Here is a 71,844-nt window from a genome sequence, read left to right as displayed (position 1 = left end):
GCAATGTCACTCCCCCATCAAAAAGTAGAATCTATTTCTTCACTTTGTATCTGCATGGAACCTGTGACTGCTTTGACCAATAAAATACAATAACAGTGATGATGTGACCATTCTTGGAATATCTCTTAACTGATTTGGCAGTTTCCACTTCCTACCTCTTGAAAGCCAGCCAAAATGTCACTACCCTGAGACAACCAATGCCATGAGAAACTCAAGTCATGTGGAGAGGCCCTGGAGGATGAGATGTCATGTTGACAGACAGAAATGCCAATGTGTAAGACCTTGAGGTGTCAGAAATGTAGGTAAAGAAGTTATATTGAAAGTGGAGTGTCCAGCCCTAGCTCTGCAGCAGATATCATATAAATCAGAGACAAGTCACCTGCTAAGGCCTTCCTAAATTCCTGATCCATGAAATTGTTAATGAAATAAAACTGTTGCTTTGAGCCACTAAATTTTAGGTGGTTTGTAACATAGAAATAGAAATAGATACCTAGAAATAGATAACTAAAACATGTTAATCATCATAGAAAGCTTAAAGTAAAATATTTTACCCCAAGCCCCAAAACACCAAGAGGAGGAAGTCAACTTAGAGGTTGAAATAAAGGTAAAGACACATAACTTTTGTAAAAAATAAATATATGGAACTTAATACCTATTGAAGTGGTGGAGACAAAATATAAATGACTTTCAAACAGGCAAGAAAAAAAGGACTGATTTGGAGAAATACAGATGGCAAGGAGCAAGGAAAGGTGACAGCTATTTTGGATGGCAGAAAGAGTATTCCCTGAGTCACGACAGGCTGGAATAATGAGTTAAATATAAAAGATAGAATTTAGCAAGTATTAATTACAAGTGATGCAGTTGAGTCCAACCTGCATATGTATAAAAATAAAGAATTATCACAGCCTGTAGGATAACAATTTAGGTGCCAATAACTGCTCAGAGAGGTAGTAACTTCATAAGCCATATTATTAGAAGTGGAAAATTACAAATGAAGGTGTCTGATCATACTTTTATACTCAGAAAACACCTGGAGGATTGTCCTCAGTTCTGTGAACAATCAGGAGAATGAGAGAACTCAAAGCCATATCACCTGCAGGAAGTGTTGACAGTTTAGGCCCTTGTCAACCTAGAGTGTCTCTGAATCCAGATTTAGATGCATTCTTGAAATTCTGAAGGTCTCATATAATTATTCAATACTCTGTCCTGGCCTAGTTCACTGTAGTGGTGGTGTTTAAAACCAACTGCATAATACCCTAACAAGATCTGGAAAGGTGGAGTCCAGAGGGAGATTTGCTTCTGGGCTTTCTCATGGTAAGATTTGATTAAGGCAGGCTTTCCCGTAAAACCTCTGAGGTAGACTGGTGTAGGACTTATTTGCATGGCCCTGCTATTTCACAAACAGGAAGGATTTCCAATTCCCCACTTAGAAAATCCAGCCAGCAGGCTTTGGGTCAAGGTCAGTTGGACATGACTTCACCCAAGTTTTGCCCCATGTGCTTTGCTTTGTGATGTATGAGTCATCATAATTAAATTTTGAGCTAGATTAACTATAATTCCTGCACTTATTAGGCAATTAGGGTTTAAAGCCTTTGTAAAAGAGGATGAGCTATTCATTCTGATAATACAATTAACTACCCAACAGAGCTAATATTTTATTTTAGGGAAGAGTAATTTTTGATTAATGATGCATTTTATTTCCCAAATCCTTGCAACAGCGGGTCACATCTTTGGTGACAAAGCCAAAGAAAAAGTGTAAAATTGGAATATTCAAAGTGCTTGAAGGTACATTAGTATGGCCTCTACAAAGTTGGCTTCTTCCTTGGAGTCCATTCACAAGACCCTGTTCCCGCAGGCACATTTGTAACTCAGGATTCTCCACAATGGTGTATACCTGTAAACATTTTTGGAAGCAAGCATTGATCTCTCTTTCCCTCATTTCCCCTCGCAGAAACAGAATATAATACCAGCACTTCTGAGGTTATTTTGCAATATGTCCCTAGCAAGACCTAAGAGGTCTTGAAGAGAGGACTGGATAGGAGGGATCAGGAGATGCTTCCTGGAAGAGGTGATATCTGAGAAGGGCATCCACTCAAGGCTTACATGAGAATTGTGGCACCTGGTTTAGGGTCAAGGAAATCAGAAGATTATTTTAGGAATACAGATGAGAGATCAGCAGTAGGGATGGAAAGAAACAGACATATTCAGCCAATATTAAAGAAATATAAACATAAGGACTTGCTGATTGATTGGATGTTTAGGGGACAGTGCGTGGTGAGAGCCAAGGAAAATTTTCAGGTGCTTAATTTGGATGATAGGGCATATGACAGTAGATTAGGTGGTAAAGTATGTTTTGTGTGAGAATATTATTTCTCCTGAAATGGTGGGGAATATTTTGAGTTGGAGTTAACTGTGGAACATTAAGGTAGAGATGTCTAATAGGCAGCTGGATGTGTGGGCTTAAAACTCAAAAGAGAGAATGTGCAGATTTAGAGGTCATTGACATAGTAGTTGCAACCATGGATGTAGACCAGGGATAGGGTGCTTATTTCAGACTATGAAAAAAGCACCAAAGACTTAACGCTGGGGAAGATTAACCCTAAATGAATGAGCCAAGGAGAAGACAGGAAAGGAACTGAGTAGAAACAGATGTCAATGGCTTTAACTATGGGGAACTGAGGACCATTGAGGCAAAGGTCAGCGAGAACATCTTGAAGAATAAATCAGCCTTCTCAAGAAGCAAAATTGGTGGGAGAGGGGCTGAGGAAAGCATAATAGGTTTAGTGTTTAACACAAGTAAAGTCTCAGAAGGTAAACTGGGGAAGATGACAAGGCAAGAATTTTAGTGAACTAAATTAAGCTTTTTTTCTGAAAGTGGTTTGCCATTATTACCTACCCTGCCAAGGACCTTCAGTGTCTTCTCCCCTTCTGGAATCCATGTAGGTATGACCTTTGTTCCCTTGGTTTCTGGCTCCCAGGGAGCAGCATCCATCTTTTTCTGCCTTCCCTAAATCTTTTCTTGGGCAGTGACTGTGGCTGGCTTCTGAGAAAGAGGGAAATTGAGGCGAGGACCATAGTATTCAAAGCTACCACAAATTGGCTTAAACATATCTACCCATCTTATCTTTCCTTTATTATGTCCAATACCAGCTACATCAAAATAGCATTATCCACTGATTCCCATCCAACCCATCTGGTTTCTTAAATCTGTGCCTATACTGTGTTATTCTCTTTCCCTGACAGCCCCTGACTCCTATGCATTTACCATTTCTTCAAATTCTACTTATTTTTCATAAGTCAAGCTCATACACCATGAAGTCATTCCAGAATCCCCAATAAATCCAAATCTTCTCTGTAGATTACCAGAGAATTTTTTCTCTCATAAGACATGAATCCTACCTTGCTGTATGTGTGAAGTTAGTCATGTCTGTTTCCAATTTCTCTCTTTAGACTATGGTGAACTCCTTGAGGGCCTGAGCTATGTCCTGCTTTTCCTTGTGTTTTATCCACTAGCACAAAGCACAGTGCCTGGCACATACAAAATGCTCAATAAATGTTTATTGAATGAATGAGTGAATGAATAAAAGAAAGAATAAATGATTTGTGGAAGAACTCAGTGCTAATCTCAGAGAAAAAATTTTCTCATCCATGGCCCCCAGATCCCAATTGGGGTTTTATTACATGTCATGGGTCTTGTCTTACTACTCTAATAAGAAAAAGGTTTTGCTATATATCATGCCACATCTCTCAGTGATCAGGCTCACAGTAATTTATTTTCTGTGTTTTTATTTCTCCATATCCAACTGTGAGGTAATGCCATGATGTGTCAGTAAGAGCCTGGCCTGGGTTCGAATCCTGATGTTGTCTGTCATCCACTTTCTGTGAATCTAGGACAAGTCAATTGCTCTTTCTTTTCTCTGTAAACATAAGTGTCCATCCCCTGCCCTACCTCCCTCCCAGTGCTGCTCTGAGGCTCCAGAAAGATATAGCATATACAGGGGGTTTTTGTTTGTTTGTTTGTTTGTTTTTGTTTTTTTCAAAAAAAGACACTGTATCAGGTGAGGCATAGTCATTAACGAGACAATTAATCTGGTTTGGAATAAGAAGATCTGGGTCCTGTCCTGGTTGGACCAGGCTGCTTTTTAATCATGATGCATGCTGCTGCAGAGCCCTGGGACATGACTTTGAGTCATGTAGATGACACTTGTTAATGACAGAACAATCTATAGGGGGATGAACTCAGATATAGTGGAGACTCTAAGGTAGCTAGATTGGCTAGTAACGAGCTGAAAACAGACTCTGCCTGGAGTTGGTAATGAGATCATCAGGGCAATATTTCAGAGAAATAGAAGAGAAAATTGAGCCAAAATGTGGATTTTTAAGCAATTTGAGGAAGGGGTGTGTGGCGTGTGTGTGTGTGTGTGTGTGTGTGTGTGTGTGTGTGTGTGAGAGAAAGAGAGAGAGAGAGAGACAGACAGACAGACAGAATCAGGGGTCATTAACAGAATAACTATTGTCACTGCATAGTAGCTGTTGACAACTTACAAAGCATTCTTACAGCCACCATCTCTGAGATCAGAAAACAGTATTTCCACTTTCCAAGATAACTCCAACTATAGCAGCTTATCAGTCTTAACCTTTCCTTTCCTCTCCACTGCTTACGCTTTCTTTAAGCAATGTCTTCACCCAAACTTAGGGCCCTTAGGAAGGTTGTAGAAACTGAGTCTCAGAGAGTGAAGAGATTTGTATGGGGGCAGATCTGGAACTTGAAATTTTTATTTTTAAAAAAATATTTTAAAAGTTTATTTCTTTATTTTGAGAGAGAGCTCAGCCAGTGGGGGAGGGGCAGAGAGAGGGAGAGAGAGAGAATCCCAGGCAGGCTCCATGATGTCAGCAGAGAGCTCGACATGGGGCTCAGTCCCACGAAATGTAAGACCATAACCTGAACCAAAATGAAGAGTCAGAGGCTCAACCAACCGAACCACCAAGGTGCCCCTAGAACTTGAACTTTTTAGTTCAATGCCCTATTTTTGTTTTAATATTTACATTTTTCCTGTGCATAAAAGCCACAATTCCCATTATAGTACATTTGAAGAGAGGACAGACCCAGACAAGAATAAGGAAGAAAACACAATTTACTCATAATGCAACCTTTCAGAGATAATGTCGATACTGGATCTATATTTCCCTCAAGCTTTGTCCTATGCAATTTGACATGCTTGAGATTCTGCTAAGTACAAAACCGTGTATTTCAGTATACTTTCTACTGCATCATGATCTGTGTAGTTTCCTTCTATACTATTAACCCTCATGCATACCCTCTTCCAAACCCCAGTACCTTTAAAACCTCATTTGTCAAGTAGGGTTTATAGCAATGCCCCTATCAGTCTCTCACAGCTGAAGGGAGGCTCCTTTGAGATTCTAAAAGTAAAGCTATTTTGAAAATGTCAGCATGTGATATGTGGGGAGGGCCTCAAGGGTAAAGCCTGGAGTTAAACCAGTAATAGGCTACTCAGGTACCTTCTCTTGTAAGGCTCTTGTTCACTCACTAGAGATGAACCTTTAAGGAACCTTCTTGCTAAGTACTCATTCCACTATGCTCAGCTCCTTCCACTGTTTCCTCATAAGACTTCCTTCCCCTGTATCGAATCCAACCTCAGGTAACCCTTAAGCAATAACCCGCAAGGGTGAATGGAATTTGATGATATTGAATATAACTTGAGAGCATGAACAAACAGATAATCGTGTATTTTTCCAAGATCACAATTTAAAAAAGCAAACTCTTATTCTCTCCTATTTGTTTTTTTCCCCTATTGGGTTAATTCTTGGTCTGCAGATATTTGGACTTAATGTTTCTATAGATAACATAAATTAAGAGAGAGGTCCCAGTAGTAAGAGTTCAAATCTATATGGGATGAACTCCCCAGAAAGATCCCCCTATTGTTAGCTTATCTTTCAGTGGTGGCCAGTTTCTTTCTTGAGGGAGGTAGAGTGGTGTGATGGCCCCTGGTGACTTAGTCCCCTGGGAACTTAAATCACTGAGAATCTTAGATGAATGCTTCATTGAGCTGTGGGTTTCTGGCATTGGAGCAGATGAGATGCAGATGAACTGATAGCCCGGGGAGGGAAGAAGAATGAGTGCTTCCTTCCCCCAGCCTCTCCCGCCATTGGTCTATCTGAAACTGTGGTTATGTACCAACTTATATTTATTTTCTACATTGATTATTAACTTCTTAGCACACGCAGCATTTCTCAATGTGTGGTCTATGAACTACCTCTATCAGGAGCACTTTAGCTGAGACTTAGGAATCTGCATTGGAAAACAGCCTGGATGATGCAGAGGCACACCAAAAGTTGAACCCCAATGTTCCAGTCCCCGAAATGCTCTGTGAGAACAAATGGATGTCATGGTTAAGGATATTTGGGACACAGTGCCTACTGTGTCCTGCTTTTGGGAGAGTCATAATGCACATTGGCATATTTGAAGCTCTGAGAAGTCCTTCTATAAGGTAACAATCTCATGTCCACTGATACAAGATTAAATAAATGATGATGAAGATACTATAAACTCTTATGCTGTATTTTTTTAAATGAAGTAGCCCTCAGAGTACTGAGGGTAGTGTGGTATAGATGTTAAGAGCATGGGCTCTGGAACCAGTGAGGCCTGAACTCAAATCACCATGTGATCTTTAGAAAGTTTTCTGAACCTATTTTCTTTTCTCTACTATGGGGATAGTAATAATAGTACACATTTCTTGAGGTCATTTTGAGTTTTAAATGAATTAAAACATGAAATGCTCTTTAGAATTTACTTGGCACATGGAAAATGTTCAATAATTATTAGCTCTTCTGATCTGACATGGAGAAAAGCCCATGACATATAGTTAAATAAAAGCAAAGCCAAGAACAATATGTATAGCATGCTTTTATTTGTGTTAATAAATTTTATATAATAAATAATGGCATAGAAAAACAAGTGTGGAAAAATATTATTCAGTTAACAATAATTATCTTTGGGGTTCAATGTTGGGAGAGAGTCATATTGCCACTTTCTACTTTATATACTTTGGTAAGTTTATTTTTTTTTTAAGAAAACACACATCTAAGAGATAAAAAGAATTTTGCCCAGAACTGAACGCCATTATGGCCTAGACAATGAGGAATGCTCAAGTGGGAACATGGCTGTCTATTGTTTCTGGAGAGGCACACTCTGGCTACATTTAGCTTTTTTTGTTTTTGTTTTGTTTTTGTTTTGTTTTGCCAGCCTCACCATTTTTCTGACTCATCAGGCTGTTTGCCTGCTGACCCCCTTTGCCTTCTGCACTCTGATGGCTGCTCTGTATACAAACCTGTCTTCGTATATGTGTATTTTGGTTATTAGTGCCGGAAATTCCATTTCACAGGGGGGTGGTGGATGTTCCAAGTTTCTAATGTGGTTTTATATCCTGAATCCTCACATCTGATCTGCCAGCTGGGCCCTCTAGCTCCTCCCCACCATCCTTACTTTCAGTGAGAATACTGCCTTGATCTTCATGTGAGCCCTGGATAAGAGTGGTGACTTGACCTGAGACTGATGTGGAGACATATGACCTGTCACTAAAGACCCTGATCTACATATCAGCAGTCCCCTGCTAGCTCTTGAGTCTCACCTACTGCCTGTATTTCTTCACTTGATCTACAAAGGGATTATGAGAGTCTAAGTCAAAAGCCTTGTTAAAATCCAGATGCATCCTGTCTACAACATTCTCCTGATCCACAAGGCTTGTAACCTTATCAGAAGAGTAAATTAAGTTAGTTCTGCCATGACTTGTTTTCCTAAAGGCCCTACTTAGTGTTATTACTAAAAGAGATTTGATTTGAGCCCAATTGCGGTTTCAATTTAGACATATTTACTATATTTCCCTACCTGTTCACTGTCCCTACCTGTCCCCCCAAGGCCTGCCTGGTTGCTGGAAGTAATTGGATATATAAATTCATGCAAAAGTACTAACAGAAAACAAAGGCTTTTGTGTACTGTTTGCAGTGTATCAGCAAGAAACAATTACCCCAAAAGTAGAACGTTGACATGTACATGTGAATTTTAGATTGTAGTCCTTGGCATTGCATGGTGATAGGTGGAAGTCATATTTCAGGTAGAGGAGGATTTTGATGCTCTTCATTTTATAACAGGAAGATGCTTTATCACTTGACCTGTGACCTAAGCTTAGTAATTAAGGACTATTTTAGTTTCCTATGGCTGCTACAACAAATTACCAGAAACTGTCAGGGTCAACACAGCATAAATTTGTTACCTCACAATTTAGACGCCAGAAGTTCTGATCAGTTTCACTGGGCCAAGATGAAAGTGTTGACAAGGCCATGCTTCCTGTAGAGGCTCTATGGGCGATTATGTTTCTTCCAGTTTATGGTAGCTGCCAGCATTCCTTGGCTTGTGGCTGCACCACATCATTCCCATCTCTGCATCCCTAGTCATATTGCCTTCTCTTGGCCTGTCTATAACCTTCCTCTGACTCACTCTTATAAAAACACTTATGATTGCATTCAAGATATTCAAGATATCCATCCAGAGAATCCAAAATAATCTCACTATCTTAGGAACCTTAAGTGAATCACATCTGCAAAATCCCATTTAAGGTAATATTCACAGGTTCTGGGTATTAGAATGTGGATATATTTGGGGGGGATCAATATTCGGTCTACCACAAAGACTAACACCAAATGACTAATGCTTTTTCTGCCATACTTTTCTTAGCCCCTTGGTTTATCTAAGTAGGAAGCAGACAACAGGAAGAGAGAAAAGCAAAGTCTTGCAGAAGATGTCACTAGCCATTCTTTTCTTCTTTTGGCCCCTTCTGGTATGTCCAGTTGTGGATATGTTCATACACCTGCCCAGGTCCCAACCATACACACACTGCTGGGAAATAATGCAGTATAATCCACTTTCAAAATTCACCTTTTCCAGTTTTCACTCATTTGGGTGGCTTTTGACCTCCACAACATAATTGCTGATGCAGGTTCAAACTTTAACAGGAGAAAAGATTGATTGCTCACCAATAACATTTGTCTCTTGGGCTGGCAGTGAGCACAGAGGAGCCATTTATGCAATCTAATTATTACGTCAATTGAGGGATGGAGTAATGTTTCCCAGATGCCATTTGGCACCTGGAGAGCTGCAAATCAGCACTACCATAGAAGAAACATAAATATAGACCATTGATTTGGATTCATTGATCCCACCCCCTTTGGTTTCTAATTTTGGTTTGGAGTAAAATGCAAAAGCTTTCCTTTCCTTCTTTTAGCTGCCATGTTCAGACAGGGGACTGGATTGATTAGATGTCTTTTACAATTAAATGTACTTAAGGAATGATGTGCATTTCTGAATCACTGTCCTTTTTCCTGACCTTGTGTCATTCAAAATATTCGTGGCCAGTGGGAGTGAGATCTAAGCTCCAAAGGAACATGAAATAAGAAGGAAAGAAGAGTAATGGGCAGAGATGCTGTGGTGATCCCTGCGTCATGGGCCTGTGTAACATATACTCAGAGCTTTCCACCAAGCCCTCTATGCTCTTTGTTACAAAGTTTCTTAGTGTTAAAGCATTTTAAGCCCAAAAGAGGTCTTTATGTTTTTAATGATTCTTCTTATCAGAAACTATGGTTTCGGATTAGCCCCAACAGAATGCAGGGCCCCACAGCTTGAAGAAAGAGGATATTAGGATATTGGGGAAGTTTATTATATCCCCTTTCCTCCTCATTCCCCTTCCTCATATACTTCTTACCTTTGTAGGAAGATCCCTGAAATTTCTTCACCAACTGACAAAGCCTTTCATTCCATAATTGGATGAAAAAAAATAGGCTTAAAAATTTTAGCTTAAAATGTACCTAAGCCCAAGGAGAAGGAACACAGATACTTAAATTTATACTGAGGAGTAAATGACCACTTACTACAGACCACTGGATGGTTTCTTGGATTTGAAAAGGGCTTCATAGCCCCTAGCCCAAACTTCTTATTTTGATGATGGAGTTGAGAATTGACTTGCCCAAGGCCTAATAGCAATCTTGTAGCAGATTCTTTTCTGAAAAAAAAAAAAGTTTTAAGAGGAGCACCTTAAGGGCATTGAAGATATAGACATTTCTGTTTGGTTTTACCAAGGGTCATTTCTGGAGCATTCCAAAACCAACTATAACATCAGGTCAGTCACTAAAGGACATAAACAGTAGTTTGTAACCAATGCTCAAGACACATTCTTCCCTTGGTCCAGCCCTGGTGGTATTCACCAAAAGCCCATGTGTCTTACTTTTCTTTGCCCCCTTAGCACCTAGCAGAGGGCTTGCCACATAAAAGGCACTCAGCAAATGTTTGATAAATGACTGAATATCTCCAGAAATTTGGAATGCCTTGCATTAAACCTATATTCTCTCACTCTGACTCGTGTGTACAAATTGCTTAAGTGGCTGCCCAGATTTGGGGTTTTGCCCTTGGATGGCACTAATAATAGTGGCCGTGGTCAAGGAGCAAAGTGACAGCTACCCAGACTAGTAAGGGCTTAACCCACAATCATAGCCTTTCTTAAAACATATGAGGAACTGCTAAGACTGCAGTCTGAGATGTAAGGAGCATAGATTATAGGACCCATGTGTCCTTGGAGTCCAGAGCCACCAAGTCTATCTATGGGCATTGTGGGCATCCTAGGCAAGAAACACAGGTTCCAATTGGGAGCCAAAACACCTTCACCAACAAACCTCTCTCACTCTCTTGGAAGGAACTCTTTCCTGGCTGTGGTTTGGGTTATAGGGCAAGAATATAGAAGGCACTATAGGGTTTTGGACAAGCCACGTGGATACTAATGGCTTGTGGGAAGGAAGTAAGAAGAATTTTACCTGTCAGTATCTGCCATTAGCTTCAATCTTGCAGTGCCCACTCACACCAGTTAAACCTGCCTTTCTCTCTCCCTTTGTTGGTTCGCCTGCACTCACCTGCAGGGGCTAGGGCTGGGCATGGCCCCTGGCCCCCAGCATGCCTACCTTTAATCAGGTTGCCTTGATTAGGTCCCACTGTTCATGCCTTCTGTGCTTCATAGCAAAAGTTTTCAGTCAGGAATGACAGTGGGGAGACAGGGCAGCCCTTAGGCAGGGCTACCCATCAGCCTCAGAGGAAAACAGGATCCAGCAGCCGAGCCCACTCCTGTTGGCTGATGGCTCAGCATTGGCTGAGAATCCAGAGAGCTTTCAGTTGGCCTGAACCAATGAAAAGGAGCCAAAGATGCAGTCTCTCTGGCCATTAAAGAGATACTGCCATCTATGATTGGCCCCAGGGTACTTCCCCTTAGGGTTCTCCCATTGGCTTGGAACAGCATGCTGGCAGCCAGGGCACCCTGTGGTGAGCAGGCACCTACGTAGGCACCCAGTCAGGCACAGCCTGCTGCTGGGCACTCAGGGGAGAGGCAGATAGAAGAGGTATCAAGATCCTTTGTCTGCTTAACTGGTGACATCTTAGGGGCACACCCACTTCTTTCTGTGCCTCCCCCATGTAGGCTGGGCCTGCTTGCTCTCCTGGTCCCATTCCCCAAAGGACTTCGTTTCCCAGGTATGGTGGTGACCGGCAACACAAGGGTAAGAAGTAGTCTTTTCTCACAGTTATTTGCATTGTCATAGGGGATTCCTGAAATCTGAAAGGCTGTGGTTGTCCAAAGAAATCATAGGCTCATAGAGTTTTTGTGCCAAAAGGGAACTTTGGAATATTTCCCATTTTACAGATGAGGAAGAAAACTGAGATGAACTTAAAGAGGTAATGGAATGATTTGGTCAAAGTCATACAGCTAGTTAGTGGCAAATCTCCTGACCATAGGCAAGGGCACTTCCTGATGCATCACAAATGAATTTCGAACTGTGGTATTTTGTGCGAGGGTAACTTTCTATTGTTTTTCAAACCACAGGTTTCCTGCACCTAAGAAACTTCTAGTCCCACTGGAAAGACCACAGATGTGGCTTAATTAACTTTCTCAATGAGTTTTTCAGCTGTTTCTTCAGTAGATGGAGAAAAAGGCTTATGCCATAGGCATTTTCTCATTTCTCACTTCTTATGATTACCAGCCCACAGTACTGAATTGACTGTTACCAGGGCTCTGGAGTCATGTAATCAGCTATCTACATAGCAAGTTGTCCATTTGGGGACTCTAGCAACTAGCATCATGATGTTTGAGCCATCACTGTTCAAGATGCAAGAAAGAAACAAGTATATTACTAAACTGAAAAACATCTGAGCCTAAGCTATTGTCACATTCGTGTGAGTACTTCATTTTTTCATGCATTTATCTTCCAAATCCCCTTTAGGTTAGAGACTTGGTTTTAGTTGTTCATGTGTAAGACCAGCCCCTGGAGAGTCCGGAAACCCTGGCCATGGGTAGTTCTGTATCATTATGAACAACAAAGCATAAAGGGATTTTTATTGCTCACTCCAGCCTCCCCTCATTGCTTCTGCTTCCATGATGCTTCTGCTTTCTTCATTCTCATTTTCTTATCCTTTAAAGGCCAGCTTAAGTCCTGCTTTCTTTGGGAGACTTCCCTCATTTTGATTGTCCATATCAACCTCTCCCTCATTTGGATTTGTACTATCCTTCCAGTCTGTCCCAAGAAATGACATGTAATTATATTTCATTTGTTTTTCACTATTGGTTTCATGTATATCAGTCTCACCTTCTCGACCAGATGGTAAGTTCTATAAGGGTAAAGCACACATTTTATACTTTATAGTGTGCCCCACAATGTCCAATGGGCATGCAAATTAGACTAGAATTGTAGCTTTTGTGATGACATAGAAATGCTCATGATATAGTTTAGTGTATTACTCAAAATACAAAATTCTATTATCACAATTTTACAAACAGATAGAAAATAAAACCAAGCAAGCAAAAAGGAATACATTTATATGTGTGAGAGGTATGATGGTAGGTGAATGTAAACTTTCATGTAGTTATCTAATTATCTAATTTTCAAAGTTTTTAGTAAGGAACATGCGTTACTCTTATCAGAAACAATAAGAATTTTTAGAAGAAAATCATAGATTCATGGGTGCTAAAAACTATACTAGGGAGAGATCTTAGAGATCACGTAAGTCCTGTCCCCTTGTTTTAAGGCTGTAAAGCTTGAGGCATTGCTATGGGTTATAGTGAGCTAGTCACACTCATAGTCTCCACTTTCTAGGAGAAAACAGCCCAGGGCCATGGAGCTCTGAGGCTGAGCCTTCTAACCTCTCCTCAACCCTCCCCTTCTCCATTAGTTTTTCCCTCTAGCCATTGGTCCCGGAAGTAGCTATGTGGTTTTCCCCTGCTGAATTTTCCCATGAATCCTTGGCGTCTCCTTGATAGGGGAACCTGAAGGTTTGGCTTTGACTCATACTCTAATCCCTTGTTAGCCTCTCCTAGAACTCCCTTCTTTGTTTCTGGAGCATGCTGGCGCAACAGGATATAGTACCCTTATACCAAGCTTTACCCTTAAGTAACAATATAAACTCACTGCACTCTGAATACTTGCTGGGGAGGGTGATTTCAAACTCACTGCCACTCAATAACTTTCAAAGCCTGACTGAGAGTCTACTTAAGGAGGATCATCTCAAGATAACATATAGCCCATCCTTTCCTTTCATATCAGACCCAATGGAATAGCCCTGCGTACTTGCCATGCCAATTTTTCCTTTCTAGTTAGGCTTACTTTGTCCACAGCCCCATAGTAAGGAAAAAGGCTTGCTGTTTTATGCACAGGAGCGGCCACTGATCAGCTCAGTGGTGGCCACCTGAGTCAAGGCAGGCCCTTCATGATGCAGTAGTAGGCCTAGATGGTAGATTTTTCTAATAGTGTTCCTCTTGCCAGCAGTGGAATCTAAAGTGCCCCAAATTGAGTACTCTTGGTTAAAGCTATGAAGACTCTTGTTAAATTCACATTTGTCACTTATTTGGGAGGATAAATATATGTAATGTATTGCATCCATTCATGCTTCCATCCATCTACCAAATAAGCATTGGGTTCCTACTACAAACTATAATTCCTTATTTGAACTTCCAAAATTACAAAATTCTGAAAACTAAAAAGTTTCTCAAAATTATGATGTTAAAACTCACTTTAACTTACATTAAGATATTGACAGTTTTTATTTGTCCCACTTAGCATGAATGTTCATGTATTTCATGACAGACATATTAACATAGAGTTATGCTACAACCTGGTAGCTCTGGGGGTGGGGTGGGGGTGGATTCCGTATCTGAGTCAGCCAGGAGCAGAGGAAGCTGCACAGCAGAACAAGTAGATATTCAAGTATTTGGAGAAGGAGGAATTGCTGAGGTTCAAGCCAAGGAAACCCAGGTGGGTCACTCAGTCATTGGCCCAAAGGACATGAACAAGGCTGGAAATAAGAGACAAAATACAGACTCAGGAGAAAGAGTTAAAATGAAACAATAATAGTTTAAGAATGGGAGGAATGAGAAAGGAGCCTAGATAGCAACAGGGATGGTAGTATCTCTGAGTCCAGTCAATTGGCTGGTTAGGTATAAGTGTGGGTCAGGCTGGCTTTAAAGATGGGGGAGTTGTGGCAGATGGATACAGAGAGGAATAGGACACAATCTCTGCCTTCTGTTGTTTAAAGTTTAGGATCCCGTTGCTAGAAGCAAGGTGTGGAAAGGATACATAGAACTTGGGGTCACAGTCTGAGACAAAGATTTGTCTTTGGCTTTTTCCTACCTTTGTATTTTTTTAAAAAAAATTTTTTAACGTTTATTTATTTTTGAGACAGAGAGAGACAGAGCATGAATGGGGGAGGGTCAGAGAGAGGGAGACACAGAATCTGAAACAGGGTCCAAGCTCTGAGCTGTCAGCACAGAGCCCGACACGGGGCTCGAACTCACGGACCGCGAGATCATGACCTGAATTGAAGTCAGCCGCTTAACCGACTGAGCCACCCAGGTGCCCCCTACCTTTGTACTTTTAAAGATTTTTCTTATGTGTGTGAAATATATTACACATAAAGAAATGTGCATAAATCCTAAGTGTACAGCTTAGTCAATGAAATACCTACGTTAGCCGTCTCCCAGTCAAAAATAGAATATTACGAGCATCCCTGATGCCCAACTTGTGACTGTTCCTTAATCACAACCCCTTTCCTCCCTCCTGAAGGTAACAACTACTATTTTACATAATCACTCTGTGCTTTTATTTATTCCTGTGCTTTTTAGCATACATCTCTAACCACTATAGTTTTGTGAGTTATTAATTTTTATATACTTATATATATGTATGTACTCTTATGTCTGACTTCTTTGATTCAATATTATGTTTGTGAGTTTCATCCAAGCTGTTGCACAAAGCTTATTTTGTTCCTTCTGATTGCTGTATAATTTTCCCTTTTATGAATGTGTCACAACTTACTTATCTATTTGATTGTAAATGAGCATATGGACCATTTCCTGTTTGGAGCTATTATGACTGATATTACTGTGGATATTTTTTGTTTGACTTTGGTGCCTATGTGCATGCATTTTTGTTAGAGGAGGAATCACCGAGTCATAGGGGTTGCACATATTTGGTAGATGCTCCTAAACAGCTTTCCGAACTGTTGTACCAATTCATACTCTTCCATTGCTCCAAATGATCATCAACATTTAGTATTATTAGCTTTTAAAACTGTAATCATTCTGTGGGTGTGCAGTGGTATCTCATTGTGCTTTAATTTGCATTTTTCTGGTGACTAGTATGGTTAAGAACCTTTTAATATGTTTATTGATTTTTGGATATACTCTTTTGTACAATTTCTACTTAAGTATGTTGTCTATTTTTTCTTGCCTTTTTCTTATTCATTTGTAGGGGTTCTTTATACACTCTAGCTGCAAGTTATTTGTCCGTTAAATGAGCTACAAATAAATTCTCCAACACTATGGATTAGCATTCAATACTTTTTGAATCTCATTTTCTCCCTCTAATTTCTTTTAGGCTCCCCAGGCCCAAATGACCCCCAGTTTGCTAAGATCTTAACTAGCTCACCCAGGCCCTGGGAGACACCTCACTAATGCTTCAGAGCTGTTTCTTCATCTTCTCTATATTTTTCTCTCTCTCCCTCTCACTGATCTTCCCTGTCTCTTTCTCCCTTCTTTCATTCTGAGTTTGCTCATCCTTAGGGGGCTGCTTATTATTCACAGGATGGATAGAAACAACCTTATATCAGTCATGGTACCAAGACTGTCAGATTTCACATGTGGTCAAATCTCATAGGTCAGAAAATCTTCACTCTGGAAAGCACTTGGAGATCATGTAGTTCTCTCTTTAATGGTGATGAGGAATTGAAAGCTTAGAGATTTGGAGACCTGCCCATGGTGAGAAATTATGGGATTTTTCCAAGGTTATACTGCAAGTTAGAACTAGAACCCAGGCTTCTTGCATCCATGTCCCAGCTTTTTCCACTCCATTATGCTAAGAAAGACCAGAGCACACAGCTGCAAATTGACAAGAATGTTTTTTTTTTCTTCTGAAAACAAGTGCTGTCTGTGTCTGTGTAACAACGTAATCAGTAGAGACTATGGCTCATGTCTGTCTGGACCCAGGTTGAGAGATCACATCACCTCTGCTACTTTCCCATCTCCTGGCTGTCAAAGCCTGAAGGACAACAAATGGCTTGAGTAATGAGATGAGTTAAGATAGTGTCTCCCACGCTGAATTATGTGCCAGTTCCAGGACTACAGGATTCTGCCACAATCCATTTACACAAGAAATTAAATTGAAGATCGCAATGTAATATTCATATATTAAATCCTGGCGGACAATCAAAGTAATTAAGGCCAAATGCTCTGAATCATACTGTGGCATCACGAATATTCTATTGTTGGGTTTTTAGAAGGACTTATTTCTACAACCAATTATCTTGGAAATCATTAAGGCTCTTTTGGAATGTGAATAATTTTCAAGCAACCATGGTACCCAGTACTCCTCAAACCCTTTTACCCCATGGGAGAAGAATTCTGCTAGAAAGGGTATGTATAGGGAGGGCAAGGAATGTCTGATTTCAAGAAACTGGAGTTAGGGGACAGGAACCAGTCTCTGACCAACTCCTTCACTGTATTGTTTTTTTTTTTTTTTAAGAATAGATATATTTTATCTTAAATTGAAGCAGTTAAATTGATGCAGGCTATTGGGATAACCCCAGCCAGACTGATCTTGCTGTGTAGCTCTGTGGCTCTTAAAAATACGTGCTACTGATTAAAAAAAAATTAAGAGCTTGGAGAACAAGGGTGGCTCTGTGTAGCCTCATAGTGATAAACAGGTCTGACCTTCAGACCTCCCCCCACCCATGGGTCACCTCATCTCTTAAAGCTTCTCCAACTACCCTCATCTCTTAATCCTTGTTTTTTCCAGCTTCTCTTTGCCCACACCTCTGTTATACAGCATTCATTATAAAGTCCCCAAGTTATTTGTTAGTTCCCCTTCTTGACTGTGTGCCCTGCAAGGGCAGGGACTGTGTCTGAATCTCTTCAGTGACCCCCACACCTGACCCAGTACAAGCTTCAGACAAGGTGCTTGGTGTATGGTTGGTGTATGGATGAAAGACCAAATAAATAAATAAATGAATAACCAAGGGGACAAACACAAATGTATTTCTTTTTGGGAATGACAGGGTTAGTGTCATTGCAGCATGAAAGAAGAGGGATGAATCTTCCCTTCCAGTAAATATCTTAATTCTCTCCAAAAAACAATGCTCTCAACCATCACCAACAAACAAAAACCTCATCACTGAGAATGTGTAACTAAAAGGTTAACAAGAAGTATTAAGCTAGCTTGTACTTAGAAGTTAGCCAAGTTATTTTACCTGAACTAATTACAAAACTTCTATGTCTCTTGAAGAGTACATACAAAACAAGGTTTCTGATTCATCAGTTTTGCCAGTGGGAATAATTAAAAGTGTGAATATACGCTAACATTCCTATCAAATTATTTCTCCTCATAAATATTTATCCATAGCCTAAGTTTGTTGATGTTGAGCAGCATCAATATTTCTCAAGTTCGGCTCACATACAGGCATACCTCAGAGATACTGTCGATTCAGTTCCAGCAATAAAGCAAATACCACAGTAAAATGAGTCCAATGAAGTTTTTGGCTTCTCAGTGAATATAAAAATTATAGTCACACTATACTGTAGTCTATTAAGTATATAATAGCATTGGTCTAAAAAACTGTACATATCTTAATTTAAAAATACTTTATTGCTAAAAACTTCTAGCCAAAATAATTATAACAGTAACATCAAATATCACTGATCAAAGATCACCATGACAAATAAAATGATAATGAAAAAGTTTGAAGTATTGTGAGAATTACCAAAATGTGACAGAGACATGAGGTGAGCAAATGCTTTTGTTTCCAACAGCAATGATTCTGATGAACTTGTTCAAACACAGTGTTTCCACAAACCTTCAATTTGTAAAAGAATACAATATCTCTGAAGCACAATAAAGGGAAGCTCAGTAAAATGAAGTATGCCTGTATTTGAGAGATATTTGACTGTATCTGGTTCATATCTGTATCCCTAGCTGTAACACAGAGCTTGGCACGGAGAAAGCACTCACTGTAGAATGAATGAAGAGTGACACAGAAGCTGTAAGGGATGTTCCCATCATCAAAGTAGAGCTGTACAAAGCAAGCCCCACTCACTTAGGTTCTCTTTGTGATCAGCTGGCAACAGTATCCCTGAGCTTCTTTTATTTTATTTTTTAAAGATTTTTTAAAAGTAATCCCTACACCCAATGTGGGGCTCAAACTCACAACCCTGAGATCAAGAATGGAATGCTCTACCAACTGAGCCAGCCAGACACCTCTATCCCTGAGCTTCTAAACCAACTTGATCCACCCACTCAAGCATTATGCCCCTTTCAAAGGCATCTATCTCACCCTTCCATGTGTCTGGCACAGGCCAGAGGGGGTGGTGTAGTCTGTGTGTCAGCCTAAGCCAGATGAACACACCAAAAACCATCTGTGGCTTTCGCGGGAGGGCATCTTGAGCCTGTATGTTTCACATCATTTTGGGTCTACCAGTCAGTGTCAGAAACTGTGCCAAGAAATATTGATACTGTACAAAATCAATAAACTGGGGCCACAGCTAAATATTTATTGGGGCAGACAGTGACGCCATGTTTGCTCAGCAAATTCAATCAAGGTTTGTCCAATTACTGAGGATTTAGGTTTGAACGAATTAGATCATAGTCATAGAATCCTAGAATGTCAGAGCTGAAAGGACCCTTAGAACTTATCTGGCCCTGTGTAACCCTGGTGTTCAAACTTTTCTTTTGCAAGAAACACTTTAATCTAGTGAGATCTTATGGTGCTCCTCTCATTCAAGTGGAGGTGCAAGTATTAGATCTCCCTGCTTGGCCTCCACCTCTCATCTGCCTCAAACTGCAGAGGAGAAAAGGAAAGTCCAATAAAGTTAAAAAGGATCATGGCATACTGGGGCCCGCCCCCCCCCGAAATCCTAGTATTGGAGAAAGAGTCAGGGTAGGTTCCAGATCTGTCCTAGCAACAGGATCTGATAATCTACCATTGAAACACATGCCTGAAGGGTCCTTTTGGATATGGCCATTTAAACTGGTTAGGGACATCTGGTCCCTGGAAAGGATGATACAGTAACAGACTCGTTAGCAGAAGTGATTCTATTTAAATAAAACACATTGCTACCAACTGTCACAAAGCTCAGAGGGAAATCCTGCGGGCAGGAGACACAGGGAGGTAAATTCCCTTTATTAGGATACTTCCAGAAGGCAAAGAGGAGAGAGGAAGAGCAGAGTTAAGGGAGAACCTCTTCCTCACACCCTGGCTGGTGTCTGCTTCTGCACCTGATTATTTGCGTGGCCATCTTGTCCTGTGCCTCTGTGTCATCTTCTGCAGCAGTGTTTCTAGTTCCCTATCAGTTTCTGTCCATGCCTATCCTTATGTTCTGGTTGGCTCTGCTGACACCTCTCTGCTGTGGGTGTATCCCTGCCTAAGTCTCAAGTCTTTCAGCACTTGTGTGCCTATTTGCGTCAGAATGTGTCTCTAGGTCTGTCTGATTTTACTCGTGTGGGCGCAGGCGTGCATGCATGTGTGTGCATGTGTTCTTCTATGTGCTCAGCATTCTGGGTCTGTGACATTTATTTCAGTAGGTAATTGTCTCTGCCTTTCTGATTCTGCCTTCAGTGCTTCATCCCACAAGAATGGTGAATGGGAAAGTGTGAGGAAGGGAGCTTTCCGAGTTCGGAGGAAAGCCTGGTGACTCCGACCATTCTTAAGACCAGCCCAGAGGCATCATACTGAAATCATGTGTACCACACAGCAAAAGCAAAAAGACACAAATAGGAAAAAAAAAAAAAAACAAGACAAAATTTCTAGTGCACTAAAGACTTCATTGTCATGTTTCATATTTCTCTACTTTCTTCATCTCTTTTTTTCCCTTCCATCCTCCTTCCCACATCTCTTTTATTTCACTCTCTTTATCTCTTAGTGGTTTATTTTTCCAGTTTTTTTAGACCCCTTTCTAATTTTTTTATTATATTTCTCTCCTTTCTCTTCTTCTGCTTCTATTTGCTTTCTCTCTAGGTTTATTCTTCCCCGTATATTTTCCTTTTTTAAAAAAACTTTTCTTTCTTTCTCATTTATCTTTTTTCCTTTTTTTTTTTTTTTTTTTTGCTTCTTTCTTAATCTGTTTTAGTCCTCTCTCCCTTTCATCTTAGTTCCCATTCCTGGGTTCCTCTTTTTTTACTCTTCTTTTATTCCATATGTGTCTTTTTTGTAGTCTTTATTTTTTTCCTTTTTCTCTCCCTCTTTCCCTCTTTTTATCCCTGTCTTTCTCCATTTCTTTCCTTGGGTTTCCCTTTTTGTTGCCCATTCTTTTCATCTCTCTGTCACTAGGTCCTGGTGTATGAATCTGTCAGTCTCTTTTGTGCTTTGTTGTCCCTAAGGAGGCTGCAAAAGCATCAGGAGAAAGAAGTTGTCCTTTTTTGCCCAGGACTGGGCTGTGGGTGGGTCGGGTTCATTATCTGTCTTCTCATTTATGGGTGGGTGAGGTCTTTGCTGCCCCCTGGAATCTAACTCGAACATCCTTGTTCCCTGCCCCCAGGACCCTGTCTGCAGAGTCATACTGTGACTCCAGCCACTGCTTGTATTCCCTGCACGTCCCATGCAGAGCAATGAACCCCCAGGTGTGGTGGGAGAATTCATCAGCCTCCCGACAGGGCTAACGATTTACTCCTGAGAAATAATCCATATCTGGATAATGGATCACCCCGACTCCCTGAGACCATTTGTCTTGGCACTTAAATGGCACCAGAATCCAGGGCCAGAACTCTATCCCAGGTTCATTGGTAGATGAATAGGCTGGAATAATAATGTTAAGGATTATGATCAGGAACACTTTGTATTTGCATGGTGCTTTTTAAACTTTATAAATTTGGAGGAGATTAACCTTCCTTGGTTCATCACTTTTGAATCCCACACACTGTGGACCCTTCTTGCAAATTCAGAAGCAAGGGCTTTTAAGTGACTCACCCAGAGTCATTTAGCCTGTTACTGGCAGAAATAGGAAAACTCTATTTTTCTGACTTCCTGAGATTCTTTCCTCTAAATGCTAGATGTCCTTCTGGTCTCTGGGTCTCACTGTTCATTTCTGGAAAATGGAAGCCAATACTGAGAGATAGTATACTGAAGAGGGTCACTGTCAGAGAGTTTGAAGGCTGGGTCTGAGTCCTGATTCTGCATTAGCCAACTGTGTGGCCTTGGGCAGGTTGTTTATTCACTGAGAACCTCAATTTCCTCCTCTATGAAATGGGAATCCTAATAAGGTTTTCTCATAGGACTGTTATGAAGATGAAGAGAGATTATGCATGAAAAGTGCTTAATATTGTGCCTGGCTCATAGTAAAAGCTCCATGAGTGTTAGCTATGATTATTACTACTGCCTGTCTCTTTGTAGGATGCTGAGCGTACTCATGCAAATGCATGAGAAAATTCGTCTGGGGGAAGGGAAGACATAATTGATGAGCCAGCTTCCACAGAGGTGTCCCTGAGGCCATCAATGGGGGAAGGGACCCAGAAGGGTGAATTCTAATGGCAGAAGGAGCTAGGTATCTTCATGGGCTGGGGGGAGGGGTACTGGGCTGGTTCTAGGGAACTGGAAACAGGCAAAAACAGGAAGGAGCTTGGGGGATCTGTGTTCATCCCTAGACATGTGTCAGTAGCATGTTGTTCAGCAGAATCAGTTGCTGGCCTTCAATTCCAGCCAGCTAGTGTTTCCCTTCTCAGGGTCTCAGCTGTCAGTTTATTGGGATGATTCCCTTCCTCAAAAGCTGGACAGAGGACTTTTTCTTCAGGGAATATTGAAGCCAAAAAGATTTTGCCAAAGGCCAGAACAAACTAAAACTAATGAAATCTTGTGCAGAAGCCTTTTGCATAAATGGAAGTTCTCTGTACAAATAAATGTAAAGATGATTATTCATATTCTCAATAATAACAGAAACCATCAATCTTTAGAGCTCATTCTGTGGAGTGTGGCTGCTAGAGGTTGACACATCATCTCAGATGGCAAGAAAGATCCCCAGGGTCCACCTGTGTGCAGAATCACAGCCTGCATTCTCCTCCTGCTTTACTGGGACCTCATCCTCCTAGAGTCACACACATAATTCAGCCTTCAGTGAAATATCCTGACGCTATTGAGGCTCCCTGGAGAATGGATGCTGTGCAGAGGCGGGGAGTGTGGGCTCCTGACTTCAAGCTGCGGGAAGGCGAGGAATTGATACATCTCCTAAGCACAAAGGGCTCACCTCCTTTGGAGATGAGAAGGGCTTTGTCAAAGCCTGGTGGTTTATTAATAATTCTCTCAACTGAAGAGAGCCCCGTGCTTACCAACTGACAAGTATTTAGTGAGAACCCTCTGTGGGGGATCTAAAGAGGTTTGGCAGAGCTGACAATGTGGTTGAGAAGACAGACCACAGACATATAAAGATCATTGACAATACAAAGCAACCCCTTTGACAAAGAGATACAAGCAGCTGGAGTAAAGTGAAAAAATATAAGATACAGAGTCAGGAGACTTGACGTCACTTTATCTCTTTGACCCTTGGTTTCCCTATCCTCTTGGAAATGCAGCTTGGTGGCATTGAAAGAACATTAACTTTGGAGTCAGACCAACCTGACTTAAAATTTCAATTACCTTACAAACTAACTAGGGGTCCTTGAACCTGTTACTTAACTCCTATGAGGCACAATTATCTTATGTATAAATTGGGGTATAATAGTAGCCCTATGTAAAGCACTGAACATAATGCCTGGCACACGGTAATCATACAATAATCAGTTCCTATTATTATAATATGCAGGGAGAAAGACAGGGAATGTTTAGAAATAGAAAGATTTTATTTTCTTTTTCAGCTCTTTATATGCCTGACATTACATTTCATAGGAATGCAAACTAAAAAAAATACTTATAGGTAAACAATAATTATGACATCACTCTGTGATACCTTTATATGCCTCCTCAGTATTGCTCACTAAATTTGGTGTGATCAAATTTACAGAACAATGAAATAGTAGAGGAGGGAAATTATATACTCCTTGAAATCTTAGGCATCTCTCTGAGCTTCAGTTTTCCCATCTGTAAAATGTAGCTAAGAACAGCTACTTCACAGGGCTGTTGTGGAAATTAAATTAATATGCATATAAAGCATTTGGTATAGAATAGGCAGAAAACAAATGTTAGCTCCATTCCCCTTCTCTCATAAAAAAATGGGAATGATAAAGAACCAACCTCACCAGGTTATAATAAGGAGGAAGTCAGATGAATAGAGAATGTTTGTAAACTGAAAGACCCCCAATACCAGCCTTTATGGAACATTTGTTATGTACAAGTCACTGGGTGGTTAACAAATGTTAATCAACTGGATAAACATTAATTGTGTCCTATATACAGGACACCATTTTAGGTGTTGTGAGTAATCTAGAGAGATCAGGACCGTGGGAGTGGATGAGCTCCTCCACACAATAACAGAGCATTAAGGAGGGGACATTGAGGGATGCTCCTGTTTAGGGTGCCAGAGGAGAATGCAAAGAGATAAGGAGAAATCACTGATAAGAACATTAGTCTATCACAATATCCTCAAAGACATATGGAAGAGTCTGAATATCTGTGTGGGCTATGGGAAGAAGCCCATGGGGGGGGGAAAGAAGATGAATAAACAGGTGAGAGAGAGGAATAATGAATAGGCAGCAGTCTGGGAGGTGCAGCTAAGGAAAGAGGGACTTTCAATTAGTATGGACTAAGGAATCGAGGGGCAGCAAATGCTGCCACTTTGTCAAGAAGATTGAGAACTGGCAAGAGGCCACAGCATGTAGAAGTAGGAATCAGTGAGGGCTTTGGGTAGTGGGTGTGGAGTAGCAAGAAGTAAAATAGTGAGTGGATAGCAGAGACCATCCATTTGAGAAGCTTTGTAGACCCGAGAGCAGGTAGAGAAAGGCTAAGGGAAAGACTGTATTTCCTAGGGAAGGTTGAGATTTGTGTAGGCACAGAGAAGGAGTCAGGGGAAGGGGAGAGGCTGGAGGGACAAGGAAGTGAGAGGCTCCTTAGTGGCTGGGGGGGGCACCAGTAGGAGGGGCTGAGTATCAGTGAAGAGGGCCCCAGAGAGGGTCTTTTTTCTTTTTTTGAGGCAAGAAGGAAGGACAAAAGAACCGAGAGGCCAAGGTTTGGCATTCAGTCCTTGAACCTGGCCGTGAGTGCTAATATCACTATTCCTTCCCCCATACATTTCAGGGCATCTCATTACTACTGAGTAGATTTGAGGGAGAATCTCTGAGGACAGTAAGATGTGCAATTTGGGTGGACATACTGGTGGATCTCTCCCTAGAGAGGTGGAGGAAGCTGTAGACCCATTCCTAGGAAATGGGGCCCCAGAGCGTGGCCCAACCTTCCATCCATGACCTATACCAATGCCACACAGTCTTTCTCCCCAGTTTTCTTCCTCAAATCAGCCCTCTCTTGGAAACAAAGTCAAGGCCACAGTCACTCATAGGCTTGCTCAAATTTTCTTGTTATTTGCTAAGGCACTGGGGGCCCACCATCCTGTGATCTAGCCAAATATTTCTTCTACTGAGGACAAGAAAAAGACATTCTGAATATAGCCTGGTCTTCAGCTTTTTGACATGCACATGCAGCCTTTGAGTGCATCATACAGCCTTACTGCCATTTGATCTGGCCCCAACTATGGCCCTTCTTCTCAAGCAAGGCTGCTCTCTGGTCCTAGGCAGATACAGCTCTGGTGGCTCTCCTTGCCTTGCCCCTTAGCTTAGTCTCTTGGGGTTTAGAGGGTGGATAAGCACTGTAGTTATAAGCCAGGAGTGGCTGAAAGTAGAATAGTGTTCTGGGCCCCAGAAGTAATGAGAGGGGGGCCTTGGGCTGATGCAAGACCCAAAGTAGCTTGGCAGATAGTCAGTCCTTACAATCTTTTGTCCTGGGGCCAGATCTAGTGCTCATATATGCCTCCACAGTACCTGGAAGATAGGAATGCAGGGGAGAAGGACAAACAACTCAGTAGCTAGGGAAGATTAGGGCTTTGGGGCTATCCCTGAGTCCTTTTTTAAGGCCTGAGTTTTTCCAGGATTGAGTTATAGTGGAGAAAGTCTTATTGAAGTGACAAATAGCAATTAACAAAGGAGGTGTTAAAAGTGAGAGAAGCTACAGGCTCAGAAATGTCAGAGAATTCCTTCTTGCATTTTCCTCTCCCCTCTCCTTCCTCTTTTTCTCCCTCCCCTTTTGCTCTTCTCCCTTCCTCTCCTCTTCCCTCCTCCTGCTTGCTCCATCCACCCCCACCCACAGCTACTGATGTGATTTCTCATGATCTACAGTCAAATGCAATTAACCCAACAGGCTCACGAGGGTCCAGCTAAGCTGTCCCATGAACCAATCCTGTGAGCAGACAGACCATGGGAAGTGTCAGGCAGACCCCTGCACCCCGCCCCCTCAGGAGCAATGGCAGCTAAACCAATGAACCAGAGTGGCTTCCCCGCAAATGATCAATAAATCACTTGGGGTCCAAGAAGGATGGGAAACTCCTCGGCAAACGGTGCTCAGGACATTTTCCATGACCTCCTCTGCCTTGAGTGTCCATGGTGCACCAGCCACACAGGCCTGGACTGACTCTGCTCTCAAGGTACTGCTCCCAGATTCTGTCTGGCCCATCTCAGTTTCAGAGGGAGGTCATTGATTCCAATGGGATGTGACAGGTTCCATCTTTAGGCATCTGGCTCTGCTCCCAGTGGCAGGAGCTGTCGCTGACTGCAAATCCCCCGAGTGCCATGCTGGTCTGAAGAAAGCAAGCCCTAGGATAAGCAGATGACCTTTCAAGAGCCCACGATCCTAAGGTGGGATGGCAGAATGATATAATGGACCCAGCCCTGGACTAGAAGGCTGGACACTTGGCTTCTAGTTCCATTTCAGCTACTAACTTGCTGGGCGATGTTGGGTAAGTCACTTTCCTACCCTGAATCTCCGTGCCCTGCCCTGGATGTGAGGAAGTTGGACTAGATTATCTCTAATGACACTTCCAGTCACGGTAAGCAAACCCTGATTTTTTTTTTAAATCTATTTTTGGAAAAATTCCGATTAGAATTTTGGGGGGATTCCTTCTTTAGGCCTTCCATTTAGCTGCTCTGCCCCCAAATAACGTCACCCTAAACTCCCACTCAGCACACGCAGACATTTCCCAGCACCCAAACACCATCTAAGACATCAAAACTACTCACGGGTCTAGCCTGCCTCTCTTACTGAGCTAGTTCTGTGCTTGGGGCTGGGCCATCTTGATGGACCCCTGAGGTGGGACCCTGTGGGAGGGTATATGCCTTTGACCCCCAGAGTTTAGCATAAGCAGATAGGATGGCCACTTACATGGAGACATTTCCCCCAAGTGTGTATTTTCAAACTTTTTACCATACAGTAAAATTGAAAGAATGGTACACAAATACTTGTACATACCTTCATTAATAATTTGCCATGTTTGCATGCTCTCTCCTCTCTCTGTCTTTCACTCTTGCTTTCTTGCTTTTGCTCTCATTCTCATTCTGAGAGTGTATCACAGATATCATGACACTTCCCTCTTAAATACTTCAGTATATATCTCCTAAGAATAAGGATGTTCTTAGCTGGGAAGCTTTTTTAAGGGCTCTGCAATTCTCAGCTAGGGGAAAGTCTTCAGTCTCTGGAGTCTAAAGGGGGACAGAAAGTATATATGAGGTCTAAAGACCAGATTTCAGTCTGGATATGGGTAGTGCAAGAAGAAGCTAAGCACAGGAGAAAGGAGGCACAAACAGTGGCTCAAGTATAGGCTCCAAACTAAAAAAGAAAAAAAAAAAAAAAAGAGGAAGAAGCAAAATGACCTTGGGAAAGTAACTTCCCTTCCTTTAGCTTCAGTTTCTTCATCTATAAAATGGGGATTGTGCTAGTCTCTGTCTTTCCAAAGCTGTACAAAGTTTAGATGTGAAAACAGATTATGAGAACACACCAGGAGCTGCCACACTTAAACATGTAAGGGCAAGTGATTTGCAGAGATGACCTTCTGAGCAAGTGAAGCTAGGGGCAATACTTCCCTGGCCCTGGGCCTGGAAGTCTCTGTTAACACCTGAAAATGGACAGTCCCCCTGCTCAGCCCCCAAATTCCTGCTAATGGAAACCACGGAATTTTCATCTATAATGGAAATCTCAGTGGCTCACATCTCTTGCTGTTTTTCAAAGACATAAACACACACCCCAGTTTTTTCTAGTTCTTTATTTCAGAAACTCCATTTTCTCTTATTGATTGTGGCATCACTTATCTACTTTTTCTTCTTTCTGATTATTTTTTTTTCTGTGCTCCTTTCTTACTTCCTACTATTCTCCCCCAACCTTGTCGAAACTTCTAGAGTTGGAAAATTCTCTCATCCTACCTAGCCCTAGCTCAAAGAGCAAAACTGCTTTACAAAATTAAGAGAGCATTTGGGATTTTTAACTTGATTTTATCTTTTCATTCAACCAGAGGGGGTATGTGTGTGGGAGATGCACTTGTCAACTAAAAGCAATTTCTCTGCCTCCTTGGGGACTGAAGCGTAATCGTAGCTCTGTCTTCCTGGTGTCAGGATGAAACTTGCATTTTCCTGAGTGGTGTCAGCACACTGACAGACAGCTCCTGGGATCTAGTGAGAGGTACTGGAAAAGAACGGGTGGCAGCAGTGGGGGGGCCAAGATCCAGAGGCTGGCCTTGGCTCATCTCTCTTCCCCTGGGTGACTTTGGGCTAGTCACTTAGTGTCTTTTGCCTCAGCTCTTCTAACTTAAAAAATGGGAATAATTCTCTCCCATTTCTACCTCATAAAGACGATGCCAAGACCTTGTCAGGTTTTGGTTAATATGACAGTGTTTGGAAGCAATGGAATTATGGGAGGAAAAATGTGCTACGGAAGCAGTGTATCCTAGGAATGCTAAGTAGCTAGAAAGGAACTTCAAGTTTTCCTTGTACAATCCCATTTGGGAAATGAGGAAACTCAGACCTTTCTGAGGTTCAAAAGGTCCCCCCATAATTTCGCTATGTTTCCCATGAGCCCAGATAAATCTTTCCCAAACAGAAAATCAGAGAGGCAAAGTCCGAGGTCTTAAGGCTAATAGCCCCTTTTAGAGAGCACAAACAATCCCTGTGCACACCATGTAAACCTTCTAATAGGACTCCTCAAAAGGGAGTGCTGGGAGACAGGGTTGCTAATCGCCAATTCCATCCAGGGGCCTGGAGGTAGAGTCCTCTGCCATCTCACCCCTGAAACTGCGGAGCCTTCATGACAACCTGTTGAAGGAAGTGAGCAGGGGGCTAGGGATCCCCATTACATAGAGGAGGAGCCCCGGGCTCAGATTGGGAGGCAGACCTGCTTGCATTCATCCAGCTAGTCGGTCGGCACGCCCAGCCTCACTCCTGATATTTTAACTTTAAATGACATGCTTTTTCCACTGCACTCCAACTGCCTTTGTGTGACGCAAGGAACCCAACAGGTAGGGAGTCTCAATGAGATAAGCAGACTGAAAAATGCTATGTAGGCATACACCAAGTTCTCAGAAAACCCAAATGGATGACTTTTGTGGGGTATGCTATTTTGATACCACTAGACCTTTCCAAGTTTTGAGGTTTGTTCAATTTCTCATTCTACATATTTACCCACACACCAAAAGGAAGTAGAGCAGGGTGAAAGGGATCAAGTTCTCCGGATGGCTGCCCCAGTGTTCCTTGTAGCTGGAGTGCCGTGGGGAGATAGTGCTGAGGGGTTTTCAGGGTAAGACTTCTTTCCTTTATATTAGAGTTTCTTTAACTTCATTGGATATAAGAGCCCCATGGGGAGCTTACTAAAAATGTTTTTTTCTGGTCCCCATGCCCAGAAATTCTTGTTCAGTAAGCCTGGTGTGGGAGCAGGGAATCTGCATTTTTACAGCACATCCAAAGTGATTCTGATGCATCTGGTCCAATGGGCCATACTTTGTGAAACCGTGATTCGTGACAATCTTTGATTCTTGGAATCCCATTTAATTAGCAACTGTTTGCCTGGGTGACAAGTACTTTTGAGCTTCAGAGAAAAAGATAGGAAGGTCTGAAGCCTTCCTTCTCACAGTCCACAAGCCTTCAACTTGACTTCGTCACTGTGCCTTCTTCCCAGTTAAACATATATTTTCTCTCTGCTAAAGACCTCATGGTAAAACAGTGACGTAAGTAAGGAGCAGGGTGCCTGTCTCTTAATTGGAATTGCAATGAGAGACCCTGAAGAGGCAACTAGCTGTCAAGCTTGAGGCTTTGGGCTGTCAGAGTGAGGGCAGATATACCCAACCTTCCCCTTGTGAGCACATGCCTTAGGTTGAGAGGTTGCAGACCCAAGCTAGCAGGCTTCTAACTGCACATAGCAGGTGCTAAGGGCCTCTGCGTTCTGGGGAAGGAGGTATCATAACCAGTTATGTGCCTCTGCACAGGAAAGGCACCTTGCATTTTACTCACAGACCAACTTTCAGCTTTTTCTGGGTCACCAAAGCCAGCCCCAGTGTCCTGTACAATAGTACAACCCCAGCCTAAAGGCACCAGTCATTCCCTTATCCTTTCTTCAGCAGAGACAGGGTTATAGAGTTTTTCTTTAGGTAGTATCTTTTAACTCCAGAAATAAGATATGCTTATTAAATAAAGCTTGGAAAATACTAAAATATGGATAGTAGCAAAACAATTAAAAATTACCCACAATTGCATTGCTTAAATACAATCAATATTAAGATTCTGGTGTGTTTCCTGTTATCCTTTTTTCCCCTCTATGTGCAGGCTTATTATTTATTTGTACTGCTTATGTAATAATGTACATCTATTTTGCATTTTGATTATTTTTCATTTAAAATAATCATTAGTGTATGCTCAGGTTATCACATGGGCTTTCAAATTATACACTTACAAATAATTGTGCAATCATTCATTGAGCCAATTGACATTATATACATAGCTCAGTGTCTTGCATACAGAGAACATTGGATAAATATTTATTGAGTGAATGGATGGATGGATGGATGGATGAATAGATGAATGCATTCCCCTTGTGTGTGACATCGAGTTGAGGGTAAAGACTTTCAAAGGAACTAAACAGTAATTATGTAGCAGAGGAGGTGGATCAAAGGAAAGGGAGGGAGAGAACTGCAAACTCAACTGCTAAGTACATTTTCTTGAGAATTCTTAACTTACGTTTCTCCTTTTATTTATTTTTTTTCAAGAGTTGGCTTTGGTTTGTCTGGAGCTCATTCACAACCATTAATATCCCCACTTTACAGATGAGGAAAGCCAAGCCTCGGAGAGGCTTCCTAAGTAATTTTCCTGAGATGACACAGCTAGTATACAGCAGAATTGGGCTTTCAGTGTAAACCTGTGAGCATCCTTAGCTTTGTTCCTTTGCCACATCACATCTCTTGCAGAAAAAGGCAACAAAGAAGGATAGCTGTCAGGAGTTTGTATCTCTAGTAGAGCTATTCTGGAAGAAGAGAAACTTCAGTTACTAAGGCTCATTGGATTGCACTGGGCAGGCAGCCTCCTTGTGAAGGAGCCAAGAAAGAAAGAAAGAAAGAAAGAAAGAAAGAAAGAAAGAAAGAAAAAAGAAAAAGGAAAAAGCTCATTCAGCTGGAAAAAAAAAAAAACAAAACCCATTGACACCATGACAAAAGCTGGTGGTGGATAAGCTCATGGGAAGAGGTAAGGCCAAGATTTCAATACCAGGGCCCGAAACTGGACATTTCTAGATGTCAGACTTGTTTGGCTTGGATGACGGGTATTTGTACAGCAGAAATTGGTAAGAGAGCAGGTCTGGTGAATGTTTGTTGTCTTTGATTGCTTTTAGAAAACAGAAAATTGGAAATGATTCTAAAACACTGGTGCAAAGGCAGAGTGGTACCATGTTTCCCAGAAAGGAAGGCAAATGAGTGGAACCCCTTTAAACTATGACTAGAGACTTGACTTTGCTAAGAATTGCATAACAAAGTACAGGTGATTTTTTCCATTTTATGCACCCCTTTTGCGGCATTAATGCTAATATCAGCGGTTAACAAAGCAAATGTAATAACTACTCTCCCCAAAGGACCTGTGATTGTAGTTTCCACTCCTCAGGCCTGCAAGCAAGCTGTTGGAAGAGGATTTTTCATATTTCTTGCTACCTTCTCACTAGAATTTTGATAGACAGAGCCCCATTTTCCTAGTGGAGAAAAACAAGGCACAGAGTCATGGCCCTACGACTGCCAATGGAGAATTGGGGGAGAAATTAACTTGGGTCCCTGGACTTAAGGAGCTCAGGGCTGGTTTACTACTGCCAGATGCCCTATACACCGAACCCATCATGGCATGTGCCCCCATATGTATTTAAAATTTTAATATATAAAGTCATAGACAAAGTGTAATAAAATCCAACTCGTACCACCCCCCCAGTGAAATATCAAATATCAAATTCTTTCTAAAAATAAATGTTGGTGCCCCTTCTGTGCCAGTTCCCAGAGCAAAAGTATAGGCAGTGGAATCTGTAAGTCAGCGGCAACTGGAAGCACTCCATACTGATACATACATCTTTCATCTCACTTGGAGATCAATCCCCCAGAAAAGGAAGGTTCTTTCATGTCACTTGGAGATCAACCCCCTAAGACACGAAGGTTCACCAGGAAACATAGCATCTTCCTCTTTCCTGAGGGATCGTCAGGGTAGGGAGTGTAAAATTACTCTCAGCTTTCAGTCTCCTTGGGGGACAAAGCCCTTTTCTTCTACTCACATTCTTGGTTCTGTAAAATGGAAGAGGGGCTTAAAATCAGATTTGGAGCTACCCAGGGCTGAGGTGATGTCTCTCCTAGAACAGAAGGTTCCCAAGGGCCTAGGCAGTTCCTCCCCTTCAGATTCGGGGTTCCTGGGGCAGACACCGCTTGTCGCCTAGACTCTCCTCAGGGCTGAGACGATGTGTCCCCCCAAACGTGCGGGTTTTTTTAGGTCTGTATATACAGCCTCCCCCCTCAGATCTGAGGCTCCTTGGGACAGGTGCACCACCTCGCATGCAAATTCCAGTTCCTGGGGACAGGCCCGCTTTTACGCGCCGATCAGAGGGCTCCTGGGGGCAGAGACCTCCCTTCCCACTCAGATTCGGGGCTCACCGGGGTGAGGTGGAGTCTCCCCTCAGACTCGAGCTCCCCGGGGTAGGGGCAGGGTCCCGTCCTCAGAGTGAGCTCCCGGGGATGCGAGCTGCATCTTGGCCTCCCTCCGCGTGGGAGAAGGGGCTGCAGGACCAACGGCCTCTTCTCCGGAGGGGGGCGGCCTCCCCTGAGGCCCTGCCCCCTTCGCGACAAGCCCGAGGTGTCCGGTGACCAAGACACTCTGAGCTGGGTGCAGGGTGCGGCTCAGGGCGTGGTCACCGGGGGCTACTTAGGGCGGCCCTGTGCGGGGACAGCGCGGAAGCCAGCTGCGAGGCGGCCGGCGCTCGGCGCGGGTCATGGCGTGGATTCTGGACTGCCTTTTCGCCTCGGCCTTTGAGCCCCTCCCCCGCCGTGGTGAGTGGGGCCCACCGAGTCGGGGGGCTGGGGTGCTCGGGCCCGGGGCGGCCGGCGGCTGCGGCCACCATCTGGGCGCCCTGGGGCTTGGCTCGCCGCCCCTTCGCTTCCCTTCCCGCTGGCTTTTAGCTAATTGTTCCTGGCTCAAGGGACTGCCCCGTCGAGGCCCCGCATAAATCACCAGCTTTGCCGGGAACTGCGAGCAATCGCGCTAATGGCCCGGCGGGACGTGGGGCTAGCGCGGGGGCGGAGTCGCTGGCTCCGCCGCGCCCGCGCCCGGAGACCTCGGAGCCCGGGGCCCGACGCGCCGTCCCGCAACCCAAGGGCCCTAAAGCCCCGAGGATGAACGTCCCGCGCAGGGCTGCCGGGACCCAGGGACTCCAAAGACGGGGCGGGGGAGGGGGTCCTTTTGACTGAAGCTTGTGCCTCGCATCCCAGCCTTAACTACGGAATATCAACATGGGCCCCCTTAGAGTCGTCGAATTCAAGCCCTTCATTTAAGAGATGGCGACACTGAAGCCCAGAGATGGCGAAGGCCTGTCCAAGGTCATACAAGGAGGTGGCAGCAAACCTGGTTCTGCTGAAGTCCTGCCAACTGCCCACTGCCCCAAACTGCCTAGCGGCAGAGGCCTAGGGTCTTTAGCCTGGGTCTTTCCTTGGGTGCTTGAAATCAATGCGCGGTTCCCCTATCCCTGTGGAGCTGAGGACATAGGTGTGCAAAGATCACAGCACGAATCAAAACATGTGGGTGGCGTTTCACCCCTTTCCTGGAACTGCTTCTACAAAGTACATTTTGGAAACCGATTATTTTTTTCCTCCTTAAAATTTCAGGAGACTGATTTTTTTTTCTTTTTGAGGTTTCCCAGGACCCCCACCCACACTGTCCTTCACTGCCCCTTGATAGGCCCCACCCCTTCCAGGCTGCCACCTGCCCCCACTGCCACCTGTTTCTCCATAGTCTCCACCTCCAAAATCTATATTGGTGAGAGTGCGTCATTGGTCACCAGCCATAGACCAAACCTGGGGCTGTCTCCTCTTTCCTCTGCCCCCTCAGAGGCGGGAGGAGAGGCAGGGAGAGGGTGGGCCTCAGCAACTTATTTCAGCAAAAACTTTTTAGTTCTTTTCTGCGCCAGCACCCTACTGAGAACCATCCCAGGAGTCTGACCTACTGCTAAGGGACTACAGCTTGCTTAGCAAATTCAAGTACAGTCTGGCAAGTCATAAGATCCCTGAGAAGGAAAGAAATATGCATACACAAAGAAAGTTTAGTTTTTTGTTCTGTATATTCTTTCAGGCTTATGTGATCCTGGTAAAACGATAAAAAGGCAGGGGGAGTTTTATGAATGCCTTTTAAGGCCTTATGCCTTAGGCACCCTATCTTTAAAAAAAGGGTAGGGGGAATCATTCCACCCCTACCTGGCCTACAAGGTTGTGATGTGACTCCAATGAGATCAAGCATACGAGGCTTTCTTTATGAATAGCCCCATTGAGAGGGGGTTAGTAACACACAAGGAAACCCACCCCCATCCAAAGATATCTATTAGAATTTGAAGGCTTTTCCTTAAACCAAACCCAAATCTATGTCCTTCTGGCCCCAACACTGACCTTCATGATCCTTCCGAGGGAACAGTGCCAGCCCTCCCCATTCCCCCACCCCCACCCACCCCTGTTCTTATCCAGGCCAAACTTCCCCAGTTCCTTCATCTGTTTAACATGTGACATGGCTGCAAGGCTCCTACCCATATCTAGCTGCTCTTCTTTGAACATGCTCCAAGTTGTGAATGCCTAGTGACCTGGCCAAAAGAGGATTTCCAGCTGTGCCCCTGTAAATATAGTCCTGGATGTCTGACTTTCCCTCATTTGGAAGCCCGCATTACACTCGTGGTGCACAGATATGTAGCCATAAATTACATACATACATGGACATTCCCACACTCACACATGCCCATGTACAAATCATGAATGCATAAACACACACACTTCAAATGCATGACATACTTTTGACACACAATACAATACACCCACATCATACATAAGCACACCACACACAAATCCCACGTACATACCACAGAGTTCATACAGATAGTTTATTTATATTGGAAATACTTTCAACTGAGGCTACCTTTTTATTTTTTAAGTAAACCCAAGTTCTTTTCAGAGTGTCCATTCTGTATTTAGTTGGTGTTTGAACCCAAGTGCAAGACCTTAGATTTGCTACTGAATTTCCAGCCTGGTAAGACCTGTCATATGCCAGAGGCACACCGCTGCCCACACCAGCTCTGTGACTCATACAAGAGCAGCCAACATACGTGAAGTGCTTCCCAGATGCTGGGCCCTAGACTAAGTCCTTTACATATATGATCTCACTTAAGTCACACAACATTACTCTGAAATAAATAACTAGTCTTTGGGTACAGTTTTTTAACCAGGTAAGAATGAATTCATCGAACTCCCCCTCAGAAATGCTGTGCCACCTGGAGAGTATCTGTTAATATTCTGTAGGGCTATAATTGCCCTGGATGCCTCCCTTCAAATGTCTTCCAGAAATCCTCTGGAGTCAGAGGTGGGGGGATGTAGCTGGCCACTGACTGGAAAGAGAGGGGGAAGTGTTCTAAATGTTCTTTCACTCACCCACCACCACCCCTGCTTCCCCAGGAGATAGTTGGTATGTCAGAGCCATCTTTTGAGGGTGCAATGGACAGTGGGTGAGCATCTGAAGACATCTGGATGAGGCATCATTGAAATCTGGGAAGAACGGCGGCCCAGAAAGGTCTTCTTTCCCAGAGAAAGGGACAGCACGACTGACCCACTTGAAATTCTCTCTCCAGTTCACTTTTGGCATTGGATTTAGCCTCAGACAGTTGGACTTCTGTAAAGCAGCCAAAACTCTAAAGCTGAAGGGACCCTGGGGCCCACTTTACATACAAATTTGATCTTTTCTTGGAGATGGGACTCAATCAATTTGCTAAGACCGGACCTGGTTGAGCTGTAACAGGATTTTTTTTCCAGAGCTGGGGCAAGTTTGCCAAAGCAACACCCCCATGCCCCTGGTCATGCTATCAGAATAGCACCCCCATTCACCAATGGCAGGACTTCCCGAAGTTCCTTTGTAAATCATTTGTTTGCACCTTCAAAGACATTTGTCCGCAAGGAAAAAAAAAAAAACAATGTGGCGCTCTTGAGCTTAGGTTCCTGGGTTAGCCCACACTTTACACACCATGAGGATAAAATACAGAATCTGTGTGATGAAAACTGGCAGAAAATACTCCTCTTGCAAAACATACCTCAGGCTCCAACAGTAGAGCTGACATTCATCAAGCTTAAATATCAAATGATGTTCTTCACACTTATCTACTGAGACAACCTAAATGTCTCTACCACTACCAGTGGTAGTGGAATGGTTAAATAAACTATATGACACGCCACTTGTTAGATTAGTCTATAGTCATAAACATGGTGTTCATGAAGAATATGTAGCAACGTGGGAAGAGGTATGATTATAATTGGGTCAAGTATGCATTTTTGAGAGACTGGAAGAAAATTCAGCAATGAGGTAAAGTAAGTGATCCTATTAAGCTGGTGGGATAATAGTTGTTTTTTTCCTCTTTCTTAAAATCTTTATCAAGTTTGTTTTCACATTACCCTTATAATTTAAAAAAATGTTTTTAAAAGGGTCATACAAGGCCTATGATATGCAAATAGCCCATACAGTGATCTAGAAACCTACTATACACTGTTTAATTCAAGGGATTTTTTCCTTCAAATTTTACTTTAAATGTAATGACTAGAGCAGGTCAGCCAAATGTGGTCTTCTCAGTGATCATGAAATGTCCTCTAAAATTGAGTGGGAAGAGGCAGAACTGGTTTGAGTCTCAGGCCTGCTTTTGTAATGTTGCTGTGAGCAAGTTATTTAACCTCTCTTTAGATGATATAATAATACCTACATTTCCAGATAATAAATAATAATATTAATACGGTAATATCAACTACATTAAATACTGTCTATGGCTCAGGTATCAAAAGGTATGTTTTGTTCCTTCTCCAAATATTTACTACGTACCAGTCACTTTACATAAGTGATCTCATTTGACATTCTTTACAACTCTCTGAGATAAGTATTATTATTATTTTTTTAAAGACAAAAGCTCAGAGAAGTTAAATAACTTGTTCACTGCCACACAGTAGCTGAAGAAGGATTACAGCCCCCTTTGGTATGATTTCAAAGCTTGAGTGACATTAAAAGAGATAACATTTGCAAAGCCCCTAACACTATGCTGATACATAGCAGACACTAGGTGGTCAGTATGATGTTGATGCTGTTCCCTTGCCCAGAGTCCAAATTCTGGTCTTTGATCTATTTGATTGCTTATAGATTCCTTTCTATGAAGAAGTGCACATTTCAACTGGAAAATGCAATGCAAATACCACCTGTGTTCTCATTGCTGGGACTCTGAGTCACTAGGAAATGATTTCTGTCTCCTTCTGGCAGTATCGTTTGTTCTCACATGTATCAGCAGAAGTAGGTAGATGGCATGTTTGATGAGCCTTGGCAGCTACTGTCACGTCTCAAATACACCTCTTGAGAAACCACCACACGGCTTCCTTGGGATGGGCACCCAATACCCGGCAACCGGTAGGTCCCTGAACTCAGGGAAGCTTATTAAATTGGCCACAAGAGAGATGTGGTAAGGCTGACCCTTCGTTGTTACTCCTGTCACTTCCCTCCTCAAAGCTGAGGAGGCTACAGGGCCTCCTCAGAAGCAGAGATGGGTAGGAGCTGGAGATATTTTTCTAAATTCCTAAGTCCTCAGAGGGACTCACGAATAGATTGTCTTGCATGCTGGAGTCTAGGGTTAGTGAGGGCAGCATGCAGGATGAATAAGAGGGGTGAGGGCAACGGAGTAGCTGAAGGCATCTTTCAGAGACAGGGAACACCTGGAGCCCAGCCTCTCAGACTTTTTTGGCCTTGAATCTCAACGCTTCTCTTCTCTGTAGCCTCTTTATCCCTCCCTGGGATTATATCCACCTCCTACCTTCAACTTTTTCACCTTCTTCCCCTACCACTCCCTGCTTACCTGCAGCTTTAGCTTGTAATGACTTGATTTTGTCTCTAGAGGGAGACAACAGCATCAGGGAGGAAAGGGCACATATTGGGGTCTTCTCTCACCTTACCATTTTTGGCAAAGGGTAGATTTTAGTTTCCTTTAACTGCGAACAGATAAACAACGAATTGGAGCTGTATTTTAGGTGCTGCAAAGTATATCTCAGAAAAATACCCATCATCTCTCTCCTCGTTGCCCGATCTACCTCCCAACCTTGGTGGCTGCCAGAAAAAGGGTGACCTTTGAAACCTTTTTTAATGTCTAAGGTAGAGGTGAATAAACAAAACAAAACGGAAGTCGTGGGGGCAGTTTAGTCAGGAAATAGTCATGCTGTCATTCTCTTGAGTATAATGGCACATATTGGGGAGACAGGGTTGGGACTGGGTCTGCAGTGAGGGTTGGGGATTCAGGCCATAACTGGGTTGGGGGAGCAGTCCAGACAGTGGGCAGGTAGTTTGAAACTTTCCTGCATGGAGTATTATAACTGAAACGTTGGTCTCATTAACACTGACAAGAGAAACCGCAGAGTGAGAATTGGACTAAGGGTCCAGTTCTTCCTGGGCTGCATTAGGCTGATCAAAACATTGTCCGAAAAGAAGAGGGGCTATTTCAAGAGTGCCAGACAAACCAGTAATGAGGAAAATTGGCAAGTCAGTCAGTCAGCTTCAGTCTCTGAACAAAGTGGTTGAGACATTCTGAGGTATGTGATAAGGGTGGGGGAATACAGAGAGGGAGGGAATTAACCTTTTCTTGTACATGTTAGGCATTTGGCTGGCACTTTCCATATTTTACCTCTTACAGACCTGAGCATTTCTAAGGCAGGTGTTAACATCTCCAATTTACAGATGAAAAAACTGAGAATCAGAGAGATGAAGTAACCTTCCCAAGATCACACAGCTAGTAAGTGATGGAGCTGGCCTACAACCTCAAAGCTGTCTTACTGCAAAGCTCCTCTCCCTCCATAGGAAAAAAAACAAAGATTCTCATCTTTAAAGGGCTTTACTCTCATGGGGAAACCAAGATCCTTCTCCACAATAAAATTCACATTTGTGCCTTGCCACTACATATTCCTGTTGTTAGGATGAAAACACGCAAATTTCTGGTCACATTTGAGAGTAATGGGGATTATTAATGCATTTTCCATCTTTACAATTCCCCATATAATCCTCATGTTATGAACTCCAAAGAGAGAGAGACATATAGTGGGGGATTTTAAGCTCCAAGTAGTGTGTGTGTGTGTGTGTGTGTGTGTGTGTGTGTGTGTGTGTTGGGATGGGAGGCAGGAAGAGAACCTTAGAAGTGGGAGAGCCTCACAGGAGTGACTCTCAGGAAGTGAAAGTGAAGCTGGTATATTCAGAGGTGTCAGAGAGACCCACAGCGGCAGGAAAGCCAAACGCCTGGAACCAGATGCTGGGAGACACCAAAGTTTGCATCAACTGCTTGTATGGACTTACCAAAGGGCCTCAGCCAGTCTGTGCCCTGCGTGACTTAGACTGGCCTCTCCATTACACCCCCCCCCCTTTTTTTTTTTTTTTCAAAAGGAGACTTTCTGGCTACATATTAGTTTAAGCAATGCTTTTCCTGCCCACCCAGGATGAGGTGCTGACCCAGGCCCAGCTGGGGGGAAGCTTTATGGATGTTCCAGCTGCTTTTCAGCCGCACACCAGGCTCATTTGTGCCAGTTGAAAGGGCACAATAATAACAGTAGCAATTTAAATCGTGCTTCTCGCTTTCCCCCCTGAATAGTGGTGAAGTGACTCACCACAGCTGAATTGTCCCTCTCTAACCACCCCCTGACCTCTTTGCAGCAGTCTAGGCTGGTTCCCTGGGGGCTGAGCTGGAAGCTGTGACTTGCCTGACACCCCCCCCCCATAAATGTGTTTCCCCCAAATGCAATGTATTGTTTTAATTTGGATTTCTCATATGAGGCTGCTTGGAAGGCATTAGAGCAGCCTGAGCCCCATTAGGCAAGCACAGTGCTCCCCCCCCCAATTCAGAAATACAAAATGGGGCCATTCAGGAATCTTTTGGGGGGGGGGGAGGGGTCTGCTTGTTTTTCTATGCGCAGCTTGATATGGAGATGACTGTCCTGCTTGAAATTTACGGCATACCAACTTCTGGTGGTAATGCTTTAAAAATGGGTCTGGGGAAGCTGTGAAATCATTCCCTCACTCCATCCTGACCCCTCGCCTCCGTCCTCCTTCTCCATACCCAATTCCCAGGACCCCATGGCTAAAAAACGCTCATTCTCTGATCTTTCTTTCAGCACCAGGCTAAGGAGAGCTCCCAGAACTGGAGCTGGTGAGGTGCTGACAAGACTAGAGTAATTAAAGATTTTGAGGTGTCAACAAAGCAGGTAATTAGGTGGAGAAGGTATCAGCTGTTGGAGAGACAAAGAAAGTCATTATGCTGAGCACTCTTGGTGATGTCAGGAAACTCAAAAGAAAGATTTGTTGGGAAATGATACCGTTTGATAGGGACTTCAATGCCGAGCAAGGATCGGGGACCCTTGGTGAGGCTGCCTGGTATAGAAGAAAGTTTTAGGGAGCACAACAAACCTGTGTTTAAATACTGGCTGTGCCTCCCTCTGGCTGTGTGGCCCTGGGGAAGTTACTTAACTACTCTGAGCTTGATGTGTGAGGTGTAAAATAGCCACAATCATAGCTCCACCTACCTCACAGGGTCATTGTGAGGACCCAAGGAGGTGATGCATGTAAGAGCACATCGTCCAAAGCCTGGTGCACAGTTAAGTGCTTAATGAGTGGTAACATTATTATTATGATCACTACCATTATTCTTACTCTATACCAGGTATTCTCTTCAGGAGCTCAGACTTTAAAAGGAGAGGCCAATAATTGCAGTTATGTATGATCATATCATGAGAAGTATAAAGATTGTTAACTATGGTGGCTCAAGGGAGGGAGCCCTCACTTGGGAGGGAGGGGTACAGAAAGCAGAGAAAGTTTTTTGACTCTTAAGTTAGGTCTTTAAAAAAGTAAGTAGGAATTTGTCACGAGGCCCAGGGTGAAAGGGATTCCAGGCAACTGGATCTGCCCACACAAAGGCAAGGACGTGTGAAACAGCCAGGCCCAGAGCAAATAGTTGGGCTCAGCTAAGCAAGGACTGGGATCTCCTCGGGGGAGGGGTGTTGGGTGAGTGACCAAGAATCTCTCCAGTTTATTCCCACCAGCCCCTGCACCGCGCCCTAGGCGCCCTACCTGGCCAATCACGTGCAGCGCTCTCCTCTTCTTTCCTCTAAGCAGCCAGGTAAGCTCACACCCTGCCCCAGCGGGCCTTGAGCGCACCAGCACGGGGCAGGCGGACCCAGACGGGGCAGATCAGGCCAGCGGGCGACTCTGCTCGGTTCGGGCCCCTACCGATTTCCTCGTCCCAATCCTGGAGCCACGCCCCACACCCCCAATTAAAAACAAAAACAAAAACACCAAGCACACAGTCACTTGGATTCTTTAGACAACCCTGTTCTCTCACACACCATACCCGTACACTCAGGCGGCGACCCCACTCCAAATACACACGGTATTCAGCCCTTCAGCTGAGCACATACACTAGCCACTTGCGGCCCCACCACACACATGAACACATCACACCCAATGACATACACACCCCTCACCTTCACGCACAAGAACCTTTGAACATACATACCTTAAAGGCTCACATAAAGACCTCGCTCATGAACTCACTCACACACTATACACCACAACAAACACCACCCGTAAACTCACATTGGCACGGCACATCTAAGGGTAAATACACACCAAACACACATATACATATGAGCTTCAACAGGCACATACACACATATGCACACTGCACACACATACACACTCACCACAGCACGACCACAAACCCCGGCAGAAACCATACATCGAACACACCTACATCCAGATCGCACCCACATAGGCACATTATAATCAGGCAGGAACGTGCAACCTACAAGCGTGCACACACAAACACTGCACAAACACACGCTCTATGTCCGAGAGCAAACCAAATACACTCCACACCAAGCACTCGGGCTAAAACATGCGCCGCGCACACACACCCCACACCCAGCCACACACTGAACGCACACACAGACGTACCGCACCCGCGCGCGCGCACACACGCGTACATGCATACATACATACACACACAGCCCGCCCCCTCCTTCCCTCCGGGCGGAAGAGAAGGGGGCGAGGAGGGGAGGAGGGGAAGGAAGGAGGGGGGATGGGCCAGAGAGGCGGTGCAGGCACAGACGCTCTTTTCCCTTTGACCTGAGTTGTTGCCCCCTTAACGCGCCCGTTCCCCATTCCCAAGCAAAGAGAGTTGAGTTCGGTCCGGGCCGGGTCCAGTCGCAACCCCCGGAAAACTGGAAGGTCGGGGGAAATGCGCCCGCGGGTGGCGAGCGCGAGGGCTCGGCGGGGACCTTGCTTCGGAGTACAATCGACCCCCCCGGGAGGCTCCTCCTCCGGCACCCTCCCCCGGACCCCTACTCCGCTTGACCTCTGCCCCTCCAGCGGGTGCTTTTTCCTCCCCTCGCTGAGAGAGTGGACAACTGTTAAGAGTGGAGGGCTTTATTGGTTTCAAGAAGTAAGGAGTTTAGATCTGCAGAGAAGCTTTTTGCGAAACCTGCCCTAACCTAGCTTGAAGACTTCTCTCAATGGAGAACTCATTATTTTGCAAAGCAACTGATTTTCTGCATAAAAATCACTGACCCCACGCTGGACACATAGTAGGGCGTCATAAATGTTCCTTCTTCCCGTTTTTGTCACCAAATCTGGTAGAGCTATCTGCAGCCCCGCACCAGCCCGTGACAGCTGTTGGGCGATCGGTGAGTTTTTTGCTTTGTTTTGCTTTTTCTTAGCACACAAGCCCTCCTGAGAACAGCAGCCACGGCAAGGCCAGGAAGCCACCGGCCGCAGGGGGCGGTAGAGTCGCCAAAGGCGCTTTGCACTCCTGGCCCCGTAGCACCCCACCCCCCCGCCCCCGCGGGAAACTCTGAGGTCCCCTCCTACTGTAGCAGGCTACAGGGTTCACTCCCGAAGGCTCCGCGGCCAGATGACCATCTGGCTTCTGTAGCCTGCTTTCCTCCTTTCTGTTCAGATGGACAGCGAGTGGAGGATTGGTGGAGGAAGAGGATACCTGCCCCCTGCGGCGCATTGTGTAAAGTGCCATGGCAGCAGAAGGCTTCCCTCGTTTCAGTTCGAATCCCAGCTCTGCCACTTCGTAGCTGACTAGCTTGGCAAGTCACTGACTTTGGTCTGTGGGGTGGTTGTGAAGTTGAAAGGAAACACATGTAAAGTGCTTATTCCAGTGAAGATCTGGAAGACCTCCATTCCTTTCCAGTGCCTCCCCTTCTCCCCAACTCTAATGAAAGATAAAGATTTGAAAGTGGGAAGCAGGGAATCAGAGGGAGGGATATATGGCCACTAGATGATGCCCCCAAGCCCGGTTAAAAAGGCAGAGGAGGAACAGGGGTTCAGTTAGCAACCAATTATTTAAGCAATGTTCTGTGTTTAAGGGAAACGTTTGCAGCAGTGATTTTAGTGATGCCACTTGATAGTCACAAGACAGTCCAGGTCACAGCCCCTGTCCTTGGGGCTGCAGTGAAGCCCTTCTCTCCATCACCTCCATTCCTCACAGGTACTTCCTAATTTACTTCTCCCTGCATTCTTTTCTCCCCCTTTCCAAGTTGCCACATTACTGTTTGTTTGTTTGTTTGTTTGTTTACATTTGTGGCGAACACTCACTGGGTTCCACTCCTCCTACCTTATGTCTCATCAGTGCCTAGCACAGTGCCAGACACAGCACTGTGGCTGTTTACATGTGGCAAAGACATGTCCTGGGTAAACTCTTCTGGAAACACGGTGACTTGAGTGTATACCTTCGGAGTTATACAGAATCTGGAGCGAGGACTCCAGTAGTGGCACCCCAGGCACTGTGGGAATGAGGTAGTAGCTTTAGGGTAGGGGTTATTCCTTTCCTCCTGAAAGCCCTCCCTCTGTAAGCCTGCCTGGAAGGGTGTTGTTCCACTGCGGCTGAGGCTTCTGCAGTCAATTAAGAAGAAAGCCTCTTTCCTAGAGGACAGAGGCCCTGGCCAATAAGAGGGTGAGTCACTGTCTCAGAGTTGAGCAGAAGAGGTGGCGCTAAAGCGGCAATGAATCAGTCCAAGATGGCAGGGGGAGATTACCTGAGTGATGGTGAGCAGGGGGATGAAGCCTAAGCCTGAGCCCTTGGGGCTGGGGCTAAGTGATAGAGTCTCTATATACAAATGCATACAGTCAGCTCCTAACCCACCTCCTCACTTCCACTCCAGCCAAGTCCCCACGGATAGCCCTGGCAGCCTTCTTAGAGGAGGAAGTAGAGTGGAAAGCACCCTTCTTGAGGAGGGTGTTTGGGTTACCTGGGTTCCAATCCTGACTCTGCTACTTGCTATGTGATCTTGGGAAACTCTTTTCCTTCCTGTGCCCAACACCAGACGGAAGTTAAGGGGGCAAGGGCTCTGTGCCAGGCCATGTACTAAGTACTTTACTGATGTTATTTCATACACTCTTCCCCACAGTGCTATAGGGTGAGCATTTACTGCCCTATTTTGCAGTTGAGAAAACTGAGGCTAAGTGATATTTAGTGACCTACCTTCTCACTAATGTGTCATGAAGTACTTATGTATTTATGCCACCAAGGCAGTCACTATAACCCAAACCAACAACCCTCCGCTTTTCTGCCTAATTTGCCTCCCTGTGTACTCAGGTTCAAATCATGTCTTCCAACTGCCCCCAACACTGACCTGTGCTGCTTTCCTGGAAAGGTAGTTGGCTCTCTGAATGGGTTTCTCTTTTCATCTTCTGTGACACCCACCCACCTGCAACTAAAATCTTTCCCTGGTATATCAATCTAAGATCCCACATTAGAAAGCAAGCATCACCAGAAAGATGCCCCCCGATATCAGTGCCATGTCACAAACGTGTGGGGAATGGCTGCAGGATGCTGCAGCAAGGAAGGGGAGCAGAGCTGCAGGGCCAGAAGGAGGGGCTGCAGAAAAATCCAACAGGGGAGAGAGAGAGAGAGAGAGAGAGAGAGAGAGAGAGAGAGAATGCCAAGGACAATTTGGACCAGCCTCAAACTGCTGCTCCCTCCCTTTCTCCCCCTCTCCTGATCTGGTGCTCTAGAATGTATAAAGGGGCAGTACCCAGCCCATTTTCAGCAGGAGGAGAGGGAGAGATCCTCTTCTTCAATGGAAAGGAAAACTGCCCTGAGCATTCAAATTACATTCCTGTGTTGGGTAAGATTTATTGAATTGCTGTAGGGGGAGGGGTGGGAGGAGGAGGAGGAGGAGGAGGAGGAGGAGAAGAGGGCATCTTCCTGGTCGTGATGGTGGCAAGGTGGTACTTCAAGTGAAAAGAGCGCCACCAGTGCTGCAGCTCTAGGGCCAGAAGCTCTCTCCCTTTGCTAGGGAATAAGAGAGACTTGGCCACTGGGCTCCTGGACCTCATTTCCAATGCAGGTCCCTAAGAGCCACATCCCAGAGCCTTTGGGGAATAAGTCCTTGTCTCCCTGGGCTGCCCCAGTATCTGTGTTTGCCTGGAGTCAACAGTTGCCCTCTTTCCTGTCCCCTCCCTTTCCTTCCTTGTCTCCTTTGCCTAGGCTCTGCTTCCCGCTCCTTCTTGCCAGGTTCACCCATAGACTCTGGCATTTTTGACTCTCCTCTTTCTTTTCCCTTCCTGTCCCTCTGCAAGTCAACAACAACACCCTCCCTTTGTCTATTTACTTTGTCCAGAAGAGGAGAAAATCCAATTGGGTGGGGGTGTAATTGCATATTTGAAATTCTCCCCACTTCAGAGCTTGTGTTTATAACCCCGCATTACCTTTGTTGCATCAGATGAGAATATTTAGTACTTGTGAATAATATATTTTTGCTTGGCTGAATAGTGATTTGTATATACCATTGCTGGGCTGCAGATGAGAAGGGAAGCAGTTTTTGGAAGAGGTATTAGAAGGTAAGATGGTTTGGACAAGTGTGGATGCCTTGTGATTTCACCAGGTGCCAAGAAGATAGAAAAAGAAAGGTGAAGACTATAGTTGTGTGTGTGTGTGTGTGTGTGTGTGTGTGTGTGTGTGTGTGTTGCAGGGGGGGAGGTTACTGAGACCATTCTCATCCAGGTGGGTAGAGGACTTTGTGAAGTCAGCTTCTGTTTGCCCTTGCACTGGTCTTTGAACAAAATGATCTTTTTGTCTCTGAATCTTCAAGGGCAGAGGTCCTGGACACGATGGGAAACAAGGAGCCAGAAGAGTGAGGCAAGGAGAGGAGGAGGGTGTTCCCTGTGCACTCCCTGTGTGCAAAGGGCCAACAAGAGATGTTCCGTGCCCTCCAGTGCCATACAAAACAGGGCAGAAGGGAAGCAATGAGGGGTAGCAAAAAGTGTGCTGAGCTGGGATCCAGGAGTTCTGGGCCTTCTTCTTGGCTCTGCCACTAATTATCTCTGTCTGCCCTTTGGTAAGTTTCCTAGCCATCTAACCCCCCACCTCTGCCTTTCTTTCACCTGTAATGTGAGGTTATGTGGCATGGCCAGGGGAGGGGAAATTTGCAACACTCAGAGGAAAGGATCCTTGGGCTGAATCTTGAAGGAGAGATCAGCGTTGAACAAAGGGAGAGAAGATTGTGGGGTACAGCAAGAAACAGTGGGAGTAGCCCAGGGAATTTAGCAAACAGGTATGCGTAACGCACTGAGCTGGCTGCCGCGTGGAAAATTGCTATGAATCACCCCTGCCCCACCGGGGAAGGCTTTACAGAGAGTGGGGGAATTTGAGCGGCAGAGCTAAGCGCTCGCAGAGCCTGCAGCTTGTCCCAGGACGGGCCGTGGCCGCGCCGCACGACTGACCAGCGGGTCTCGCAGCCACTTATTCCCTGGCCGGACCAGGACAGTCGCCAAGAGGTAGTGCTGGGGCAGGGCTCCAGGGGCCTGAGTGCAGCCCACTGAGGGGTTAGAATGGGAGGTGAGGGCTCTCCAAGCGGAGGACCCGACGTGAGGGAGGGAGGGAGAGGAAGCCCGTGAGTGCTGCACAAGTTCCAGGTTTTCGCGTTCAGTGCTCAAACCTGCAGCACGCGAGCAAGATTTAATGTTTCGAAATCTCGGGGGAGAGGTAACCGAGAGCGGTCTTTGCGCGCCGCGGGGCTTTGTTTAACTTTGCAGCTTCTGCGCTATCTCGAGCCACACAAGGGTGAGACGCGCGTGGCGCACCCCAGCCAGAAGGCCGTGCTCTGCAGCCCGGTGGCAGCCGGAGGCCCAGGACCAGCCTCCAGAAGCCGGGGGTGCAACGTCCGCGCCGCCCACGCTCCACCCCCTCTGCGGTCACCGAGCTAGGGGTCAAGGGCAGAAGGTCCAGCTGGGGCTCCAGGAGCGGGAGATGGGAAGACCTGCTTAGACCCTCCACACTATGGTGCCCTTAGACCTGCGGAGGGGCGAGGGGCGCTCTCTCTTCCCAACTGTGGTCAGAGGCAGTGTGGCCCCTGTCCTGGAGTTGGCGAAGTCCTGTAGAAGTATCAAGGACTCTGAAAAATTGATAGCTGTGTTTCTACGGTGCTCTTAGATAAACAGGATAATAATAAATTACGCCAGTTGTGTTTGGGCTTGGAGATGGTCTCAGATTTTCCCAAGGCCACTCAGCTGCTTAGTAACTAGGCAAGCTTCCTGACTCCTGGTATAGGTTTTTTTTTTTCTTTTTTCACTGCATCACAGCCAAGACAGTGACCTAATTTTGAAGAGGGGACAGATAGGTAGTTAGACAGACAGACATTGATATTTTTTTAAAAATATGGTTATTTTAATGTAGTTTTAAAATACCATTCATAGCATGACAACTACCTGGGAAACATCTCCCACAGCCCCTATTCTCTATGACAGCCACTCAGACAGGATTTAGAAGAAGAAAACTGGCAGAAATTGGATGCTTGTTGGGGGAAGATGCAATCAAAGGAGAAGAGAATCAGGTGGGGGTGGGGAACAAAGATGGGGAAGAGGTAGCTGTCAGCACAGATTGTGAGAACAACTTTATTCTAAAGGTTTCCTTCCTAGGCATCTGTCCAGATAGTTTGGGGGAGTGTCCCCATTAGTTCTCTGATGCCCAGTCTGGAGAAGCCCCAGCTGTGGTCTGCAGGTACAAATGCTTGATGGCAGAGTCTTGTTTCTCTCCTTCTCTCTGTTGTAGAGAATACATTCTGTGTGTGTGTGTGTGTGTGTGTGTGTGTGTGTGTGTGTGTGTGTGTATAAAATGCATATGCAAAAGAGCTTGAGGATGTCTGTGAGAGTGAATGTGGGTGTCTGAAAGGGAGTGTGCCTCAAAGAGGGGGGCTTGGGGTGGCAGGGATGTTGAAAAGAGGGGAAAAACGAATCAGAGTTTACTGAAAACCCATAGCAGAGTAAGGGTCTTCTTAGTGCTAGTGGACCTGAGGAAATAGTCAATTCTTAATGTTCCTTAAAGTAAAAAAGGAGAGGAAATGGATTTAAATTAGTGCAGGAAAGAATGACATTAGACCCATGGGCCTTTCTTGATAGTCCTTCAGATTCCTGACATTAAGGTGACCTCCAACTCGGCTGCAAGATCCCAAGGGCAGAAACTGGGGCTTTCCACTTCAGATGGCTCCCCACTTTCCTCCACCATCTGTAGCATGGATGGCTTGCACACTGTGCTTCAGAAGCCAAAGGTAGGGACTAAATCCCTTTTGTGGGCCAGTTATCTTTTATCTACATTTTGCAGCCTAGACTAGCCCCCATTCCCTCCACACACACACAGTTGCCTTGCATCTCTGATCATCGAAAGACCTAGTGAAGAAACACCTTAACTCATCCCCTCCGAAAAGTGTGTGCTTCCTGCTGACAGGGGGTGAGTAGCCACCTTTGCTTTCAAAGGGTGGTGTGAGGGCATTCTTCAGTGGGGATGCTGTCTGCCTCATTCCAGAGCACTTCTCAGTCTTCCTCTCAAATTTCACTTTCATATATATTTGGGGACAATTCCTCACCTTGGTGCAGCACTGTACCCTTTGGAGAATTATTTCATTCCACCCTTTTATTTAATCTTTACCACAGTCATAGCTAATAGGTATCATGATTCTTGTTTTGCAAGGTGATGGAACTGAGGCTCAGGAAAGTGAGATAATTTGCTACAGGTCACTTGGTTGGTGAGTGTGTGAACTTACATGTAGCAAGGCTGGGATTTGAACCCAAGTTCCAGTCCATATCTCAGGACCTTTTCAGGATGGCATGCTGTCAGCTTGGGGGTAGGCTAGGATGAGGGATGCGGTGGGAGGAATACATAGGGTTTTTGGTGTCTTTTCCCTCTACCCACTCCTGTTCTCTATCTTTTGTAATAGTCCTTTCCTGAGCCTTCTCTCTCTGTCACTGTCACTCTCTCTGTCTCTTTCTTTCATCATCATCATCATCATCATCATCATCATCATATTTACCTGTCGTATCTATCAATAGATTAATTGATCTATCTAATCTACCTTTATTACCATTTCCCAAGAAAAGTGTGTATAAATGAGACCTCAGAAATCCAGCCACCTTCTTAGGAAAGAATTCAGTCTCAGTTCAGACTGTCCCAGTCTCAGGCAGCAGCTGAACACCAAGAAATACCATGGTTTAGTGGGAAAGGAAAGCCTGGCCTGAGGATAGGTAGGGACAGCTGGTTCCCAGATCATATTCCTCCATGGTGTTTTCGTGTAACCTCAGGTAAGTCACAACCTCCTCAGAGTCCTAGTTTGTTGTTATCTGTAAAATGGGGAAACATAATACCCACCTCCCTCCTTCCCAGGGGTTGTTATGAGAATAAAATGGCATGATTCATTTATCCATGAATCACGAAGAGCTGTTTCTGTTTTAATTACAAGACCTTTATGTTCTCTCAAAACCCTCAAAATTTATAATCCTATGATTCACCCAACAAATACTTATTGAACACCTACTGTGTGCTAGGGCCTAGAGATAATGGACATTTCGAAAGCTCTTAAGAAAATGAAAAGCACAAGACAAGTTAGACATTTAAAAAAATTTACTCCTATTGATGGAACATCTTATTTTTTTAATTTTTCTGCCACAACATAATAAAAGCAGCAACCAAAAGAGGGGGAAAAAACAGCAACACAGCTTGTGATGCCAGCGCCATTACGCAGTCTGACACATCCTGCAGATAATAGTGGGAATATCTATATCTTGTTGTATTTGATGTCACATCACCTTGTTTACACTATCCTTTGGGATGTTTATAGCATAAAGATTGCCTCTCACCGTCCTGGGCTTGAGTTGTTTCTTTAGTCAATAAAATTTAAAAAGGGCATCCCACATTCTACACAGTGACTACCATACTTATTTTACAGAGATTGTAATTTGTGGTGGTTTGTCTGCCTTCAGATGTGACCTCCCCTGGCTTATTGACTCACACTTTGATTATATGTCCATTCTTTTGATTTCATTAATTAGCTGTGCATTGTTTTGCAGCTATTAAGAGTAAAGGTGGATGGAGCAGTGGAAAGAGCCCCAGGACTGAGAGGAACTGGGTTCTTGTCTAGATTCTGCTGTCAAATTGCTGTGTGGCCTTTGGCAAACTTGCAACTTGCATCTCTCTCTCTGAGCCTCAGTTTTCTAAACTGTAGAATGGAAGCTTTGGACTAGGTGATGGCTAAGGTCCTTTCTCTCTGTGATCCATTCTAATATACTAAGCAATTCCTGAAACATTCAAGAATGTGTGTCAGAAAAGCCAGAAGTTTCCTCAATATACTTTAACAGTACTACCTCCAGTTTATGAGCTTCGGCTATGGCATGATGAGCTGACTCCGCGTATAGAAGGGCACTCTCCCAAATTTAATCATCTTGGGGGCACCATCACAGTGTAGGATAAAATGAGCCATTTTGTTCATCACGACTGCAGCTTTTGCCAAAATGGAGGTTATGGGATAACAACTTAAAGGCTAACTCATTAACACTCAGAGATGAATGAGGTAATGTGCCAGCAGACCAAACTGGTGCTCAAATATTTTTGTCTGGAGACCTGTATCTCTTTCCCATGTTGTGATACATTAACAGGGATGTCTTTATCTACTGTCAATGCCCGTAGACATTTGAATAACATAGACACAATGCCTGTGGGGCACTCAAGCTCATGCACTATCAATTTCTCAAACTCTGAAGCGCCATCAAAAGCTTGGAGCAAAATTCTGATGGTGCCATAAAGTGCCTAGGTTATAGGAATTCAAATGATGGCATCCGTGAAGTCCCCTGCTTTTTTTTTCTCATAGGTGTTTACTAGTGAGTGCTATGCCATCCCTAACTATTTGATGGGGACAGTGGAGTAAATTAGTCCTCCAGATTGTGAGGGCTGTGGATTTATGCCTAGCTGAAAGCATTCCTGTCCTCACAATGTCGAAGAGGGTGACCTTTCTGACGTTAATTTGTTTCTCCATCTGTGCCATGCATTTCGGCAGGATGTGAGGAACAGGCCTGATGATACCCAAATGTGTTTCCCCCTTTTGTATTTCTGGAGACTTGCTCTGGGTCTCCCTCTGGTCTTTGTTCAAATTCTCTGTTTCAGCATCTGCTAATATCCTAGCCCCTCTACTGATCTACATACAATTAATTATGCTTTCTTTTGCCAGTGTCAGTGTAAAATTGGATGGTTTGAAAGAAAAAGAAATTTTGAGACATATAGGCATTTTGCTAACCTGAATAATAGCATTTAAAAAATTGATCTATGCAGTTAGTTTTCCTATTTTGTAAGATGACTTTTTTTAAAGTTGACCCTGAGGCTGTTGGAGACTGAAGAAGAAAGACCTATTCCCAACAGTCTCCCAAGATCTCTTTACCTGTTTTAATTTAATTCAAATTTAGTAGAGCTTGAACAGAGTAAGACTTTGTATGCATTGATACAAATTCTAATTTTATGTAATTACTTTTGAAACCTGATATTTTCTCGTAAACTCCTTTGCAAAGAACCTTCAAGATCAACGTTTTTATTAAAAACCAATGCTAAATATCACGCATGCATTATTCATTTATTCTCACACAACTGCTGAAATGGGTACTGCATCATTTTCCCATTTTATATAGGAAGTCACTGAAGCTCAGAGAATTCAACTGATTTTCCTAAGGTCACACAGCCAAGATATTGTAAAGCTTGGCTTTGAACTGCATTCTATTTAGTTCTGACTCCAGTGGCCCTTGCAGATACATGTCTAAAGACTTTGTTTTTGCAAATGTCTTGAATTCTAGGCTGAAACTGAGAGGCCTTGCTTTCCTCTTCTGTCTTGTATATTTTTTGATGCCATGGTCACTTCAGGCCAGCCCTAAGGCATGCTGAAAGGGGAAGAGGAAGACACTTTGGAGCAGGAGAGGTCTCTTGGCACCTTGTTCCCTGTGAGGAGCCTCCTTTTGTACTCAGCTTGGAAAACCAAGCCTGAAGACAAGTGTTCAAATCTCAAGAACCTGTTTCTGTGTCTCTTTTGGTGTTGAAACCTGGTTACTTGCCCCCCCCCCCCCGCCCCCATCTGCTTCCTGTCTGGGCACACTGGCCTTCCTAACTCTACTTCTGTCCTGTATTCTTCTGGTGGCTTGAGAGGGTTGAAAGCAAGCAAGACAGTGTCAGTTTTGCTGGCAGAATAGCAGCATATGATTGCTCTTAAGTTTAGCCCTGTATCTTTGAGCAGGAGGCAATGACAAACGGTTTATTCTAAGGCCTTTGATTTCCTTCATAATTGTAAGCATCTAGGCTGACTCATCTCTCAAAGGCTTTTCTCTCTGTCTCTCTCTTTTTTGGCTGGTGTTGTTTTGAGATTTTCTTATTTGTTCTTACCTTATTTGGGGGGGTGGGGAGAGGGATAGATTTTCATGTTGGTTTCTGGGTAAAAGAACCAGCTATACTCTTCAGATGACCAGATCTGGTAAGCCTTGGCAAGAAGAAATAGCCGCAACTTCAAAGCAGGTACAAATATGCCTGAATTGGGGAAAGGGAGAGGGGGAGTAGCCTCAAAAAAAATTAAGCAGAGCTAGGCTGTATGTGTCAGGATGAGACCCTTGACTAATAGGTCTGGACCAGCTATTGTGAATGGGGGATTGCTAGGGACTTAGTCTGGGACTGAGGTGGGTGCTGTGCATATGTCTTTGGTTAAAATGATCATCTTGTGGACAAAGTTTGGTGGTTGGGCTTAGGCATTCAGTTTGGGTCCAGGGAATGGTGCTTTGGAGTTGAAGGAGATTTAAAAAATCCATGCTAAGGATTTTTCCTCCTAGCTCAGTTCAAAAGCCATAGAAAGACTCCTCGCCTTTTCTCATACTGCACTTCAGTTATCTGGTAAGAACTTATTTTTGATAAGCGTGACTTTGGCTATTAAGGAAAGTGGGCAAAAGATAATTTTGGAAACAAAACAAGGGTGGGATTTTGGTGGGTTTGTGGGTTTGTTTGTGTGCTTGTTCTGGACAGAGCTCATTTTTATAGATTGTTGAATGATGAACGCCTACCTGCTTTTCCTCTGTCAAAGCCACATTACCTGATCTTTGGGATTTAAGCCGCCTACTCAACTATAATATATAGAATATTACCGTAAAACTCCATGGCAAAGGGGAGCTCCAAGAAATGGCATGTGACCCCTTCCCTTATTGTCAAAAGGTTTAGTTCCCTATGTCCCAAATTATCTTCTCTATCAAGAGCCGGAATCCACACACTCATCCAAACTATAACTTTTGGAGCTGTCCTAAATTCTATCCTTCTTATTACAATTCCCCCAAGCTCTGTCAATTCTACCCATAGAATCCTACCCCAGCCCCAGCCCCAGTGACACTGGCTTGTATCAGCATCTCTTTGCCTCTTGGCTGATCTACCTACTTCAGACTCTCTACTCAGACCAGGCTTTTCACTGCTCCCTGTGATTTTTCCAACTGCAGCTCTGACTCTGTCCCTCTGCACTTAAAACCCTGCAGTAGTTCCCTACTGCCTTCAGGAGAAAGTCCAGTTCCATAATATGGCTTACAGGGCCATTCCTCAGTTCATGCCTGCTTATGCAGATTTATCTCCTAACATCCCCTTTCTACAGCTTTAAGAATATGACAACCTCTCTCCCATCTCTTTGCCTTTGCACAAGATATTCTCTTTCTGGACGCCCCCCCCCCCCCATCTCCAGGCAGACTTAGATGTTTCCTCCTTTCTGCTCTCACAGTACTTTGTTTATATCTTGGCCATTGACTTCTCACAAGGTTTTGTAAATTGTTACCAACCTGTGTATCTCCTTCACTGCACTGTTAAATCTTTTATGAAAGGAGTAGTTTCATTTGCCCGTAGTTGAATCTTTAGTGCCTGGCACAAAGTGAGTAATTAATACAGATTTTTTAAAATAAATGAATGAATGAAAGAACAAATGAGGCCAGGATGTGCGGGGAAGAATGCTGTGTGGGGTCCAGAGAGATCCCCACTGGGGGATCCTATGCAGCCTGCGAGCAGCAGTATGGGATACTGGGCGCCATGGAGAAGGGACATGGAAAACAGGTTTGCCAGAACACTAAGACAAACTTCACTCTGATCACCAGTTCTGTGTTGGGAGGAGACTCACTAGAAATGGCCAGGAAACGATGTTTGTTTCTTTTGATACAAACTGATGGTGTTTTCATGAAAAACATAATATAATCAAGTCTCACAATTTTTAGTAAATAGAGAAAAAGCAAAGGCAAACAAAATCCTACCACTTAATAAAGATGCTGTTCATATTGGGGTGCATTTCTTTCAGTCTTTTATTTTTATGCAGATTTTCCTTCACATGGTTGTAATCATAATTAACACAATCCTATATTTTGTATTTGCTGTTTAAAAGCTCTTTGTAAATATCACTTTAATGATTTCATAATTTTCCAGACTGTGGTCCTTCCATAATTTATATAACTAGTCTCATTACTAGGCTAGCTTTTTTCCCCTAAATTTTTTCCTGTTATGGCTCATGTACATATGTTTTTGCCTGTCCGAAGGTAGATTTCATTAGGACAGATTCCTAGAAGGGGAATTACTAGGTCAGAGGGCCTGGGGATGATTTTTGGCTCCATACTTATGTGCCCCGTTTGCCTTCTGGAAGAGTTGTACACATTTTCAGTGCTCCTAACCTAAATGAATGTGCCCATTTCATCCAGCCTGGACAGCACAGAGTATCACCATTAAATGAACTCTATCAATGTTCTAATTAATTGAGGGAAAATATTACCTTATACCTGTCTCAATGTACATTTTACAATTGTGAATAAGGTTGGTTGGTTTTCTTTTTAATCTCTTTTTTCCTTCTTTTTTCTTTCTTTTTTCCTTACTTTCTTTTTCTTTCTGTCTTTCTTTCTTTTCTCCTCCTCCTCCTCCTCCTCCTCCTCCTCCTCCTCCTTTTTCTTCTTCTTCTGCCTAATTAGGTTTTCTCTTTTCTGGACTACCGGTTCAGGGATGATTTTTTTTTTTTAAGTTGGTTTTTTTTTTTTCTTCAAATAAGCAACCAGAGGCAGCTATGCTTCAGGGTGAAGCCGCCTCCCAGTTTTCCCTCCCCCTTTACCACCCTCCCCCCCATAGCTCCTTCCACCAGGTCCAGTGACAATTGGATGATGCAGCCTTGATATCATACGATTCCAGAATGGGTGGCTGCATTCCTTTTCTGAAGGCAGCAAGGACACTGTGCCCCAGAATCATGCCCCCTTTGCTGTTGTTGTCCGCCTTCCTTTTTTTAGTGAACGTCCTGGGAGGAGCCCCAGGAAACAATCCGGACCGCAGGACGAAAATGATATCAATACACAGTCTGTCGGAGCTGGAGCGTCTGAAGCTGCAAGAGACTGCTTACCACGAACTCGTGGCCAGACATTTCCTCTCTGAATTCAAACCTGACCGAGGTGAGCCGGCCCCGGAGCGTGGTGTCCCCGCCTTCGAGCGAGCGGACCCCCGGGCAGGACGGGCCGAGTCTGGGGTCCAGGAGGGTGGGAGGGGCTCCCGCCTGGTCTCGGCCCCGTTCGGTTCCCCTGGAGCCTGGACCACCGAGGAAGCAGGAGTTGAAGGGTTTTGGTTGAATTGTGGAAGAGGTCAAGATTAGTTGAGTTGGGTCGAAGCCTGGGGGCTTGAGGGGGCGGTCAGACAGGCGGAAGGCAGGGACAGACAGGTGGACAGAGGGCAGGTGAAAAGACTGACGCACCAGGTGCGGTGCGAGGAGTCAGAGCGAGGAGGAGGTGCAGAGGGACCCTTTGAGAAGGGACCAGGACGCACAGAGACGGCGTGCTCGAGAGACGGCGAGTCCGGGGAGATAGCGAGACAGCGAGAGAGACACGCGCCAATCCGGGCACAGAGCGGGAGGGCGGTGCGGGCGCGGGAGCGTCGGCGGGAGGTGCGCTGCGATCACTGCCCCCCCCCCCCCCCCCCACTCAGCCGGCTGCGGGTGAGCGAGCGGGACGAAGCCCTGGATGGGGCCCGAGCGTGCAGGGGGCTGGGCGGCCCCGGGGAGGCGGGAAGGGGCGCACGGGCCGAGGGGCGCCCCCGCGGCGGAGAAAAGTGCGAGGGGTGGGGGGCGCGCCGGGCGCGCGCGGCGGCCGTAACCTGGGGACGCCACGCGAGGGACGAGGAGACCCCGCTGCGGGGGTCTGAGAGCGGGGACGGCGCGTGTCGCCGCTGCCAGGGCTGCGGTGCGGGGAGCCGACGGCAGCCCGGGCGCGAGCGCGCCCACAGGAACTTGACGACCCCTACTTGCCGCCGGGACGCAGGCGGAGCCCCTCCCCTAGCCTGTTGCATGGTCGCGGCGCCCCAGAGTCCGCAATGTGTGTCTGAAGCCCTGTGTGGAGCTGCTGCTGGTGCGTGACACGGGGCGCGCTGCGCACGAGGCGCCTCCGATCCTCTGATTCGGTGAAATTCTTGGAGTCTCAGGGGTGGTAGATGGGCTTGGTCCCATTGTCAAACGGGGAAACTGAGGCTGAGAGAAAGCAAAACACTTTCAGCGGGCAGGTCGGAGCTGTTTGCTCCGCCCCCTCCCCCGCAGATCAATACATTGCGATGTTTTCATCATTTATCAAATCCTATTTGTGTGAGTGTGCGTGTCTTTTCTTTTTCTCTTCCCATAGCTCTACCTATTGACCGTCCAAACACCTTGGAGAAGTGGTTTCTGATTCTGAGAGGACAGCAGAGGGGTGAGGGGCTCTCATACTTAGGAAATAAATGGGGCTTTCGGGCGCCCCCCCCCGCCATTGTGTCCCTGGCTACTGGAGACTCGGCGGTGCCCATTGCTTCTGGGGGTACTGAACCCCCCCCCCCCCAACCCCACAGGGCATGTTTCAGGAAATGGCGCACTCGCTGCAGACGCGGGGCGGTCCCAGCAGATTTCCCTAAGCCTTCCCCGTGGATCCACCCCAGACAGTCGCCCAGAAGAAACTGTCCTCATTGCTTCAAGGCTGTCACCCCCCTGGCAGGACCTAAGGCAGGGATCCCGAGCTCCGTCGGGGTAGTGGAACCGAGTGCTTCCGCCAAACCACTGCAGGGTCTTTTTGGCTCCCTCCCCAGGGAGGGGCGCTGCGGGTCTGGAGGGGTGGGGTTGGCTGCAGGCGGTTGCTTAGAGGAGCGCTACAGCCCCTGCACTTCCTCCTGATTTAAGCGCTGTGGAGCGTTGACGTGTCTCATTCTTTCTCTCCCTGGCTCCCCAGTCGTATCGCTCAAGACGTTTGGCATTCGCCTGGAAGAGGTCCTGGTGAATGAGCTTACCCGCCGCAAGCATCTTGAACTAACAGCCGCGATGCAGATTGAAGAATCCACTGGTCAGGCCTCGGGACGTCGTCGGGGAAACGTGGTGCAAAGGATGTTTGGCCGCATCAGGCGCTTTTTCAGTCGCAGACGGGATGAGCCCACCTTGCCCCGGGAGTTTACTCGCCGTGGGCGTCGAGTGAGTTGAACCCTCCAAGCAGTGGCTGTCCCTGAGGTGTCCATCGATGCAGGGCGGGAGGGTCAAGGCCTGTGACCTCAGAGGGAGGGAGAGCTGAAGAGAACATGTGTGTGTGTGGGGGGGGGGGTGTAATTGGCTTCCCACGGAGAGAAGGTCTCCTGTTATGAATGTGACACAATCCCCAGGAAGGTCCAAAGTGACCCTCCTGCTCCCCCCCTTTAAAGATAGTTTGGGTTTCTCCACAGGGGGCAGTGTCCGTGGACAGCCTGGCTGAACTGGAGGATGGGGCCCTGCTGCTGCAGACCCTGCAACTTTCCAAGATTTCCTTTCCGATTGGCCAGCGACTTCTGGGATCCAAAAGGAAAATGAGCCTCAATCCGATTGCTAAACAAATCCCCCAGGTTGTTGAGGCTTGCTGCAGCTTCATTGAGAAACATGGTAAGGGGGCTGAGAATGATGGTTTAATCAAGGTAGGAGGCAATTAAAGGGCAAGAATGGTGTTCTAGAAATGGGTAGAGAAAAGAGGACATAGGGTGAAGGGTGGGAACATTCCCCTGCCACCAGCTGGGGCTGGGATTCAGTTGGGGAGAGGGGAAATGCCATGGGGAAGGGGACCAGAGATACTTAGCATCTCTTGGTCTTTTCTTTCAGGCTTAAGCACAGTGGGAATTTTTACCCTGGAATACTCAGCAGAGAGAGTGCGTCAGGTAAACTGGCTCTGTTTACACCTATGTTCCTTGAGTGAGGAAAAACAGGTGGCGGTGTCTTCCCCATAGATCTGAGTGGAGTTTCATGCCTGGTGGGGGGATCAACGTCTTCTTTCTAGCCCCTCAGTCATGCCATATTGCCAGCCACCTCCACTGAAGCTTGAGACTTATGGAAGGAAATGCCAGGAGGGAGCATGTGATGGGCAAGGCAGAGGGTCCATGTCTTCTCTCCCTTTTTTCTAGCTCCGTGAAGAATTTGATCAAGGTCTGGATGTAGTGCTGGATGACAATCAGAATGTGCATGATGTGGCTGCACTCCTCAAGGAGTTTTTTCGGGACATGAAGGACTCTCTGCTGCCAGACGATCTGTACATGTCCTTCCTCCTGACAGCAAGTGAGTCTTGTGCTGTCCCTTGTCAGGCATGGAGGGGAAATAGTATGGTGGGGGGCGGTAGGTACAGAGGTCTGGCTGCAGGACCTCAGGGAACTAAAACAGAGTAAACATCAGAAGATGAAAACACCTATCCAGATTGCTTTCCCTAGATCTCTTAATAGTCCATTGTAAGTCTATTGTTGGGAGATTTCTCTAGAGCTTCTTGAAGCTGTGTGTGTCCTCCCAGGGCAAAGAGGAACCTAGGTTCTGTAGAAGGGATCTGCTTTTGATGGGAGCACTTCTTGCTTTCAGGGCTCCTGAGCTCAAATGCTTTGGGAATGAGCAAAGACAAGATGCCTGGGTACTTCCTCCATAGCTCTTCCTCAGTTTTCAAGCATAATCACATGTCTTTTGGTATCAGGCTGCTGTCAAGGCTAGCCCCCTGAGCCATCCACTGCTTTCCTTCTTCTAGCTCTGAAGCCACAGGATCAGCTTTCTGCCCTGCAGTTGCTGGTTTATCTGATGCCACCCTGCCACAGTGATACCTTGGAGCGTCTGCTGAAGGCCCTGCATAAGATCACTGAGAACTGCGAGGACTCCATTGGCATTGACGGACAGTTGGTAAAAACCTGTGGAGAATGGTAATGAGAGCTGTAGTAGGGGACATGTGTGGGAGTGTATGAGAGAGACACAGAGACAGACGGTAGGAGAAGGCAACAAGAACAAAAGGAGACATTCATATTTGTGTCATTTCCATTACTGCCTCAGAGTCGATCACTTTCTGCTTTCCTTGTTGTAGGTTTCAGGCAACCGTATGACTTCCACCAACTTGGCTCTGGTGTTTGGATCTGCTCTCCTGAAGAAGGGGAGATTTGCCAAGAGGGAGTCCAGGAAAACAAGACTGGGGATTGACCACTATGTTGCTTCTGTCAATGTGGTCCGTGCCATGATTGATAACTGGGATATCCTCTTCCAGGTAAAGGGAGCTTTTGGACAAACTTCCTTCAGAGCTTTCTCCTATTCACAAGGCAAGTGAGGGTCATACATGCATCCCTGACAGTAGCCAAAGCAGGCAGCCACTAAATCTTCCAGAAATTCCTCCTGCATTCAGTGGTCATGGTATCTTCAGTCCTGGGTACCTGATAGAGAGGAGTATAAATTTTAAAATGTTGTGTAATAAAGGCTAACATTGCTCACTTTACCCTCAGGTGCCTCCCCATATTCAGAAGCAGGTTGCTAAGCGTGTGTGGAAATCCAGTCCTGAAGCCCTGGATTTTATCAGACGCAGGAATTTGAGGAAGATACAGTGAGTGTTTTCTTGGTTTGTTTAAGCTTAGCCTGAAGCAGAATCTCCTATGGGGGCTTTCAATCCAAGACCACCGTCATGTTAGGCAAACCAAGTATGAAAACTGACTTGCTTTTTCAAATTCATTTCCACCCAGGAGTGCACGAATAAAGATGGAAGAGGATGCTTTACTTTCTGATCCAGTGGAAACTTCTGCTGAAGCCCGGGCTGCTGTCCTTGCTCAGAGCAAGCCCTTTGATGAAGGTCAGTTCCCTGCTGGAGGTCAGGCCCTTGCTGAAGGTCAGTCCCTTGGTGAAAGTCAGGCCCTTCCTGAAGGCCAGGTCCTTGCTGAAGATGAGCCCCTTGAGGAAGATGAGTCCTCTGAGGAAGATGTGTCAGGCCATGAAGAGCTAGTATTTGAGTATCTCCATCAAGGAGTAGTCTTTGGGGAAATTCAAGGTCTTGAGATCCCAAATGATCTTGAGATTCAAGGCCCACATCTTGAAGGCATACCAGAGCTTGATGAAGAAGAAGATGATGACAACGACGACAACGATGATGATGACAATGATGATACCCTGAATTTTGATGATCTTCCTCCCCTTGAAGATATTCTAGACCCTGATGATGAAATTCCCGAACTCATTGAAATCCCAGACTTTGAAGAAATACCATATTTTGATATGGTCCCAGACCCTGAAGGAGCCCCAGATGCGCAAGAAATCCCAAATCCTGGAGAAAACCCAAACCAGGACCTTGAAGAAGGGCCAGATTTTGAAGACAACCAAAATCTTGACCTTGCAGGAATTCCCTATCTCGATGTAATCCTGAACAATGAAGAAGCCTCAGATACCGATGAAATCTCAGACCATGCAGATGCTTCAGAACATGATGAAAACCCAGATTCTGAAGAAGATCCCAATCTTGAAGAGGTTCCGGCTCTTGATGAAATCCCAAATGATGTATCCTCAAATGCTGAAGCGATTCCAGGCCACGAAGATGCCCCAGAGGTCAATGGGATTTCAAGTTCTGATGAACACCTTGATTTTGAAGAAGTCCCAGCTCTTCATATGTTGCCAAGCCCTGAGGAAGCCCCTGGGGGTCATGAAATCCTTAATCATGAAGAATCCCCAGAGGTTAATGGACTCTCAGACCCTGAAGAAGATCCCAATCTTGAAGAGGTACCAGTTCTTGATGGAGTCCCAAATGATGAAGAAACCTCAGATACTGAAGAAATTCCAGATCAGGAAGAAACTCCAGAATTCAATGGAATTGCAGGCTCCGAGGAAGGCTCCAACCCTGAAGAGGTCCCAGCTCTCCACGTGGTAATGAGCCCTGGAGATGTCTCTGATTTTGATGACATTCAAGACCAGGAAGAATCTTCAGTTACTGAAGAAATCCCAAGACACGAAGAAGCCTCTGATGTCAGTGGAATCCGAGACTCTAAAGAAAACCCCCGTCTTGAAAAAGACTCAGTATTTAATGTGGTTCCAGAGCCTGGGGATGCTGAAATTCACAATGAAATTCCCAGTTCTCAGAAAGACCTAGCCAACACTTTTGAAGAGGATGAAGTTACCAATTTGGTTCCAGAGCCTGAAGATGTCTCCATTCTCAACACAATTCCAGACCCTCAGCCAGACCTTACTGTCAGTCTTGATGAAATCATGAATGTGGAGGCTGTCCCAATGCCTAATGATCTTGACTCTAGAGAAGTTTGGAGTCCAAAGGCAATAAAGTCCCACAAAGAAGATGCAGATGTTACATTTCTTGTAGATACCACCCTCCTTAAAAACAAGTCTCAGCCTGGCCAAGTCATGGACCACAAATCCTCCCCAGAGTCATTGATGACTGACACCTGCTTTCTCCCCTTCACGAAGTGCTGTAAGCTTCCGGCTCCAGCTTTGTTACTCATTTGCTTAGTAAAATTAGTCAGGTTGGTTGTAGGGTGGTGGTGGTTGTTAGGGGGCCGCCCTCTTCCCCGCCTGCCCGGTGGTATTGTCCATTTGCTGTAAGCACGGGTTATCTGTCTCACTCTTCCTGTTCTCTAACCCAGCCCTACCCCCACCACCTTCTACAGGGGGCCTAGATTTAGAGATATGTGTTCCACTGTTAGGATGCAGTTTTCTTAACATGTCAAATAGGGATAATCTTTCCTACTCTAACTTCTTGCTTCGTATTGTATTTGAAGTGCAAAATTAGGTCTTAGTCCCTTGCGTGCTGTGCAGAGTATGAAGTCTGGAAACATTAAGGAGTTAACACTGTTACTATTTTCCAGGTTCCTCTGAGGAGCCAGCTGTGCCTCCCGGCACTGCCCGTTCCCATGACGATGAGGAAGGAGCGGGTAACCCCCCCATTCCGGAGCAAGACCGCCCATTGCTCCGTGTGCCCCGGGAGAAGGAGGCCAAAACTGGCATCGGCTACTTCTTTCCTTAGATGTTTTTCCTTCTATAAGGTGCCGGACAGGGGAAAAGGGTGGGGGTAGACCTGGGATGTCACAGGAAACATTGAAGAAACGTTGAGGGTAAAGTTCTGAGGGTAAGAAGGATTTCCACCTGATGCTCGGGTCAGGCTGAGAATTCCAAACACACTGCCAGCCCCTTCTCTGGGGATGTTTGGTCTCTTCAGCTAGTACAAGCAGAGATGTTTCTGTGTCATGCCCAGGCTCCCTGGTGCTACCTTGCCTTTCTCTTTTACCCCTGATCCTGGCTTTCCCACACTACAGCCTGTCCTTTAATTGATGTGACATTTGTGGTAAACACCTTGTCCCAGAGAAGCTCACAAATCTCGAGGTGCTTTCCCTCCCCCCAAAAAAGGGAATTGCATGTTTTTCCTGACTTTCCTTCCCTCCTCCCAAGAGCTCAATTGCAAAGGCCCTCAAGAGGCATGCTAGGACGTCATGTCAGGACTGACAGCTGACAAACAACGCTAAACCATGTCACACCAACTCATAGCCGTGTCCCCGCAGCAACTCCACCACCTCAGGATTTTTTGCCCGCCCCAAATTATTTAGACCAATGGCTCATCAAATAGCCACCCCCAAAATTCTGTGCAGTTTTGCTCAGGTCACGCTAACAGGGAAACCTCAAATGTAAGCCTAACTAGCCTTCTGGGGTCAAAACTTAGAGGAAAAATTTGATTTTATTACCTAGATCTGTTTTACAGACAGCTGGAGTTCACCCCTGCTGTCAGCAAAACAGCTAGTTAGGTAGAGACACATAGTTCCAAGTAGTTCAAGTCACCTGATTCCAAACGTTCTTACCTATCGTCTCTGTAGCTCCTCTCTGCAGGACGGTACAAATTTGCGGGACATGCTCTGGTAACACGCAGATATGGGTTATGTATGACATCCAAAATTATAGCTGATATTGAGGGGTAACAACTGCTAAGGTCCATAGAATGAAGAATGTATTGTATTGAGGGATAGAAATTGATCACACAATGGGTAACAACCGCAGAGCTCGAAGATTTGTGATTGTTAAAACTTCTCTGGCATTTAATCATTAATAAACATCTGTGTTGTGACAGCAGCATATTCATGGCTTACTGTGTGTGTGTGTGTGTGTGTGTGTGTGTGTGTGTGTGTGTTTAATTTGAAAATTGGATTGGTGAGTTGGGAAGCTCTGACTAGAGCTGAAGGGGAAAGAGAAATAGGGAAGAGGGATAAAGGAGAGGGGATGACATGGAATAATGGGATGTGGGGGAATGGACTAAAGCAGGGGGTGTGTAGAATAAAGGGGAGGGGTGATGGGGAATAAAGGAGAGAGGTGACACAGAATAAAGGAGAGGGGGTAAGGAATAAAGAAGACAGATGATTGGGAATAAAGTGTTGCAGGTCAGAAGGACAAAAGGGGAGGGGTTATGGGGAATAAGGAGGAGATGATGGGGTATGAAGGGGAAGGGTGATGTGGGACAAGGGGGGGGTGATGTGAGATAAAGGGATGGAGGTAATGGGGACAAAATGGGGGTGATGGGGAATAAAAAGCAGAGGTGATGGAGAATAAAGAGGCGGAAGTGATGGAGCATAAAGGGGAAGGGTGGGCGACATGGAATAAAGGGGAAGGGGACATGGGATAAAGGGGAGGAGGGTGTGGAGTAAAATGGAAGAACGGGGAAGTGCTCTAGTTGAATAAAGAGAATGAAAGGGTTAAAATCGGATAAATGGTTGAGAAGGGATGAAAGAGAAACTGGAAAGAATGGAGCTTAAGAGGAGGGCCTCTAAAGGGAAAAGGAGGGGGATAAAGGGAGAGATCACTAGATGTTCTCAACTGAGAAATCCCCTTTGGATTGGTGAAAAATGAAAACCTGAAAACATCTGGAAATACATGATTTTCAGGGCAAGAGAAGAACATGTTGCTGTTTGATTGACAGGACCTCCAACCTTTCTTGAAAACTTAAGACTTCATGACATGCTTGGAAATTTCCCGTGTCAGGCACAGGGCCCCGGGAGAGTGAAACGTTGTGTATTATTTATTTTTGTACACTTTGCTTTAGGATATTTCCTCACATAGAGTTTTACAGAGAGCAGAAATGTAATAACATTGGGTCCCTCCCATAATAATTATCATAATTATTATAATAATCATTGACATATATTGAGTTATTCCAAAGTGTCTGACACTGGGTTTGAAGCTTTACATGCATCATTATTTAATATTCACAACTCTATGAAGTACATGCTACTGTAATCCTCGTTGTTTCCTGGAAAACAGTGAGATACAGAGAGGTCAAATAATATGCCCAAATTAAACACCTGGTTAGTGGAAAACAGCCAGTCTCCAAAGCTCGGGTGTTTCACCACTAGATTACCCTGGGCCATCCATTTTAGAATTCTTCCTCTGACAAGAAGATGCTTTGTGATGTCTTGGGGGAGTTATTTGAATGGGATTTGCACTTTTAACAAGCAAGGTTCACCCTCCTTCCTCATAGGTCCTTTCTCTCTAGATAGAATAAGCTACTAGACAACAACTGTGCTAGCTCATGCGGACCCTAGTATATGCATCTAGGGCCCATATGTATTAAAGCCAGTGGGAAATGTAAAGCTCATTTATTCCAACTCTGTTCTTATATAAATGGTCACACAAAAGGTTTATAATGGCAAACAGCTGACTTGAGGTCAGAGATCTGGATTAATATTCAGACAAACCTTCTGACTGCCATTCCAGAACTTTACAGGGCTAAAATAGTAAAATGTGTCCCCAGAAGAGTTTGCCTGTACTTTCCCCACTCAGCTTAAAAACCAACCAATAAACCAGATAATAAGCAGGAAAGTTGATTGTTTCAAAACATTCCTTTTACTTCCAGGCCTTCCCTGAAACCAGGTTTTTTCCCTGATCTTATTGTTTCCCTTGCATTCCTCCCCAGTGCTGACTGCTAACCAGAGGGTTTGAACTGAGAGTGACAAATGGATGTGGGCATTATCCCCACTCTTCCCCATACTCTAAGGGAGATCTCAAGAGACTTCCTTGACACTCCAAGTCCTGGTCTCATCCCAGGTGGCCTTGACAATATCCACACAGAAGACCCATCCTGCACAGCCTGGTCTCACCCTCACCACACTGTCCTTTAACTTCTTAGTGCTTTAACCAATCACTTGGCATCAGTGGGTATGACTGGATTTCTGAGGGGTCAAGTTCAATATCCCATTGTGTCTTGAATCTCCTAACAGTGGCTGGGTCCCACGCATCTGCTATTTGGCTGCATTGAGGTGCCTAGTGCCTCAAGCCTTTCCTTTCTTCTTTACTTCTTCCTTCATCCAGCCAGATGTCAGGGCATATCGATTTAGAACTGACCACCTCTTCAACCCTTTGCCCTCCAAATACCACACCTGCACTAGTTAGTCTTAGGTTTGAGGTCCTCTGAACATCTGATCTCTCCAGTCTCACAATAACCACTGTGAGAGACAGGAGTAGCACTCCACATATTGGTGCTTCTAAGAGTTAGAATTTCCAGGCTCAGCTGGTCCCTCAGTCCAGTCAGTAATGCTTCACGTGCCCCAGGTTGTCTTCTCTAAATCTCCACTCATTCATATTCCATTTCTACATCATTCCCCTCAAATAGCAGCCCTATTCACTTGAACTCATCTCAAATACATCCTCTCTTCTGCTTTATACTGGTTTACTTTCCTCTTTTCTAGTTTCTTTAGGTAGGAATTTAGATTATTGATTTTCTCTTTTCTGGTGTAAGCTTTCAGTACTTTGCGGTGTACCACAAGTTTGATATGTTGTATTTTCACTCTGTTTAGCATATTTTTTTTATTTTCCCTTGAGACTTTCTCATTGACCCACAGATTATTTAGATGGTTAGTTTCATTTTCAAGTGTTTTGAAAGTTTTCTGTTATCTTTCTGCTATTGATTCATAGTACTGTTTGGCTCACCTGATGTAGGTGGGACTTCCATTTGATCTAGAGGAAGGATGAGCCTTCCTGGCCCACATTCTATTGCTAAAATGAAGCTGGTGTTCAGGAAATGGCAGGCCGGGGTCACCTTTTTCTGTTGGATGAGAGGTCATAAGATGTCCTCATACTGTGCTGTTTCTCCAGTCCTGGGATCCCAAACCAGTACACCTTCCTCTGTCATCTTTCAGAATTCTCTTTTGGTTTGCTCTGAAGTTATTTCCAGGCTTTATAGTAGGTATTTCCAGGCTTTATAGTAAGTTGTATTTAGTAGGGAGGAGACTGGGGGAAAAAGGTCCATATGATCTCGTCCTGAGCATTAGTCTACTGGATATATTAAAAAAAACGTATTTAGATATAATTTCCATATCATACAACCTATAAAGTGTATAATTCAATATTTTTAGTATATTCAGAGTTGTGCAACCGTTGCCATAATCTAATTGAATCCTATTTTCACTACTCCAAAAAGTAACCACATACCAATTAACAATCAATCTCTATCTCCCCCTTGCCCAAGCCTAGGCAACCACTAAACTACTTTCTATCTCTGCAGACTTCTCTGTTCTGGGTATTTCATGTAAATGGAATCATACAATATGTGATATGTTGTGATCGGCTTCTTTCATGTAGCATATCATTTTCAAGCTTCATCCATATAAGAGCATGCATCAGTACTTAATTCCTTTTTAATACCAAATAATATTTTATCATATGGATGTACCATATTTACTTTGCACGTACCTACTAAACAATGATGTTGAGCATTTTTCATACACCTCCTCCCCCATCCTTTGGTCACGTATCTGTCCAAATATTCTGCCTACTTTTAACTGGTATTTTTGACTGTGAGTTGAAAGTTCTTTATACATTCTGGATTTTTTTTCCCAGTCTGTGATTTGTCTTTCATTCTCTTAACAGAATCTTTTCAAGAGCAGAAGCTTTTGATTTTAAGAAAGTTCAGATTATCATGTTAAAACATTTTAGGATCTTACTTTTGGTGTCATTGGTAAAAATTTTTGCCTATTCCCAAATCACTAAGCATTTCTCACAAAGTCTACACTGCAGCGAGGAGATGAAGAGCCTAGGGTTCAAAATTTAAGGAGGATCTCACCTGCAAAGTTGTGCAAGTCCCCGAGAGTGAGGAGATCCTTCAATTTTGCACACTAGGTCCCCCTCTCACTTCATTTTACTGTTTTCTGTTATGTTTATTCCAAGAAGTTTTATAATCTTATTTATCTAGTCATCAGTTGAAGGTGAAATGGATTGTTTCCCCTTTTTCTTATCATAAATAATGCTGCTATGAAATTTATGTTCAAGTTTTTGTGTGAAGATATGTTTTCATTTCTCTTAGGTATATATCTATGAATGGAATTTTTGGGTCATATGGCAATTCAATTTTTAACATTTTTGAGAAACTGTCAAACATTTTTTTAAAGTGAGTGCACCATTTTACATTCCTACCAGTGATGCGTGAGATTTTCAATTTCTTTATGTCCTTGCTAGCCATTTTTATTATGTCTTTTTGATTACGGCCCTCCTAGTGGTGTGAATTGTTTCTCATTGAGGTTTTGATTTACATTTCTCTGAAGTCTAGTAACGTGAATCAATGTAATACAAATATAAAAATTATATTTTTAGTTTTACTTTTTCTGCCTACAATTTATTTTGAGTTGATTTTGTATATAGTGTGAGGTATGGATTGAACTTCAATTTTTTTCTTCCACAATATCCACTTTATTGAAAAGACTATAATTTCTCCATTTAATTGTCTTTACAACTTGGTCAAAAATTGATTGATCATTCATTTTGTGTATATTTCTGCATTTTTCTCTGATGGCTCTATTTGTGTACTTTTATGTCAGTACCCTCTCTCTTGATTGCTGTAGATTTATAATAAATCTTTAAATTTAGGAACGTAAGCTGCTAATTTTTCCCCATCTTTATTAAAGATATAATATTATGTAGATTTAAGGTATGCAATGTGATAATTATATATATATATATATATATATATATATATAGTATGCAAAGTGTTTACTGAAAAAAATTAGTTAACATATACTTTACCTCAAACACCTGGTGGTGGGGGGTGATGAGAACATTAAAGCACTACTGTCATAGTAGCGTTCAAATATACAATACAGTATTATAAACTGTAGTCATCATGCTATACATTACATCCCTGGAACTTATTCATTTTATAATTGAGAGTTTGTACCCTTTGACCAATAACTCCTTATTCCCACCTCTCAGCCCTGGCAACCACAGTTCTACTCTTTGTTTCTATGAGTTTGATGTTTTTAGATTCTACATATAGGTGAGATCATACAGTATTTGTCTTTCTCTGTCTGACTTCTGACTTATTTCACATAATGCCCTCAAGTTACACCTGTGTTGTTGTAAATGGCAGAATTTGCTTTTTTAATAGATTTCTATTTCTGTCTTTTATATATAATATAATATGTATTATAGATATTATATATGTACTATATATTATATTATATATTGTGTATATATTATAGATTATATGCATTTTATATTATATATGTATCATATATATATTTTTAGTTTTCATAGTCTTGTCTTTCTGTCAGACTTATTTGTAAGCATTTCATATTTAGAATATTTACTTCCCCACCAGAAGAAAACTTATACACATTTGCTGTCACACGCCATCCATCTTTACCCTCAGTCTTAAGCAATTACTAACCTAAGTTTGGTCTCTATAAATTTACCTATTGCAAACATTTTCTATAAAGGGAGCTTCACAATATGTGTCCCTTTGTGATTGCATTCTTTTACATCACATAATGTTTTCAAGGTCGACCCATGTTGGATTATACATAAATACTAGATTCATTTTTTATTGACAATAAATATTCTATAGCACGGACATACCACACTTTACTTATCCCTTCATTAGCTTATAGGCATTTGGGTTGTTTCCACTTTTGACTGCTATGAATAATGCTACAATGGACATTTTAGTTCAGATTTTTGTGTGGACATATGTTTTTATTTCTCTAGGGTAGACACATGGGAGAGGAATTTGGGGGTCAAATAGGAACTCTGTGTTTAATATTTGATGAAATATCACACTGTTTTCCAAAGTAGCTGCATCATTTTTCCATACCATCAGTGATGTATAAGGGTTCCAATTTCTTCATATCTTTTCCAAATGTTATTGCTTTTTGTCTTTTTTAATTGTAACCACCCAGGAAGGTATGAAATGACATTTCATTGTGCTTTTGACTTACATTTCCTTATAAATCATGATACTGAGCATCTTTTCATATTTTTATTTGCCCTTTATGTATATTCTTTAAAGAAATGGTCTATTTAAAGTCTTCCTGTTTTTTTTTTAAAGTTTATTTATTTATTTTGAGAGAGACAGAGAGACAGAGAGAGAGAGAATGCATGAGCTGGGGAGACAAAGAGAGAGAGGAAGAGAGAGAATCCCAAGCAGGTTCTTTGCTGTCAGCTCAGAGCCTGATGCAGGGCTCAATCTCACAAATCACGAGCTCATGATATCTTTGTTTCAAGTTTTTATTTAAATTATAGCTAGTCAATATGCAGTGCAATATTAGTTTCAGGAGTAGAATTCAGTGATTCCTCACTTACATACAACACTCAGTGTTCATCACAAGTGCCTTCCTTACTACCCATCACTCATTTAGCCCATCCCCCCACCTTCCCTCCAGAAACCCTCAGTTTGTTTTCTATAGCTAAGAGCCTATTTTATGACTTGCCTCTCTTTTCTCCTTTCCCCATGTTCATCTCTTTTGTTTCTTAAATTCCACATATGAATGAAATTATATAGTATTTGTCTTTCTCTGACTTATTTCGCTTAGCACAGTGCACTCTAGCTCCATCCACGTCATTGCAAATGGCAAGATTTCATTCAAATGGTGCTGAGAAAACATGCAGAAGAATGAAACTGGACCACTTGCTTACACCATACACAAAAATAAAGTCAAAACAGATGAAAGACCTAATTGTGAGACAAGAAACCATAAAAATCTTAGAGAACACAAGCAACAACCTCTTTGACTTCAGCCATAGCAACTTCTTGCTAGGCACATCTCCAGAAGTAAGAGAAACAAAAACAAAAATGAGCTATTGGGACTTCATCAAGACAAAAAGCTGCACAGAGAAGGAAATAATCAACAAAACTAAAAGGTAACCTCCCGAATGGGAAAAGATATTTGCAAATGAGATTATCTGATAAAGGGTTAGTATTCAAAATCTATAAAGAACTTATCAAACTCAACACCTCCCCAAAACCATATAATCCAGTTAAGAAATGGGCAGAAGACATGAATAGGCATTTTCCCCAAGAACACATACAGATGGCTAACAGCACATGAGAAGATGCTCAACATCATTGATCATCAGGGAAATACAAATCAAAACTTCAATGAGATATCACTTCACACCTGTCAGAATGGCTAAAATGAACAAGTCAGGAGACTATAGATGCTGGAGAGGATGTGGAGAAAGGGGAATCCTCTTGCATTGTTGGTGGGAATGCAAACTGGTGCAGCCACTCTGGAGAACAGTATGAAGGTTTCTCAAAGAGTTAAAGTAGAACTACCTTATGACCCAGCAGTTGCACTACTTGGTATTTACCCAAAGGATACAAAAGTACTGATTCGAAGGGGCACATACTCCCTGATGTTTATAGCAGCATTATCAACAATAGCCAAATTATGGAAAGAGCCCAAATGTCCATCGACTGGTGAATGGATAAAGAAGATGTGGCGTATATACACAATGGAGTATTTTTATATTATTTTATTTCCCTTTTTATTCTTGAGATATATGTATTCTTTATCAATACTAGATGTAAGTATCTTATCAAAAGTATAATTTTCAAGTGTTTTTTAACAACCTATGGGTTATTTTTTCACTTCTATGATAATATACTTTATACTACAAAACTTTTTAATTTTGATTAAGTTCATTTTATCTGTTT

General features: G+C 44.1%; 1 protein-coding gene across 4 annotated transcripts; it reads left to right on the top strand.

Moving 5' to 3' along the window:
- The first annotated feature begins 11,523 nt into the window (after window positions 1–11,523).
- ARHGAP36 (Rho GTPase activating protein 36) lies at window positions 11,524–64,004 on the top strand. Of its 4 annotated transcripts, none has more exons than XM_040468085.1 (12): window positions 11,524–11,610; window positions 55,927–56,085; window positions 57,298–57,363; window positions 57,874–58,109; window positions 58,355–58,547; window positions 58,761–58,816; window positions 59,060–59,210; window positions 59,662–59,810; window positions 59,989–60,165; window positions 60,398–60,495; window positions 60,632–60,738; window positions 62,750–64,004. In XM_040468085.1, the coding sequence occupies exons 2-12, from the start codon at window positions 55,977–55,979 to the stop codon at window positions 62,905–62,907; spliced, it is 1,500 nt and encodes a 499-aa protein (XP_040324019.1). In that variant the 5' UTR covers window positions 11,524–11,610; window positions 55,927–55,976; the 3' UTR covers window positions 62,908–64,004. The 4 variants fall into 4 exon arrangements, with proteins under 4 accessions (XP_040324019.1, XP_040324018.1, XP_040324017.1 ...); XM_040468084.1 differs by lacking the exon at window positions 11,524–11,610 and adding an exon at window positions 26,098–26,600; XM_040468083.1 differs by lacking the exon at window positions 11,524–11,610 and adding an exon at window positions 32,971–33,092.
- The last annotated feature ends 7,840 nt before the right edge of the window (window positions 64,005–71,844 follow it).

This window comes from Herpailurus yagouaroundi, unplaced genomic scaffold, assembly GCF_014898765.1.
Source record: "Herpailurus yagouaroundi ecotype Mexico unplaced genomic scaffold, PumYag 67681, whole genome shotgun sequence".
Classification (NCBI taxonomy): domain Eukaryota; kingdom Metazoa; phylum Chordata; class Mammalia; order Carnivora; family Felidae; genus Herpailurus; species Herpailurus yagouaroundi.
This window is presented reverse-complemented; position numbering and strand designations above follow the sequence as displayed.

Excerpts from the sequence above, each read along its gene's own strand:
- ARHGAP36 (XM_040468082.1), top strand. The coding sequence starts at position 55,833 with ATGGGTGGCTGCATTCCTTTTCTGAAGGCAGCAAGGACACTGTGCCCC. Across the intron at positions 58,110-58,354 it reads TTACTCGCCGTGGGCGTCGA|GGGGCAGTGTCCGTGGACAG; the intron begins GTGAGTTGAACC and ends GTTTCTCCACAG. Across the intron at positions 59,211-59,661 it reads GTCCTTCCTCCTGACAGCAA|CTCTGAAGCCACAGGATCAG; the intron begins GTGAGTCTTGTG and ends TCCTTCTTCTAG.